The sequence below is a fragment of the Marmota marmota genome, unplaced genomic scaffold (genome assembly GCF_001458135.2).
Source record: "Marmota marmota marmota unplaced genomic scaffold, marMar, whole genome shotgun sequence".
NCBI lineage: Eukaryota > Metazoa > Chordata > Mammalia > Rodentia > Sciuridae > Marmota > Marmota marmota.
This window is the reverse complement of record NW_026000174.1, coordinates 58,241,095-58,305,092: the sequence shown is the minus strand read 5'-3', so window position 1 is coordinate 58,305,092 and position 63,998 is coordinate 58,241,095. Positions and strand designations below refer to the sequence as shown.

General features: G+C 34.0%; 7 protein-coding genes and 1 pseudogene across 7 annotated transcripts; all 8 read right to left on the bottom strand.

The window, feature by feature from the left end:
- Positions 1–3,311: 3,311 nt before the first annotated feature.
- On the bottom strand, positions 3,312–4,256 carry LOC107135201 (olfactory receptor 5D16). The gene has a single exon (XM_015477119.1). The coding sequence runs from the start codon at positions 4,254–4,256 to the stop codon at positions 3,312–3,314; it is 945 nt and encodes a 314-aa protein (XP_015332605.1).
- A 6,074-nt stretch (positions 4,257–10,330) lies between these two features.
- On the bottom strand, positions 10,331–11,278 carry LOC107159217 (olfactory receptor 5L1-like). The gene has a single exon (XM_015505810.1). The coding sequence runs from the start codon at positions 11,276–11,278 to the stop codon at positions 10,331–10,333; it is 948 nt and encodes a 315-aa protein (XP_015361296.1).
- Positions 11,279–16,871: 5,593 nt separating this feature from the next.
- LOC107159207 (olfactory receptor 5L1-like) lies at positions 16,872–17,822 on the bottom strand. The gene has a single exon (XM_015505799.1). The coding sequence runs from the start codon at positions 17,820–17,822 to the stop codon at positions 16,872–16,874; it is 951 nt and encodes a 316-aa protein (XP_015361285.1).
- Positions 17,823–22,722: 4,900 nt separating this feature from the next.
- On the bottom strand, positions 22,723–23,668 carry LOC107159202 (annotated as a pseudogene).
- A 5,302-nt stretch (positions 23,669–28,970) lies between these two features.
- LOC107135190 (olfactory receptor 5L1-like) lies at positions 28,971–29,906 on the bottom strand. The gene has a single exon (XM_015477113.1). It carries the CDS (start codon positions 29,904–29,906, stop codon positions 28,971–28,973), a length of 936 nt encoding a protein of 311 aa, XP_015332599.1.
- A 5,733-nt stretch (positions 29,907–35,639) lies between these two features.
- Positions 35,640–36,581, bottom strand: LOC107159197 (olfactory receptor 5D18-like). The gene has a single exon (XM_015505774.1). The coding sequence runs from the start codon at positions 36,579–36,581 to the stop codon at positions 35,640–35,642; it is 942 nt and encodes a 313-aa protein (XP_015361260.1).
- A 7,554-nt stretch (positions 36,582–44,135) lies between these two features.
- LOC107135178 (olfactory receptor 5D18) lies at positions 44,136–50,707 on the bottom strand. The gene is made up of 2 exons (XM_015477106.1): positions 50,696–50,707; positions 44,136–45,095 (listed from the first exon to the last, which is right to left on the bottom strand). The coding sequence occupies exons 1-2, from the start codon at positions 50,705–50,707 to the stop codon at positions 44,136–44,138; spliced, it is 972 nt and encodes a 323-aa protein (XP_015332592.1).
- Positions 50,708–57,562: 6,855 nt separating this feature from the next.
- Positions 57,563–58,510, bottom strand: LOC107159192 (olfactory receptor 5D18-like). The gene has a single exon (XM_015505761.1). It carries the CDS (start codon positions 58,502–58,504, stop codon positions 57,563–57,565), a length of 942 nt encoding a protein of 313 aa, XP_015361247.1. The 5' UTR covers positions 58,505–58,510.
- Positions 58,511–63,998: the final 5,488 nt, after the last annotated feature.

The following is a 63,998-nucleotide window of genomic DNA, read 5'->3' as shown; positions in this document are numbered from 1 at the left end:
TTTACCTTCCTCTGGGGTTTAGGGATTGTGTTGCCAACTTAAATTTTGTCATTATTACCAGGCTACCTGTGTTATCCTACTTCTCGCCGTCGTCACGATGCAGGATGCGAGGCAAGGCACTGCACTTGAGTGATCCCTCAACGGACCTCAAGGAAAGCATGTCCTATTGCATGCGGGTTTGACGTCCACGCCCCGCCCTACGAAAAAAGGCGTCGGCTGATATGGGACCAGGTCTAGGGAAGGGCCCTCCTTAGGACTGAACCATACATTGCAGCCACTTCTGCACAGTGGGATAGGACCTCTACTTTCGCCTGCATTGTTTTATAAAACAGAAGGGGGAACTGTGGTGAGCCGTTCTAATTAGACTGTGGCCGCCATTAGAAGATGGCGCCGGCTTCCACTGTGGCCTGTGACAAACAACTCCTAATATGGAGAATTGGCACGTAATCCCTTACCACCCTATGAGAAAGGTCCACGTGGCAGCTTAAGATTGGTATGCTGGAGGCTTTATTAGGCTGTGCTTGGGCGCTCGGCGACGGGTCACTAGAAGATGATACATGAATCAAGGCCTGAATAAACTGCTGAAAGAAGAATCCTGTGTCGTGTTTTCCCTTGCCGGCGAGGGGTCGCGGCAATAGTCAATTATTAAAATAATTATTGATGACACTCATGAGGATTTTGACACATTACATAGGTAATGTTAAAAAGCATTAACATTGCTATTCAAAAAAATTAAAAACACACTTCTCTTTTTATATTTGTTTTAATTTAAGAATGTTGAGAGATCAGTTGGTCTAAAAATGAAAATAGCAACTATGAATAATTTTACTACTTAAAGTAATTTAGAATATAATTCTTCTTTATAAATGTAATTAAATGATGTAATTCCAGTAACATTGTAGAGTTTCTCTGAATACTTTACAAAAATGTGCAATATAAGTTATGTCTACAAGTAATATTTACATATTGATTATTCATGAATAAAAGTCAAGGAATTTTATTACCACAGGAAATAAAAGTCAATTAACAGACAATTTTAGGTGGCAAAGGAATATACTCATAGATAAGAGATACAGTTCTGAATAAATTTTACAATTTAAATGTCAGTTCCAGGACAAGAGATACAATACAAATTTGATGATCTGAGCATTTAAGATTAATTATGATGGTAATATGATAATTATAGTATACACTATAAAATATAAATCCTTTGTTTTCAATTTAAATTTATAATGACTTATTTTAAAACTTCAATAAAATTCCTAACAATTATATATATTTTCAAAATCCAATATTTTAAAAGACAAATGAGTATAAAATTACATAACATACATATAAATCAGGCTCCTTGTAACAGATATCAGAGCTACCAGAGACACATTAAAATCCTAAGTTCAAAGAGAATACCAAACACAAATTTTACTTCAGTATTCATTGAATGTATTTTGCCTCTGTGTTTTGAGTCACCAAATTTTGTCTTGATTTTGTGACTCTAGTATTTTAAATACCTGATTAGAGCATTAAACAATATTTATTTCCACTTCCTCATAATAAAGATTGAGGATATAGTATATCTTACCACAAAAGAACGTAATTGCCCCTTGCCATACAAGGAAAAAAAAAAAAAAAAACATAAGGTTTGGAAATGGATTATTCTTCATTGGTTTCAAGAAAGACTAATATAACATTTCTAAAACTTTTCCACCATTGTTTCAGGGAAGTTAATGAACAGAAAATTTGCCATGGAGTTGGAGGTGTAGCTCAGTGGTATAGTGCTTGCCCACCTCGTGCAAGACTTTGGGATTGATCCACAGCATTGCAAAAATAAACACATAAATAAAAATAAAAGTAGCAATGCATTCTGCAGAACGGTCCATTTGTTTACAGATAAAATTATTGTATATAATTAATAATCCAATATTAACTAAGAGAAATGTGATTTTTAATTTATCATATTTACAATTATACAGCCATTGCAAATTATTTGTATTTCATTTGGTGGTTATAAGCTCATTTTTCACTTTGTGACCTCAAAATAACCAGAATTTTTTTCTGTTAATTTTCTGACCTATTTAAAATTTCATCCAAACAAAAAGTATATAGAACAGAGAAAGAGAATGTTCTATATAAGACAAGTAAAATTCACTGATACACAAAATAGGCTTGGTCTTCATTTCTTTGTTTGGCTATAATTAGAAGTGGCAGTCAAACTTACTGTAACAGTCAACTCCAACCAAGGCAATTAGCTTTTAATATTTACAATTACACTGAAGCATTTTTGTAGACTGCCTAACGAATGCTGATGAAGACTGTTATCAAATGCCTTTGTTCAAGTTTTCCTGTGAATATTTAACCTGATTAGTCTGTGATAGAAGAGAAGTGTAAACACTGAAAGCAAGCACATCATTTCTGTTTGCCCACATTCTAAGCAGTAATATTTACACATCTCTTATGAGTTCTTTTATCCTTCACAGTGAAACCATTTTCTGAAATAATTTAGAATACTACCCAAATCTTATTTAAATGTATCTTTCTTGGAGTACTTTATAATATATCTTGTATAAATATGGCATAAAATAATAGCTCAAAATATTGTTTCAATGCCATAATTATAATCACCTTCTAAACATTTTTTCTTGTTTCTGAATAAGACACTATTCCTTCCCAAAGCAGGGGATGAATAAGACTTGACTCCAGAATAAAATTTCTGCCTTGCTGTTTTGTTTCTCTTAAAACCATGCCCATCTTTCAAGGCCAATGTAAATAGCATTAATCTATGACACAATCTCATCTTTTCACAGGCAGATTTGAAGAGGATATCACCACAAACCCCCTTATGATATTTATCAGCATGATTAGATTTTGACTTCCTTGGAAGGTTAAACAATCTTTCCCTGTTCTTTATTTCACTACTAATCTTACAAAAACTATTAGTAGTTTAGCACTTAAACTCTATGAGTTATCAGAGATGAAAGAATGTCAGCATTAGCCTGTGCTACACATAAATAATATGGGAGATACATCATGTACATTTTCATTTGCTACACATAATCAACTTGTGAACTAAATTACACCATATAATTTTGTAGACAAAGATAGAAGTCAAGATAAATTAGTTCTGTCTGGCTTACACAAACAGATCCAATAATATTCTCTCTCATCTGAAGTTCATATTAAAATGTTTTCCATTGTAAATGTTTTTTTTTTTCCTTTTGAAATCTAAAGTGATTTTAAGAAAAAAAAAAAACCTTGACACAGAATTCATTCAAAAATTTTGCAGTAACCATATAAAAGCATATTAATGCATAGATTCAATATGAAAGAAGTTTTGTGTGCATTAGTTTATTGACTGTGTCCTTGACATCCTTATTTCTCAGACTGTAGATGAGGGGGTTCAACATGGGGATCACCACTGTGTAAAACACAGAGGCCACTTTGACTGTGTGCCTGGAGTTCTTGGAGTTGGGCACACAGTAGAGGAACAGGATGGTGCCATGGAAGATGGAGATGGCGGTCAGGTGAGAGGCACAGGTGGAGAAGATTTTGCGATGTCCACTGGCTGATCGCATCTTCAGGGTAGTGGCAATAATGAACAGATACGAGGTAAGAATGATGAACAGTGTGCTTATTTCATTAAAAGTGGCAACAGTGAAAAGAAGCAACTGACTGAGGTAAGAATCAGAGCAGGAGAGGGATATCAGGGAGGATAACTCACAGAAGAAGTGATTGATTGTGTTGAAACCCTGAAAATATAATTTTAAAGCAGAACATGTAAGGGTCAAGGAACATGCTACTCCCCATGCATAGGATCCAAACACCAGCATGGCACAGAGTCTCTGGGACATGACCACGGTATACAGCAGGGGGTTACAAACGGCCACAAAGCGGTCATAGGCCATCACAGCAAATAGAATTAATTCAGTAACAACAAAGGTGCAAAAGAAAAAGAACTGTGCCATGCAGCCTGAAAACGAAATAGTTCGGTCTTGTACAATTAGATTCACCAGCATCTTGGGAGCAATGATGGAAGAATAGCAGAAATCCGCAAATGAGAGGTGGCTGAGGAAAAAATACATGGGAGTGTGCAATTTGGAGTTAATTCTGATGATCACAATCATCCCAAGGTTCCCTACCACACTGAAGGTGTAGATCGCCAGAAATACCAAGAACAGGGGCACCTGCAGTTCCGGGTAATCTGAGAAGCCCAAGAGGGTGAAGGTGGCCTCAGAGGTTAGATTTCTCTCTTTCAGAAACATGTTTCCTTTTGTTGAGATCTGAAAATCATCTTGGAAATAAAATAAGGAAAGTGATTGACACCAAACTCATGCTTACCCATCCCCTCAGCAGCATATAAGGTGAAACAAAATAAATCTTTTATGACCCCTAAAAGTATCCAGTATCAAGACAAAAAGAACTGCAGTTTCAGAAATGGGATTTGAGTAAATTTTATTTTCTTAAAAACTGTACTACTAATTATTCTCATATAATATATAACTAACAATGAATTTGAAAATATGCAAAGATAATCATTATTAACTCAAGCAGTTTGGACAGAAATGTGATTAATTCCTCATTTATAATATTCAAATCGCTGAGCTTCATTTATTCTGCAAGAACAATGTATATCAAAATGGAATAATTTGTTATGTTGGTCCTATGATTACTAATGAAAAGTGCAAGTATTTAAAATAACTTCTATAACTAGTTTATCTAATAATGATTTTTGCTTAGCTTATTATACACCAAAAGAATAGTCCATCTAATTATCATTTATATTCATGCTTTAATTATTAACATTTTAATCATTATTCTCCCTTAACTAAATATGTGAGACATAGGAGTTAGTAATTTCCTTTTTTAAAAAAATCAAAGATTATTTATTAAACTGCTCTGTTCCCCAGATGAGCAAAGGGAAGCTTGAAGACGCCAAATTAGTTGATACAGGAGTATGGACTTTTGAACCTAGCTCTGGTAACTTATAGACACTTTCTCAATAATAAATAAATAAATAAATAAAGGGCCCGGGGATGTAACTCAGTGGCAGAGCACTAATCTTGAATGCCCAAAGCCATGGGTTTTATTCCTAACACTAACCCCACCTTCACAACATACAAATACCACTATGACTTGACCAAGAGCTCACAAATGTTAGATCACCATCAAAACCCAGTTTCTTGATTCCCTGTCAAATAGTAATAATGTCTCCACTACAGCTTTGACTTGCATCGGAGATAGAAAATTTAACATTTTAATTTTTGAATATCACATTTTCATACTTTTCTAAATTTTATTTTTGGTACCAGGGATTGAACTCAGGGGCACTCAACCACTGAGCCACATCCTCAGCCCTACTTTGTATTTTAATAGAGTCCAGGTTTCACTGAGTTGCTTAGAGGCTTTCTTTTGCTGAGGCTGGCTTTGAACTGTTGGTCCTCCTGTCTCAGCCTTCCAAGCTGCTCTAATTATTTTTTAAATAGTTTTTTTTTTTAAGTTGTAGATAAACACATTTATTTTATGTGGTGCTGAGTATCGAACCCAGTGCCTTTTGCATGCAAGGAAAGCGCTCTATATCACTGAGCCACAACCCCAGTGCCTGCTTTAATTATTTTGATTACCTTTTAGAGAATCTTTAGAATGTAAAACTGGAATGAAAGTTGTAAGAGTCTCAGAGATGTTCTGAATGTTGGTGCTAAGGTGAAACATACAGAATGGAAGTCAGAGAAAAGTTCCCATTTAGAAGTAAGCATGATGAAAACCCATAAACACCCACAGACATTTCCTTTTTCTAGGCTCCTCTCATCTTCATCCCATTAAATCATCTAAAACACTCATTCTGTACCTCTATTACCTGACCACCCCCCCAAAAAAAATTGAAGAATATTTAAGATGTTGTCATTGAATTGAGAAGACTTTCAGGAACAAGGGGTTATTAATACAGAGAGATTGTAGGGATTTATCTCATTGATGCCCAGACACCGTTGTCAGATAAATTAGAGAACCCTAGTTAAATTTGAGTCTAAGATAAATAATGAATTTTTTCTGTACATCCCAAACATTGCATGGTATATATGCACACTAAAGAAAATGTTTGTATATCTGAAGTTCAAATTCAATTTGGCACACTGTATTTTTGTTTGCTAAATCTACCAATTCTATATTTAGAACAACTTAAGAATTTTATGACAACTAACTCAACCAGTTCACCTGAGACCTTTCTTTTAGTAACCCTCAATCATGTTTCCTTATAATAAACCCATACTATCATTTATAGTATGGGTTTATTATACTATCATAATATATATCTTATTTATATGTCAAAACACCCCATACTATCATTTCTAGTAAGAACTTCTTTGTTTCTACTATCAAGAAATAGGTCCGAAATACTCTAGCTCTAAAGATCTGAGCTCCAATAGTCAATTCTGTTTGAAGGTATTTCTGATTGCTTCATCTCAGTGTTTCTAAACCTCAACAGGATTTATCTTCTGTGCTGGATTATTCTGTATTATGGAAAGCTACCTTTTGAATTGTACCAGGTACAGCAGAATCTCTGGCCTCCATTCACTAGAAGGGTCTCACTGACACCACCCAGTTGTGAAAATCAAAAATATCTACAGACCTACTTGAAGGGGGAGGATTCATAATCTCCTGTGTAAAAAAAACTATTATTTTATTTTTTTGATTTGGATAGATTTTAGTGTTTCTTCTGATTGCTACTTAAGACTAATACACAATTTCTATATCAGAATTCCTCTTCCATAAAATAATATTATTTTACAGATGAAATAGTTTGCATTTTATTTAAATATGGGTAATGTGGTATTTAAAATCATTCTCATATTTTTTATTATTATTGTTTTGTCTGTCATGAACCAACTTTATGTCCATGCTCTACAATCTTATTTAGATCAAGTTCTCTTTGTCATATTTCTCTATAAACTCATTTAGTCCTTTCAAATAAATTTCATTTAAATACCTATTTCCCATGTAGACTCCTTTAAATTATCCCACACACAAGAAGATATATATTCCTGAAAACTTGCAGGGCCCTAAGTTCTCCCACTCCCAGGATACTTCTTCTAAGCAGGTTCCTCTAAACAAAGCTCTGTAGAAAGAGCATACTTCCTATTACCTCAGTATCCACATGCATAATATGTGTAGTGGCACAAAATTTCCTCAAAATTATTTTCCCCATGAACATCTGACAAAACCTGGGTCATCTGCTAGAAACCTTCCATGGAGAACATTACCTGCACTTCCCCGGTTCTGCAGACATGCCTGCTGACGGCAAACCAGCCCCTCTGGCCTCCGGAGAGCTCATTTGGGGAGACACAGCACCCTTATTTCTACTCCATCTCCCTTTGGCATCTTGTCCTAGAGAAAATCGGTTGCCTTATTCTCTGGGGACTTTAAAACAGCAATTAAAATTAAATACTCATTTCTGATGTAATTCTTGTTTCATGGAAAATGTAAGTGAAGTCAACAGCAGCTTTAGAAAAATTTTATATGAAAGTTAACTCAGTTGAATGACATCTCCCTCTGCTCCATAATTATTATCATAGTCCACAACTTTTTTTAGAATGACAAAGTATAGCAAAAATTATAGTTTTTTTAAAATATATTCTAAAATTGTCTCTTAAATTTCTTCTATGCTCCTGTTCTTTGCAAAGTTGAAATGCCCTTTTATTACTCTAACCACAAAGAGAAGCAGGTAGATTCTACTATTATGTCTCTTGATTACTTACTTTGTTATGTTCTTGCCAGAGATATAATATGCATAGTTTTTTCATGTATATTGAGGATAAGACTACAAATGCTTGAAATTCACTTATCACTGTCCCTCGGAAGAGCTACATCTGGCTAGAACAAGTATTTCATGATGTCTAATGTTATTACAATATCCCAATATCCTATAAAAATAGGTGCTGTTCATTATTGATAGAATGATTTCTTCTTTGCTTCTGATTTAGCACACTATTTTCAGAAATTCATCCTGAATCCCACATATCTACAAAATTCAAAATTCTTGATTCATTTATCCATCTTCAATTATATTTTTTTAGATTATGATTTTATTACCTTTATTTTTATACATTAATTTTCATATATGCCTATGATGATATTACTAAAATCACTCTTTACAAAATACTAATAGATATACATAAAAATCATTGGATATAATTTTTTGTTTATATTTATATACTTTTTTTTTCAACATGGCTGAGAAGAGAAAATGGACAATGTGATTATATCACTTGGTCTACTGATTTTCTAACAGTAATTATGTTTCAACTAAATCAAATCAGTGAATGCATTAAATAATGATGAAGTTATTCTTCAGTTTGTGAATCTGAGTGCATGTTTAAGATCCTAATACTAGCTCCCCATGTCTGCTCTAGTTAACTTAGTACATCTGAATTTTCTTTACAAATTTCAGTTCCTGTAATTATCAATAACTATTCATGAAACTATTTACCATTAATGTGTGCTCTGTTTGACAGATCACACATTAATGCAACATTTCATCTATCTTTAGGGTACCATTTATCTTATTTATATGTCAAAACATCACAGAGGTGGGACAACTAGAAGTTTTATTAGGCAACATTTTATTATTCCTCAAGACTATATTCATTATTCACATATTGTCACAATTTCTGTGAATTAGTCCATACTTAACCATGACTCAGACCTTGATGAGATTTAGTTATCCATATATACATTGGCATAATTTTCTCTCCAATCAAAATGTGGATTTCTGAGGACCAGAAAGGGTTACCCCTGCAACTGCCCTCCTGACATAATCCCATGCCCAATCAAGAATGGACATTATATAGGAAAGTATCAAGCAGAACACTTGTCTTTATTCTCTTCATCTGTAATATTTGCTCTCACTCTGATCTTTGCCTTGTTAAGAATAAGGATTTGCCCAGAGTTAAAGGACAGTTATTAATTGCCAAAGCCACTCTGAATCACAAAGCTTATTTTCTATTCTTCTAGGTTTTTCTTAACCAATATTGCCCTTGGTATTACGGTATAATAGTCATGAACTGGAAAGTCTTGGGTGAAATGTGAAAATTCAGTGTAAAATGAGTGATAATATGGAATTAATATGGACTCAAATTCTTCTTTCTCCTGACAGAAATTTATATAAGCACCTTGATATTTCAATCCATATCACATTTTATCTATTCTAAGGGAGTTTCATCTCATAAAATCTCTGTGGTTGAATATATCTTACAATTAATAGTGAAAACAACATTTTTATTTCTAATTATTGATTAGCAAAGTTTATTGCTTGTGACCAGGTTAATAGCACTGAATATATATTGTCAAATTTTAAGTTCAATAAAATCCCTTGATGTTAGAACATTGAGTGGTTGTTGAAATGTAGAGAACCAAGGATTGAATAAGTGAAGTTAGACTTTCCAAATTAAAAAATCAGGGTTGAAACATCAATCCTAGTGCCGCGTCCGGCCAAGGGAGCCGAGTCCGGCGAGGGACGGCGAGGTTAAAAGACACACAGGACACCAAGGTTCTTCATCCAGGAGTCAATACCCTTTATTGCTAACACACTTTTTTTATACCCCAAGCAGCAGAAGTGGAAAACTACCCAAAAGCAGGAGGGAGGGGGGAGAAATTTAGTTTCAACATCTATTATTGTCAGGTACCGAAACCTCCCTTAACAATAAGTCCATCAGACCAGAAAAGGTCAAGGCATTCCCGTGGGATACATATGTCTCAGACGGACAAGCAGGAACAGAAAAACCGCAAGTTCGCCATGGCCTTGTGAGCTGGCCACACTGGCATGCAGAACAAACTAGTGGAGGTAGGGCTCCAGGGGCCAGGGTGGACCTGCTGCCAACATCCTAGTTTTTAAGAACTTGGTCTACTGATTTTCTAACATTTCATAGATAAAAGAAGTGCTCCACATGAGAAAAGGCAGAATCAAGAAACGTTGCTTAGATATACAAAAAATTACAAAGATTATTTTTAAAGACCAAATATACATGCATAGATCACAGCACATAGGAATCTACTTACAAGTGAAAGTATTTTATCCTCAGTGCATTATAGATGTACATGAATGTAAGAAGTTCAGACATGGCAAAAGTAGAAATCTGTCATAAATATAGCTACTTGTAAGATTGATTATTAACTGATTAACAGTGATGAATAAGAAAAGACACAGGACATATAGGGACAGAGATGGAATGAATTATAAATAAGTGGTTATAAAAAGTGTTTGCACATGACATGTAACATTTCTCCTAAGATTCATGTGAAATTATTATTATCATGGTACATATTTTTCATCCTTTAACCCAAATTATGTTAATATACATGATAATATTTTGGAATCCACAACTTTTCTGAGAGCTTCTTTTACATCCTTGTTCCTCAGGCTGTAGATCAAGGGGTTCAGCATGGGGATCACCACAGTGTAGAACACTGTGGTCACTTTGTCAATATCCAGACTAGTGCCAGAACTGGTTTGGCAATAAATGAACAGGATTGTTCCATGGAAGACAAAGATGGCTGTGAGGTGGGAGGCACAGGTGGAAAAAGCTTTGCGCCTCCCCTCTGCAGAGCGCATCTTCAGGATGGTGATGAGAATGAACAGGTAGGAGATGAGGATGATGGTGATGGTGAAGACTTCATTGAAATTGACCACAATGAACAACAACATCTCATTCACAGTGACATTGGAGCATGCAAGATTTAAGAGTGGGGGTAAGTCACAGAAGAAGTGATTGATCACATTTGACCTGTAGAATGGGATCTCCAGAGTTAAGCACAAATGAATCAGAGAACAAATAGATGCATAGAGGTAACAGCCAGAGACCAGCCCTGCACAGAGCTTCTGGGACATGATGACCATGTACAGCAGTGGGTTGCAGATGGCCACAAAGCGGTCATAGGCCATCAGTGCCAGCAGGAAGACCTCTGTAATTGCATAAGTACAAAATAAATAGAGTTGTGCCATGCAGCCCTGGAAAGAAATGGCTTTATCCTTGGTAAAGATGTTGGCCAGCATTTTGGGCACTATGATTGAGGAGTAGCAGAAGTCCACAAGGGACAAGTGGCTGAGGAAAAAGTACATGGGAGTGTGCAGCTGAGAGCTGACTTGGATCAGTGCCACCATGCCGAGGTTGGCCAACACCGTGACTCCATAGATGAGAAGGAACACCAGGAAAAGGAGGACTCTCAGCTCAGGGACATCTGACAATCCCAGCAGAATGAACTCTGTCACAGTGGTACAGTTTGACTCAGCCATTTGTCAAAAGTCAAGCTAAGGAAAACATGAAAAATTTTGAGCTAGTTTGGGGAAGAGATCAAAAAGAGAATATCATATTAATATTAAACACATGATCATGGATTGTAAGACAAGCATAACTTTCACTTTTTCAAAATGTTAAATAATTTTAAGAATAACCTGGAATATGTATCACTCTGGCTAGTAAAAATTAATTTAAGTATCAGCAACAATCTTGTATGATTCTCAGTCAATAATTACCCATTGCAGTTCAGATGATTCACTGAAGTTGGTGGTTTGGCAGACTTTGAAATAGATTCAAAGATCTGCTTTAACACTACATGGATTCACTAAGTGATTATGGTGAACAATTCTAAAATGAGTACAAAAATTCTTGTTATACTCATGTTAAATCATGTTAAATATTTCAGTAACATAAATTTGCCCATACAAGTTATATAAAATTCTATTGTGGTGTGTGAACATTTTCTCTGAAACTTGTAATTCATGAATTACTCAGAGTGTAAAAGGAGACTTAATATACACACTTAATACACACACTTAATACACATACTCAAGAGTTTTTAATTTATCAAACTAGTAAAATTGTGAATTCATTGTAATAATAATTAGGAAGTCCTATAATGTCTCAGAAAAAAGAAATGCTGGTATAATGTATAATTATTTTTAACAAATTGTCAACATTTATTGAAAATACTAACTTTTTGAACAATAAAAAATAAATGATTTTTAATTAGATATTTTAAGTGAAACTTTATCAGAAATGATTATGCTGAAAAATGATAAAAAGTTATGATCAATGCTACATTATTGTTTGTCACTGTTTTGACAATAATCAAAAATGGAGTTGAGGCTGGGGCTGTGGCTTAGAGGTAGAGTACTCACCTAGAATGTGTGGGGCACTCGGTTCCATCCTCAGCACCAATAAAAAATAAAATAAAGGAAAAAAAAATCTTCAAAAATGGAGCTGTTTGCTGAATGCAGTGGTGCACACATATAATCCCAGCAGCTCGGGGGGCTGAGACAGGATCATCTAAAGATCAAGGCCAGCTTCAGCAAAAGCAAGGTGTCAAGCAACTCAGTGAGACCCTGTCTCTAAATAAAATACAAAATAGGGCTGGGGATATGTCTCAGTGGTCAAGGGTCCATAGATTCAATACCTAGTATGCCCTCTCCCCCCCAAAAAAATGAAGTTGTTAAACTATGATTCATCATACCTATGGCAGAAATGTACTTTCAAATTATGTTTTAAACTGATCAATTTTAAAGAACAGACACCAGTAATACATAGGGTGATCAGTTTTAGTTGTAAATAAGAATATATGTGTAAAATTGTGAATAAATATAGATACACCAGGTGTCTTCAGCTTAATTTTGATATGATCCTAATATAAAAATATTTTAACCACATTAAAAAAGTGAAAACTTTCTAAGGTCCCTTATTTGAATAAAGAGAGAAAATTATATATTTAAGTGAAAACTCCTATCGAGATCTTTCCCTTAATGAAGAGGTTTTTGAAAGTTGAATGATCTTATTCTCTGCCTTCCTTCTTACCTTATAGGAATAGATACTTACTTCATTAAACCATTTTAATCAAAATTGAACGAGGGCAGTCTGGACCAGAAGTAGCTTGATGATTTCTCTGGGTATGAAATCAATTTTGATGAAATGAAAACAAATTATTCTCCTGAAGTAATGGTTTTCTTGTGTCTTAACTATTAACAAAAAAGAAAAAGAGAAAAAAGAAGCTATTGGCCTGAATTAAATTAAAATTCCTCTTTGAAAATTATATTCTCAATGTTCTCTTGTAATAGAAAACTAATCTATGATAAATCCTTAGAAAATCCAGAAGTATCTTCTCCTGCACAGAAGAAGTTCATGACCAGATAGCAGGAACAATAAATAAAACCTTCAAAATCAGCATGGCAGTGGCAATCATGAGCTCATCTTTGGCATAAAGATCTTATGCAGGATGCTGCTAAGGCAAAAGTTGGGAAAAAAGAGAAAAAGAGAAAGTCTAGCATTTTTAATTTTTATTTTTGTATGCATTAACGTTTTATGTTGCAGAAGAAATGGTTCTAATTTCTCTCCTGACTCTTAAATAAAAGGAAAAAAAAACATCTAAAATGTAAGGGCATGAGATAAGTGTTTTCATTAACTTTTTTATATCAAAGACATATGAGCTACACATATCCTTGAGTATTATTGTTTTCTCAGAAAACATATGTCTTTTTATTTTCAAGTACCTAGAGTCTAGTGTTAGTGAACAAACCTATAATATAGATGTTTCTTTCCTGGAACTGAAGGTGTTAGATGTGGATAGAATGCAATAAAATATTTTATACTATAAATTATGCTCCTGGGAAATGGACCCATTACCTAAAACAATTACCGATCTCTATGGCATAAGAAAATAAATAAAAACCTGAAGTAAAAATTAATGTCATAAGATGTTAAAAAATAATTAATCTCTGTAGATTGTGATCAGAAAATCTGTTTTTAAACCACCATAACTTGGAGTTCTATTGCAGAATAGGATGGACATAGTTAACAATAATACACTGTACACTTTAAATGGCCAGAAGAAACAATTTTCAATGTTTTCACCACAAAAAAGTGACAAATGTTTAAGCTGACAGATATACAATTGCACTCATTTGATTATTACATCAAGTATATATGCATAGAAATAGCACACTATGCCCTATAAATATGTACAATTATAATGTGTCAATTTAAAAGGAAAAAAAATACTAAATTGAGAAACAATAATTTGAAACTAAACCTTCTTTTTTCCAGACTTCATGGGTGATTGGAATTCTGTATCCTAGTATCCAATATGTAAGGCACAGCTTGTATTGCCATTTGGAATTATTATGAATATTTCTGATGAACTTTCCTTTTTTCATAAGATTATAAAATCCCTTAGCTTCCAAGAGAGCAGACTGTGTAGAGCCACACTGGAGTTTCTTCAAATACAGTAAAGGTGATGGGTCTTCTGGCCAGATAGCTCTAATCATAGGACTCACCTATTGGAGCAGGCATTGTGTTAGAATCAATCTAAACCTTTTTTTTAGGGGGGATTGATTATTGAGCCCAAGAGTGCTTTACTATGTAACTAAATCTCAGCCCAATTTCTGTTTTTTGTTGTTGTTGTTGTTGTTGATGTTTTTTTTTTTTTTTTTTTTTTTGAGACAGGATCTCACTAAATTGCTTAAGACCTTCCTAAGTTGCTGAGTCTGGCTTTGGCTTTAAACTCTCCATCCACCTGTCTTAGATTCCAGAACCTAAGGTGGAATTAAATGAGTAGACTACTGCACCTAGCTCTAATCCTATCTAAGTGTTAGCTCATGTAATCTTAACACCAAACGAAGATACAATTCTGTTTTTATGCATTTCTTACTAAGGAGATGATGGAGGCATAATCAGTTGTAGTTTGAATAAAGCAAAGAAAGTTGATGGAAAAGGCAACTTCTTCCTGTTTTTTGTTTTTTTTTTTTCCCAAATATGTGACTGTGTGGAGCACAGAAGAGACTGAGATCTAGTGTTAGGATCTGTCTCCTCCAGGTATGTGGAATGTAGACCATAATAAGAAAGAAAGAAAGAAAGACATACAAGGGGAAACTTCCATGCAACATTTTCAGATTCTTCCAGACCATGTTTATTCTTCTATAATAGTCAAAATTTCTATGAATTAGCTCTTATTTCATTGATGCTCCCACTTCAGTGAAACGTTGTTATTTGTATATACATGGGCATGCTTTTTTCTCCAACCTAAATGTGGGTTTCTGGTGATCAGAAAGTGTTTCCTCTGAATCTGCTTCCCTCCTCACATATTCCCATGCCCTCTCAAGAATGGACACTCACATAGGAAAGTATCAAACAGAACATTTGTTTTTATTTCCTTCATCTGGAATATTTGCTCCCACTCAGATCTCTGCCTTATTAGGAATAAGAATGTCCCCAGAGTTAAAGTACAGTTATTAACTGCCAAAGCCATTCTGGATCACAAATCTTATCTTCTACTCGTTTTGGTTTTGCTTACCCTATATTGATGTTAGGTTTTCAGTATAAGGATATAAGAGTTGTGAACTAGAAAGTCTTGGGTGAGATATGAAAATTCAATATTAAGTGGGTGATGATATGAACCTCAAGTTGTGCTCTTTCTCCTTAAAGTATTTTATAATAACTCTGATATTTGAATCCCTATTATATTTAATCTATTTTAAGACAGTTTCATGTGTTATAAAATCTCTATGTTAGACTATATCTTACAATTAATACTAAAGAAATCATTGTAATTTCAAATTAGTAATTAACAAATTTCAGTGAGTATGTTATCATTACTGAATACATGTCATTAAAATTTAATCTTAATAGGTGCTGGGGTTATGGCTCAGTGGTAGAGCACTTGCCTAGTATGTGTGAGACAGTGGGTTCAATTCTCAACACTAAATATAAATAAAAAAAAAATAAAATTAACAGTTCACTTACACCTAAAAGAATTAAATATTTTATCTCAATAAAACTCTTTGAATTAGCCATTGTTAAAAATGCAAGACACAAAGGATTGAAGAAACTAAGTTCCAAACTAAATAATTGAGATTGAAAAAGCAATCCTAGTATTTATGAACTGGGTCTTGTGATTTTCTAATGTTTTATGGCTGGAAGAATCTTCCTATTTAAACAAGTGAGTACAAAATAGAAATTTAATTAAATTATAATGGGTTTATAAAAGAAGACTCAAGGCTGCATATAAGTCAGGACTGAATTGAGAAATGCTGCTTAAGTACACAGAAAATAGTGATAAAAGATCATAACATGAAGTACAAATCACATGCAAAGAACAGAAACAAAGGTTAGAAATGCATTTACAAGGTACAATAAGTATTTCCTCTACAGTGTATTGAAGAAGGTACCATGACAATCAGAAGATAAAACAAAGTTATAAAAAGGCTAAGTTACAGATGTAGCTACTCATAATAATAGTTATTTATTGACTAATAATGATGCAGAGATACAGATACAGAATCCAGGGAGGAAGAGATACAATGAATTATATATACCAGGTTATAATAAATGCTTGCACCTGACATGTAATTTATTTCTTCTATGATTCTTGTGAAATAATTATTAATATTTTTTTCAAAGAAAATGATGTGTGAAGTTGTAAAAACAAGGAACAACTACAAGAGCAATAAAGAAAAGGAGAAAAAATAAAACAGTTACCCATAAATATACACATATAGGATTCTATGCTTGCATTAACTAATAGACAATAGGGTGTTTGCAGCAGTTTACTGAAACAAATAACTCTTGTGAGTTCTTCATTAAAACACGATAGATTAAAACAAATTAAACATTCATGTCATAACAGTGCTACTTCCCATATCACTTTACAATGTTGCAAATTGAAGAACAATAAATCAGCAGACTTCAACTTTTGCACATGCTGAATCCTATCTTTATGAATTGAATACACACAAACATTAGAGAACAAAAAGACTCACTGATACCTGCCTAGTTCCTCCTCATCTTCTGCATTCCAACTACTCTGCCCACCAATTTACTCTTTAACCAAATTATGTTTTATCAAATTGTCTTTGATAATATTTTGGAGTACACCACATTTCTGAGAGCTTCTTTCACATCCTTGTTCCTCAGGCTGTAGATCAAGGGGTTCAGCATGGGGATCACCACAGTGTAGAACACTGTGGTCACTTTGTCAATATCCAGACTAGTGCCAGAACTGGGTTGGCAATAAATGAACAGGATTGTTCCATGGAAGACAAAGATGGCTGTGAGGTGGGAGGCACAGGTGGAAAAAGCTTTGCGCCTCCCCTCTGCAGAGCGCATCTTCAGGATGGTGATGAGAATGAACAGGTAGGAGATGAGGATGATGGTGATGGTGAAGACTTCATTGAAATTGACCACAATGAACAACAACATCTCATTCACAGTGACATTGGAGCATGCAAGATTTAAGAGTGGGGGTAAGTCACAGAAGAAGTGATTGATCACATTTGACCTGTAGAATGGGATCTCCAGAGTTAAGCACAAATGAATCAGAGAACAAATAGATGCATAGAGGTAACAGCCAGAGACCAGCCCTGCACAGAGCTTCTGGGACATGATGACCATGTACAGCAGTGGGTTGCAGATGGCCACAAAGCGGTCATAGGCCATCAGTGCCAGCAGGAAGACCTCTGTAATTGCATAAGTACAAAATAAATAGAGTTGTGCCATGCAGCCCTGGAAAGAAATGGCTTTATCCTTGGTAAAGATGTTGGCCAGCATTTTGGGCACTATGATTGAGGAGTAGCAAAAGTCCACAAGGGACAAGTGGCTGAGGAAAAAGTACATGGGAGTGTGCAGCTGAGAGCTGACCTGGATCAGTGCCACCATGCCGAGGTTGGCCAACACCGTGACTCCATAGATGAGAAGGAACACCAGGAAGAGGAGGACTCTCAGCTCAGGGACATCTGACAATCCCAGCAGAATGAACTCTGTCACAGTGGTGCAGTTTTCTTTGGCCATTATCATCAGAAATCATGTTAAGGAACGTTTGGTATGTTTTTTGCTCATTTAGGGAGGAGAACACAAAGAAAATATGTTAAAATTAAACACACATATTTATGGATTGTAAAAGAAACATATCTGTCACATTTTCAAAATATTAAATAATTATGAGAATAATCTAAAATCTGTATCTCAGTAGAGTTGAGTAGTGAAACTTAATTTAAGTATCAGCAATAATCTTAAATGATTCTCAGTCTGTAAATACCCTGTACAGTTATGATGATCCATTGAATTACGTTTTTAGGCAGGCTTTAAAATAGACTCAATTATATGCTTTGATGGTGCATGGACATTTACCTCTATTTACAAAAATATTTAAAAGTTATAACCTATAAGTGTAAAAGTTATCACACACTTGATTTTTCTTTAAAAATCAGTTACATATTTTTTAATTATAAAGTTATCCAAAGTGTATTGTTGGAAAATGTATTCTCTTTGAAACATGTGTTTCATGAGGACTTGTTAAAATTATAATTATTCAGAATGGGAAAGAAAACAATGTGTACACTCAATTTTATCAAATTAGAAAAATTATGATTTCATTGTAATGATAATTATGAAGTACTATAATGTCTCAGAAAGAACACACACACACACACACACATATACATTGTAAAAGCAATTAGGCAACATTTATTGGAAGTCTTAACATTTCAAACAGTAAAAACTAAATGAATTTTAATTAGAGATTTTATATTGTTAGCAATATGTTGTTGGAAATGATTGTATCAGAAAATTATAAAAAGGTATGTTGAATGGTACATTGTTGTTTCGGACTATTTTGACAATAGTCAAATGTGGAGTTGTTAAACTATGACTCATCATATCTATGGTAGAAATGTACTTTCAAATTTTGTTTTAATATGATCAGTTTTAAAGAACAGACACCAGTAATGCATATAGTTAGAGGTTTTAGTTGTGAGAATCATGTGTAGAATTGTGAATACATATAAAAATACCATGTGTCATCAACATAATTTGGATACAACAATGATATAAAAATATTTTAACCACATTTAAAAAGAGGTCATTTGAATACTTTCTAAAGTTCCTCAAAGAGTTATTTGGGTAAAGGTGTAAAACTATGTATTTCATGGAAGTGGAAACTCCCATCCAGACCTTTCCCTTAATAAAGAGGCTCAAGGAATTGCATGATCTTATTCTCTGCCTTTCTTCTTACCTTGTAGGAATAGATACTTACTTCATTAAACCATTTTAATCAAAATTGAGTGAGGGCAATCTGGGCCAGAAAAACTGCTGGTTTCTCTGCATGTTGAATCAAATTTAATGAAATAAAAATACATTATTCTCCTGAAGTCATGCTTTTTTTTTGTGTTTTATTCATTATGAAAATTAAGATATTTGACAGAATAAAAAAAGAAAAATACTCTTTGAAAATATTATTCTCTATAGTCTATGGTAATAGAAAACAAGTCTATGATAAATCCATATCAATTCCAAAAGTATCCTCCTTTGCTGAGTAGAGGAAATTCATGACCACCTGCAGACACATTCACACAACCCTCAAAATTGAGGTAGTGGTGGCAGTAGTGAGCTCAACTTTGGTCATTGTAGATCTTATGAAAGATGCTTGTGTGGCCAAAGAGGGAAAAAAGAGAAAAAGAGAAAGTTTACCATTTTTATCTGTATTTTTAAAATATATTAATGTTTGATATTTCAAAAAATGTAATTTCTCTCCTGTCTCTTAAAAAATGTATTTAAAAAGTAAGGGAATGAGATAAGTGTTCTCATAACCATTCTCTGAGTCAAAGGCAGATGAATTAAACTTATTAATTATTTTTTCCTCAGAAAATATATGTCTTTTCATTTTCAAGTAACTAGAGTCTAGATTTAGTAAACAAACCTGTGGTATAGACGTTTTTTCCAGAAGGTATTAGATGTGGACAGAATGTAATAAAAAATATTTATACTATAAATTAAGCTCCTGGGAAATGGATACTTTACCTATAACAACTTCTAATCTCTATGGTATAACAAAATAAAAAAATGATGTCATGGAAGGATCAAAAATAATTAATCTCTATGGAAGTTGATCAGAAAATCTGTTTTTAAACCACCATTACTTGGTGTTACATTGCAGAGTAAGATGAACATAGTTAATAATTATTCATTGTATACCTTAAATGGCCCAAACAACAGATTCTTAATGTTTTTACCACAAAAAAAAATGACAGCCTTGCACAGTGGTGGGTGCACACCTGTAATCCCAGCAGCTTGGGAAACTGAGGCGGGAGGATGGTGAGTTCAAAGCCAGCCTCAGCAAAAGTGAGGTGCTAAGCAACTCAGTGAGACCCTGTCTCTAAATAAAATATAAAACATGGCTGGGGATGGGCCTCAGTGGCTGAGTGCTTCTGAGTTCAATCCCTGGTACCAAAAAAAAAAAAAAAGACAGATCTTTGAGGCAAGGGATATACAAATCATGCTGATTTGATCATCACATCATGTATACATGTTTAGAAAGAAAGCACTATGCCCTATAAATATGTATAATATCTATTTTTTATTTGTACCAGGGATTGAACCCAGGGGAACTTAACTATGGAACCACATCACAAGTCCATTTTCTGTTTTATTTATTTATGAATTATTTTGAGAAAGGGTCTCAGTAAATTGTTTAGGTCCTTGTTATGTTGCTGAGGCTGGATTTGAACTCGTGATCCTCCTGCCTCAGCCTCCTGAGCCATTGGGATTACAGGCATGGATTATTATACCCAGCTGTAAATCACATCTATTTAAATGTTAGCTTGTAATCTTCCTAACAACCAGTGAAGAGACAATTTTGTTTTTATACATTTCTTACAAAATAGGTGATAGAGACACAGATAGTTGTAATTTTAACAAAGCAAAGAGAATTGCTGTTTTTTCCCAACTACATGATTTTACAGAGAAAAAAATGAGAGTCAGAGCCAGTGTTAGAACCTTCCTCATTTTAATATGTGAAACTGAGACCAAAAATAAGAAAAATAAGACAGAAAAAAAATGGGAGGCAGGGGGAACCATCTATAACATGTTGTGTTTCTTCCAGACTGCATTCATTATTCTCTAGTAGTTACAATTTCTGTGAATTTGTCCTTATTTAAACATTACTCAAACCTTGGTGTGATACAATTATGCACAGATACATTGACGCGGTTTTCTCTCCCATCAAAATGTGAATTTCTTGTGATCAGAAAGGGTTACCCCTAATCTGTTGCCCCCCTCACATATCCTCATGCTCTCTCAAGAATGGATGCTTACATAGGAAAATTACTCTTTTTAGTTTTGCTTACCCTATACTAGTGTTAGATTTTTAGTGTAAGGATCTAATAGTCATGAAATGGACAGTCTTGGGTGAAATGTGAAAATTCAGTATAAAATGGGTGATAAGCTGAATTCAAGTGCTGTTCTTTCTCCTGACACAATTCTGTAGAAGATCATTGGCATTTGGATTCCTATCATATTTAATCTATTTTTAAACAGTTTCATCTGTTATAAAATATCTGTGGTAGACTGTATCTTACAATTAATAGTAAAGAAATTATTATGATTTCAAATTATCAATTAGCAAGGTTTATTTCCTGTGAGAATATAAACACCACTGAATATATATTGTCAAAATTTAATCTCAAAAAATGCTGTGAGGTTAGTAGAATTATGCAGTGTGAAAATGCAAAAAAAAATATAAAGATTGCAGAAATTAAGTTACTTTCCAAATTAAATAATCAAGATTGAAACCAATCCTAGTTTTTTAAAAATATCTTTATTTATTTTTATGCAGTGCTAAGGATCGAACCCAGTGCCTCACATGTATGAGGCAGGTGCTCTACCACTGAGCCACAGCCCCAGCCCCCAATCCTAGTTTTTATGAACTGGATCTTGTGATTTTCTAATGTTTTGCAGCTAGAAGAAGCTTCATTTAAACAAGCAAGTGCAAAGTAAAATTTACATAAATTATAATGAATTTATAAAGGAAGACTCAATGCTGTATCTAAGTCAGAACTGAATTAAGAAATGCTGCTAACATCCACAGAAAACAAGGACAAATAATCATTATATGAACAATAAATATACATGCACTTATAAGGTACAGTAAGCATTACATCCAAAACATATTGAAGAGGTATCATAAACATCAGAAGTTAAGATGAAGTAAAAAAGAAAACTACTCATGATGAGTAAGCCTTATTCAATAACTAAAAATGATGAAGAATGACAATATAGAATCCAGATAGAAAGAGATAAAATGAATTATATACAAGGGGTTGTACCTACATTTGACATGTAATTTATTTCTTCTAAGATTCTTATGAAATGATTATTAATATTGTCTCCATTTTTCAAATAATATGATATGGATGAAGTTATATAATGAAGTTGCATAATGTATGATAAAGTTGTATAATGTTCATTGCAACAACTATCACAATAATAAAGAAAACAAGAAGAAATAAAACAGTTAACAATATATGTACACATGAATCCTCACGCTTGTGTAAACTAATTGACATGGGGGTGTTTTTTACTATAAAAATCATGAATTAAATTCTTAAAGTGTTATGTTTTCAAAAACGTTTACTGAAACAAATGATTATTGTGAGTTCTTCATTAAAACATGTGATAGATTAAAACAAATTAAAAATTCATGTCATAACAGTGCTATTTACTATATCACTTTACAATGTTATATATTGAAGAACTACAAAACAGACTAACTTGTGAACATGCTAACTCCCATCTTTCTGAATTCAAAATGCACAAAGATTATAGAACAAAAAGACTCACTAATACCTGCCTAGTTCTTTATCATTCTCTGCATTCCAACTCCTCTTCCCACCTACTCACCCTTAATCCATATTATGTTTTATCACATTGTCTGTGATAATATTTTGGAGTACAGCACACTTTTGAGAGCTTCTTTCACGTCCTTGTTCCTCAGGCTGTAGATCAGTGGGTTCAGCATGGGGATCACCATGGTGTAGAACACCGTGGCCACTTTGTCAATATCCAGACTAGTGCCAGAACTGGGCTGGCAATAAATGAACAGGATTGTTCCATGGAAGACAACGATGGCTGTGAGGTGGGAGGCACAGGTGGAAAAAGCTTTGCGCCTCCCCTCTGCAGAGCGCATCTTCAGGATGGTGATGAGAATGAACAGGTAGGAGGTGAGGATGATCACAATGGTCATAGATTCATTGAAAGTAGCCATGATGAATAGCAGCACCTTGTTCACAGCGACATCAGAGCAAGCAAGATTTAGAAGTGGTGGTAGGTCACAGAAGAAGTGATTGATCACGTTTGATCTGTAGAATGGGATCTTAAGAGCCAAGCACAAGTGAATCAGAGCGCACACTGATGCTAACAGATAACAGCCAGAAATCAGCTCTGCACAGAGCTTCTGGGACATGATGACCATGTATAGCAGAGGATTGCAGATGGCCACAAAGCGATCATAGGCCATCACAGCCAGCAGGATGATCTCTGTGATCACACAAGTGCAAAACAAATAGAATTGTACCATGCACGCTGGAAAGGAGATGGCTTTATCCTTGGTTAAGATGTTGGCCAGCATTTTGGGCACAATGACTGAGGAGTAACTACAGTCCACAAGGGACAAGTGGCTGAGAAAAAAAGTACATGGGAGTGCGCAGCTGAGAGCTGACCTGGATCAGGGCAATCATGCCCAGGTTGGCTAAAACTGTGACTCCATAGATGAGAAAGAACACCAGGAAGAGGAGGACTCTCATCTCAGGGACATCTGACAATCCTAGGAGATTGAACTCTGTCACAGTTGTGCAGTTTTCTTCAGCCATTGTCAATAGATGTCAGGATAACTTACATATTATAACTATTGGTTTACTTCTGAGAAGATATGAAAGAGGAAATGGTAGGTGGACATTAACTTCTGTATCAAGTAACATTAATATGAAATACATATGCATGAATTGTAAGAGAAACATAACTACCAAATTTATTTATTGTTCCATAATTATAATATTCTAACCTATGTTTCTCAGTAGAGTTTACTAGTGACAATCAATTTCAGAATTAGTCATAATCTTAAAGGATTCTCAGTCTTTAACTACCTTGTACAGTTCAGATGATCTATTACAGTAGGTGGTTTGATTGAGTTTGAAATAGATTCTAAAATATGCTTTAATATTACATGGAAATTAAAGTCTATTCACAAAAATACTAAAAATTATGACTGAGAAGTATAAAAGTTACTGTACAAATATTATTGTTTTTGTTAAATATATTAATAACCTAAAATTTTCCCACACAAGTTTTCTAAATTTTTTGTTGGGTGTGGGAAAATTTTCCTTGAAAATAGTGGTTCATGAAGATCCTTTAAAGTTGGAGTTATTCAGAACCAAAAACGAAAATGAATGCACATAGTCAAAGACATAATAGTTTTTATTTGTCAAATTAATGGTTACGTATTTCACTGTACTGGTGATTATGAAGTCTTTTCATGATACAGACAGATGGAATACATCTTTCTTGCTTTTTATAAAAGTAATTCATCAACATTTATTGAAATTTTGACATTAACAACAATAAAATCTGTATAATTTTAAAACTAGAGATATAATAATAATTTATTATCAAACTTGATTATATTGAAAGAGTATGAAAAACTATGTTTAATTCTCATTATTGTTTGTTACTGTTTTGACAATAGTCAAAAGTGAAAGAATTAACAAACTGTGGTTTATCATATCTACTGTGGAAATGTACTTATAAAATTGTTTAGAAAATACATTAAAAAGAGACACCAGCAGTATATAGGATGCAAACTTTTAGTTGTAAATGACAGTGTATATGTAGAAATGTGAAAACAGATAGATGGCCTATATGTCATCAACTTAAATTTGGCTATGATATATATATATATATATATATATATATATATATATATATATATATATATAGTTTATCCATATTTTAAAAAGGAAGTGAAATTTTTCTAAGGTCCCTCAAAATGTTATACTAAATTGAGTATTTTATGTAAGTGGAAACTACCATTCTGATCTTTCCCTTAAAGAAGATATCAATGTAATTAAAATAATTTTACTCTCTATTCTCCTTAATTTGTAGATTTAGACATTTATTCATTAACACATTGTACTGAAAATTGAGTGAAGACAGTCTAGACCAGAAGCAGCCTGATGGTTTCTCTGTATTATGAGCCAGTTTTAAAGTAATGAAAACAAACTATTCTCTTGAATTCATGTCCATTAAAAAATGCTAATATTCATGCCCTGATAAAAGAGGAAAATTTTCTTTGAACAATTTGTTTGCTATGTTCTATGCATAGGTTACTAGCCTATGATAAATCCAAAGAAAACCCAAAATTATCCTTCTATGCTGAGCAGATGAAGTTCATGACCACCTTGCAGGCACATTAACACCACCCTCAAAATTGGAATAGCAGTGGCAAATACGAGCTCATCTTTGGTCATTGTAGATCTCATAAAGAATGCTGGTGTGGAGAAAGAGAAAAAGGGGAGAAATGCAGGGGAGAAAGAGAAAAAGAGAAAGTTTACCATTTTAGCTTGTGTTTTTATATATATTAATGTTTGATATTACAGACGAAATAGTTGTAATTTCTCTACTGTCTCTTAGATAAAATTTAAAAAAATGAAAAGTAAGGGCATGAGATAAGTGTTCTCATAAACATTCTCTAAGTCAAAGACATATGAGTTAACCATGTCATTAATTATTATTTTTTGCTCGGAATATATATATATATTATACATTTTCTCTTTTAAGCACTTAGAGTCTAGTTTTAGTGAACAAACCTGTGATATAGATGTTTCTTTCTTGGAATTGAAGGTGATAGGTGTGGATAGCATGCAATTAAAGACTTTATATTATAAATTATGCTCCTGGGAAATTAATGCCTTACCTAAAATAATTATTAATTTCTGTGGTTTAACAAAGTAAGAAAAAATTGAAGTAAAAATTGATGTCATAGAAGGCTCAAAAATAATTAATCTCTGTGGAATGTGATCAGAAAATTGGTTTTAAAACCACCATAACTTGGTGTTCTATTGCAGAGTAGGGTGAACATATTAAGAATAATGCACATATAATTTAAATCGAGAGAAGAAACAGTTTTCAACACAAAAAAAAATGAAAAAATAAACATGGCAAATGTTTGAGGTGATAGTTATACAGATCACCCTGATTTTTATCATCACATCATATACGTGTATACAAACAGCACACTGTGCTCTATAAGTACAACTATCATGGCCAATTAAAAAGAAAAAAAAATATTCTAAATTTGGAAACAATACTAAAACTTCTTTTTTTCCAGATTTCAAGAGTGATTGGAATTCTGTATCCTAATATCTGATATGTGAGGCACAGATTGTATTGCCATTTGTAATTACCATGAATATTTATGATGAACTTTCCCTTTCTCGTAACACTACAAAATCCCTTAACTTCCAGGAGGGCAGACTGTGTTGAGCTACCCTGGAGTTTCTTCAAATACAATAATGGTAATAGATCTTCTGGTCAGATAGCTATAATCACAGGACTCACCTATTGGGCATGCATTGTGTGTTATAATCTATCTAAATCTTATTTAAAGCTTAGCTCATTTAATCTTCCTAATAACCAGCCAAAAGACAATTTTGTTTTTATGCATTTCTTCAAAGGAGATAATGAAAGCACAATCAGTTGTAATTTGAACAAACTCAAAGTATTCTACTGGAGAAGGCATATAGACTGTATGGAGAGAAGCACATATTCAGAATCAGTGTTAAGACTTTCTTATTTAACATAATTGTGCCAAAGGCAGTAGGGAGGGCTGTGGGCAGGACAAAGAAAGTGCCTGGAGACAGCATGGGAGACACATGGTTTATTGGAAAAACTTTCAAGAGGTCACTGACTACTCCAAAAAAGAATTCAGTGGCAACAGGCAGAAAACACCTCCATCCCTCTTGGTACTTTGGCAGGCACAGCCTCCATTCCCTGGTGGAGTTTTGTCCAATGGCAGCTACCTGGATGAGTGGCATACATCCTTTCTCTCCAAAACCACTCAAACAGGTTTTTTGTAAGTTAGGCTGCAGACGAAGTGACATCATCAGCATTCCTTCGCTTAGTTTTCTGACCAGCATCCAAGGAGTGTCAAGAACCAGCACGATTTTGATCAGTTCCTCAAACTCTAGGGCAGATGAGAGGATTAGAAATTATATATATGTGATGAAACTGAGGCCAAAGTGCGGAGGCAGATTTGTCTCAAATATCAGAGAGTAACAAAGGAAAAGTCTGCAATAGAAATGCAACTTTAATTGGTAGACTTGTATGTTTTGTATGTTCTTTAAATAAATATCATTTCTTAGTCATTTAAAAATTTAAAGCACACTCCTCTTCCTAGTTAAGGCTGATTTTATTCTCACTTAAGCATTAAATTTTATGAACTAGCTTCCATTTCAAAGCTGGTTTTACTTAAATCGCAAAACCTTCATATCCTTGATATCAACCCTGATATCAAAAACTGTAGCCTCTCTGCAGTTATTAAAACTGAAATTCACAGTGTTCCCTTCATGCTCTTTTAGATTTTAATACTCTTCACACCTTACTTTGAATCTTGTTGAGATTTTGTTTTCCTAAGGGACCCTGATTAATTGAACATAGGTGTCAATATATGGGCAATTTTGAGCCAATTCTCAATTCTTGGTGGCTTCCAAAGCTTTCTGTATTCATCTGTTTTTCTCAATATGAATACTGTTCAACCACCAGTGTTGAATCACCTATCTATTCAATAAAAATATAACTAAAGAGAATTTACTATATGCCAGAGACAGTAAAATAGATAAATATTTAAATAGCCCCAGAAACATATGATACACACCAAAAAATACATTCCAGAATTTGGTGAGTAAATATACATTTTCAAAATTTAATTTTAATGAAATACTGTGAGGTTAGTAAAGTTTGTTAACATTAGGATGGAGGAAATTGAGGACTGAAGAAGTTAAATTCTGTCAAACTAAAAAAATCAAGGTCAAAGTACCTGTCCAGGCTTTCATGAACTGGAGCCTATTGTTTTCAAACAATTATTATACATAAAGCTTCATTTAAGTAAGTGAATATAATTGAGAAAATGAAATCATAATGCAGCCTTAAAGTGTCAGTGGTGTACATCAATCAGGAATGATGAAGAAATATGATTTAGATGCATAAAGAAAAGTGCAAAAAAGAGTATTTCATCAAGACCAAAGATGCATCCAAGGAACGTGAACAGAGCTTAGAAATACACTTGTATCATTAATCATTTAATCTACAGTGAATTGAAGTGTTAGCAAGAAAATAAGAAGAAAACATAAAGTTAAAAAAAGAGACAATTCAGAAATTCTGTCACCTTTAATAATGTTTTTTTAAAAATGGTTACAAGTATATAAGAGGAGGAGAAAGAACTACAGACATAAGGGGACTAATTATCTACTAGGGATCAGTCTAAGCTGATGTTCTGAGGTTCTATAACACAATGTTCCTAAATACTTATGAAATTATTATCATATTACACATGAAATGAGATATTATCCAAGGTTCAAACACTGGACATTAGGACAACTGCAACACAAAAAGGAAAAAGGAATATATAGTAAATAATATTATGTATGTGTATATATAGCAACAAAAGAAAATAATAGAAGTATAGGTTTACATATATATTTTCCATTCTGTATACACACTGTCAATTGTGTGATCTTCCTTACAAAACTACTATTTTTAAAAGACAGTTTTGTGGGTCAGGGATACTAATATAAAGTATGAGTCTTATGTTCTTCTTTAACTTACAAAGGCTTTACACCAAAACAAGTATGTATGTCTGAATCGTGCCATTAACCATACTCATTTAAACTTTACTGATTATTTTTAAGTTAAAAACAAAAAAGAATAGTCTGAAAGTTTTGAAACATGTTTAATCCCACAGCTGGAAATTGAAGAGACACAAATATAGATAAATCAAAAGACTCACTTGTGACTCCTTGGCTTGTTCCTGTGTTCTCTCCATTTCAATGTTACAGTCCACTGATCATGCCCTCCACCTGCCTCTACTTTGCAACCTAAGTCCTGGTAAATACACATTCTCTAGGAATGCACTTTAGAGCTGACAACTTTTCTGAGAGCTTCTTTCACATCCTTATTTCTCAGGCTATAGATGAGGGGGTTCAGCATGGGGATCACCACAGTGTAGAACACCGTGGCCACTTTGTCAGCATCTCCACCATTACCTGAAGTAGGTCTACAGTAAATGGAAAGGATTGTTCCATGGAAGACAACAATGGCTGTGAGGTGGGAGTCACAGGTGGAAAAAGCTTTGCGCCTCCCCTCTGCAGAGCGCATCTTCAGGATGGTGATGAGAATGAACAGGTAGGAGGTGAGGATGATCACAATGGTCATAGATTCATTGAAAGTAGCCATGATGAACAGCAGCACCTTGTTCACAGTGACATCAGAGCAAGCAAGACTTAGGAGAGGGGGTAAATCACAGAAGAAGTGATTAATCACATTTGACCTATAGAATGGGATCTCAAGGGCTGAGCACAAGTGAATCAGAGCACACACTGATGCTAAGAGATAACAGCCAGAAACCAGCTCTGCACAGAGCTTCTGGGACATGATGACCATGTACAGCAGAGGATTGAAGATGGCCACAAAGTGATCATAGGCCATCACAGCCAGGAGGAAGACCTCTGTAACCACACAAGTGCAAAACAAATAGAATTGTACCATGCATGCTGGGAAGGAGATGGCTTTGTCCTTGTTTAAGATGTTGGCCAGCACCTTTGGCACAATGACTGAGGAGTAGCCAAAGTCCACAAGAGACAAATTGCTGTGGAAAAAGTACATGGGAGTGTGCAGTTGAGAGCTGACCTGGATCAGGGCAACCATGCCCAGGTTGGCTAAAACTGTTACTGCATAGATCAGAAGGAACACCAGGAAGAGAAGGACTTTCATCTCAGGGATATCTGACAATCCCAGCAGAATGAACTCTGTCACAGTGGTGCAGTTTTCCTCAGCCATGTGCCTACTATCTATGTGGCTGGGGAGGAAAAAAAAAAACCCTAAATGTTATACTTTATTATGCAATTCAAATATTATTTTGGCTGGTAAATAATGAATTAAAAAATAAACAAATAACAACAGACTCAATAGGATAGTTTAATTTTACCTATCAAGAAATTACAAATCTTTCACATGAAATTTGACAAAAATTATAGCATTGCATAATAGAGATATATGAAGCCTATAGTTTACTTCAGAGATCATATGAAATAATTAATATTTACAAAAACTTGTATACATGCTTTGATTAGCTTTTCAAAATCGCAAGCTTGGCATAGAATCATGAGGGGGTGATGCCAAAATATTATTTGATTGGACTCATTTCTCTATAAATTTCAAAACCATTTTTCCTAGCTTACTCTGTGATCAATACTCTAAATATTATGATCAAAGGAAATAAATTTTAAAATCTAGGGTAACATTTTCTGAGTTTTCCACTCTGACAACTAACAAGATAGGCGGCCTCTTTGTTATTGTTAACCTACAGGTGTTTATGTTTTATTGATATATTTTAGAGATTCAGGGAATTAGTTCTCTTGAGAATAGCCTTCCTCTATTTATGAGTTTTCTTCTTTCAAGAGAGCTATTTGATAATTTATTTCTCTGATTCTATCTCAAGAACTTGTCAAATCTGTGTATAGGATGTGATTGAGAATAAAGACCATGAACATAGCAGCATTATTTATGATACAGAAATTTCAGAATTGAAGTATCAGATAGAGGGAAAATGTCCAAAATTATAATACATATATGAGAGAAAATACATTTCTCTTTAAATGATCACATCAAATAATTTTAATGACATGATAACTGCCATGATAAAATGAGAGTAATAAACAGTAAAACTGAGGGACAGAGATATTATGTATACATAGTCATATGGTTTTCTTTCTCTAAATGATTAGGAAAAGTGAGATGTCTTTCTCTGAGTTCAAAGTAATGCACAGTTTAAAAAATGTTTTCCTGTATTTAAAAAAAAATAGGGGGTTGTTTGCTCACAGACCACTGCTTACTAACCAGGAATGAATGTGACCACTTTGTGACACTTTATGACATTTGTCAGTGACAGTTTTGGTTTTCCCAATGGTCAGTGGAAAAAAAAAAANGAGAGAGATGTAAAGGAAGGATGGTAAAAGGCATTCATCTGAATTATTTATGTTGATTTTCCTCTCACACTAGCCTTTCTTATGAGACATGTGGTTTTGCAGATTTATTCCCATTTCCCATTGAGAATGTCGTTTACTATAGAAGCAGCAGTATATTTTCTTAAAGGAATGCTTAAAATTTGGCATTTCTCAAAGCATTCTCTAAGAAAAGGATAATATATACACAGATTTTTTTAAAAAAAATTGTAATACTATTTCCCTCCTTTATACATCATTTTCTCTCACATATGATTACAATAGATTCCAAACATAGGAAAATATATCAAGTTTTCAGGTTCCAGAAAATATTATTAATAACCACAGCCCCCCCAAATAATGAGCTTGTAATCCAACCTACCTGTATAGTAGACATTCAACTGTTTTCTCTTTTTCTGAAAATGTTATGATGGAAAATGTCATAGAATTTATGTCTGTGGATGTTCCTCTGGGATCTGTGTTCCCTAAAATTCTCAAAACAATCACTGATATCTGTAAGATATCAACAAAATATCAAGAAAACTCTTGGGATTCAAACAATTTTTTCCACTATGAGATACAAAATGGGGAAAACAAATAATGTGGTACACATTATGATTCTGATTTTTTGTATGTTATTAAAAGCTAACACCATTCATTGAGAATTTTGATGAATTTGAAACACTGTATGTACATCCAAGCTTTGCCTCTTTGAGTCCTCACATTGCTATTATGAAATATATGAATGTGTTTGTCTGCCTTATATGTAACAGCTCCTTCCTGCAAGGTAATGGGTCTGAAGATACATTATTCTCCAAAGAAAGAGTGGGGATAATGAACCTCCATTAGTGAGAGTAATAGCCATTGCTCACATTTCCTGAGCACTTTCTATGTGCAAGGTACTTTTCTAAATCTAACTATTAAAATATTTCTTCTTTATTTTTATAAAAATAAAAGTATCAATGATTTTATGTCCCTTACAAATGAAGTGACTGAAGCACAGACAGGTGTAATTCGCCCAAAGTCACAGAGAATCCTTAGTGGAGATAGGCCCCATGGTACTTTTCAGTTTGTACTACCACTTGACTATGGGGAGAGCATAGTTTCAAGGACTCTGGGAGGACAGAGTCCATGTGCAATGCCAGAGGCCATTGTACTGGGGTGCTTCACCATTCTTCCTGTCTTCTCCATTCCTGAATATAGAACTTTAATATGAATTCAAGGTGTTCAAACCACAGTCTATGTGCCCCTAGGTAGAACAAACATTTAAAATTTTCATGGAAGTAGTTTCTTATAAGCCATTTCTAAATTCTAAAAAACATACAAACAAACAAACAAACAAACAAAAAAAACTCTTCCAAGTTTGATCCGAAGATTTTCTTAATTTAAGGAATCTTGGGTTTCCTTGAATTTGCAGCTAGCATACCTACATTCCTTTTACCCTATACTTTAATGGGATTTTTCTCTTATCCATTCACATTTTCTCTGTGAATTACTCTAATGAGAAAAAAATTCCAAAATCTAAGACACATTATCAAGAATAAAGGCAAGAACAAATATTGTCGAGGATGTGGGGAAAAAGGGAAGCTCATTCATTGCTGGTAGGACTGCAAATTGGTGCAACACTATGGATAGCAGTATGAAGATTCCTCAGAAAACTCTTGGAATAGAACCACCATTTGACCCTTCTATCTTACTCCTAGGTTTATACCTAAAGGACTTAAAATCATCATACTACAGTGATGCAGCCATGTCAATGTTTATAGCAGCTCAATTCACAATAGCTAAACTATGAAAGCAACCTAAGTGTCCTTCAATAGATGAATGGATAAAGAAAATGTGGTACATATATTCAATGTAATATTAATCAGCTTTAAAGAAGAATGAAATTATGGCATTTGCTGGTAAATAGATGGAGCTGGAGAATATCATGCTAAGCAATATAAGCCAATTCCCCAAAACTGAACACTGAATGTTTTCTATGATGTGCAGATGTGAATTCACATTAAGTGGGGCACTAGGGAAGAATAGAGTTGCCTTAGATTAGGTAGAGGGGAGGGAAGGGAAGGGAGAAGAGGATATATGGGGATAGTAGAAGGAAACAGAATGAAACTGACATTATTACCTTTTATCTGCATGACCAATGTGATTCTATAACATGTACAGTCAGAAAAATGAGCAATTATACCTTATCTCTGTATGATATATCAAAGAAAATAAATGCATTCTACTGACATGTATAACTAATTAAAATGAATTAAAACACTTTTGAAAAAGGACAACTTGAAATATTCATGACTTCTGAAGTCTTCTTCAGCAAGACAATCCAACTATTATTTTCCCCTGGGGTATACAAATGTATTTTCATGGAAAAGGGAATGTATTCTAGTCCATGGATGAATATTTTGAAATCAGATATAAAGTAGGCTGATGGAAATATTTGTTGAATACTAATTCAGGGTGCTCCTAGTAAACCCTAAAACTTTTGTCACAAGATGAATACTACTGAAGAGAACATCCCATGATACCAAAGCAAAAAGAGTATTTGCAATGAACATGATTGACTATAATGAATGTCATCCAACAAATGCCACACAGCAAACTATTTGCATTTCAATATCTCATACTTAAAGACCTGTGAGGCATTTGTAAAAGTTGGTTGGTTTTTATTTCTGGAAGAAAAACGTAGGGTAAACACTGCAACATATTTTTACAGGAATCAACTTCTTTAACAAGATTCTTAAAGTTCACAATAGAAAACCAATAAGTGGAATGGAATTAAACTAAAATTTTTCTGCATAGCAAGGAAAACAAGTAAAAGCATGCACAGTGACACTCTAGAATGGAAGAAAATTTTTGCCACCTGTTCCTCAATAATTAATATCTAGAATATATAAAGAACTAAAAAAAAACCATAACACTAAAACACCAAATAGTTCAATTAATAAATGAACAAAAGAACTACACACATACTTTTCAAAAGAGAAAATGCAGGTGGCATACAAATACATGAAAAAAACAAAACAAAACAAAACAAAATTTCTAGCAAACAGGAATTTATTTCTCCTGTCTGACTTTTCTCCCTCCCCACTGCCTTCTATTCTTCCCAGTCTCTGGTAACAGTTATTCTATTCTCAATTTCTCTAAGATCAACTTTTTAAATTCCACACAGAAGTGGGATTACGTGATAATTGTGTTTCTCTGTCCTGCTTTTCCACTTCATCTAATATTGCCCAGGTCTATCTGAATTTTTGCAAATGAAGTTTTTCATAATATATATTTAAACCACATAATATCATACAATATGCTATAATATCATATAGATAAAATAGTATATATGCAAGGTTAAATGTGGATGTTAAATCTTATAAACTGTTTTATTACATTATTTTGAATAACAAAGTTTCATGTAGAAGAATGATAGATATCTTTAATTTGCATATGGTAAGACCTGAGAAAATCTTTGCAGTAAACTTTCCTGAGTTTGAAAAAGTGATTAACTCTAGTAACTTCAAAACAAAATGTTCTAAAACTTATTTGTTAAAAATAACAACCCTTATTGAATTGGTCAGCTGCAATATTGTCATCTACTACAACATTGAATTAGAAATGAGACTGAATACACTTGACTTCTAGAATTAAGTTAGTTTTCTACAAATACATTATTTAATTGAAATTAGAAATCCAAAACCATATGCCCATGAAAATAAATATTTTCAGGAATATTTAAAAAGTTTAATTATATTTTATCAAAATATAGAGTTCTTATATTTTAATTAGTGATGTAATGTGACTATTAATAATAATTACAAAACAAAAATTATAATGAACAAAATAACATTATCAGAAGAAATACTTTATTTGGCCATATGAAATTGGGCACCAGATTACTCTTTTCCCTTAATAAAATAAATGGATTTTTTTAATATATATTAATGATTGTTCAGAATTTTATCTAAACAAATTTAGTAAAGAGAAGAAAAATGACACCCAAGTTATTTTTAAAAAGTGAGTTTATTAACGTAGAAATCTGGTGTTTTTAATCATCAAGTGAATAGGACTTGATGATTTTTATCTTATTTTGAATAATAATATGGTGATATTAATTATCCCTAGATGAATCTTTATGGGTCTTATTATTTTCACCATCACAAAATGATCATATACTTCAATGCTGTACTATGCATTATTATAATTATTATTTCTATTTTGTAAATAAATTTCTCATGTTTATTAATAGGCTGGTATACAGTAGGTATCTTATAAGAAATGGGGATTAAATTAATATTGAGTTATACAAGGATATCACAGATAGAATGCATGTGTCTTTTAATCTTCACAGTTTAGAAACTATATTGTGCTAACTAAATTTGTGATTAAATGTATTAATGATAAGAGAGATTGCTGACTTTTTCAGTATGGAAAAGAGCCAAGTTTATTCTGTTGGAAGTGAAATCCATTTCCACTCCATTGCACAATATTAACTATGTCCATATTAATGGTATCCTTAAAAACCAACCTTCAAGAACACACTTTATATATGAGAACAAACTCTATGATACTATGATGCTCAAAAAGAAGGGACTTTACCACAAAATAATTTGCTGACAGTGTCCTTGACATCCTTATTTCTCAGACTGTAGATCAGGGGGTTCAACATGGGGATCACCACTGTATAAAACACAGAGGCCACTTTGACCGTGTGCCTGGAGTTCTTGGAGTTGGGCACACAGTAGAGGAACAGGATGGTGCCATGGAAGATGGAGATGGCAGTCAGGTGAGAGGCACAGGTGGAGAAGGCCTTGTGCCGCCCACTGGCTGATCGCATCCTGAGGATGGTAACAACTATGAACATGTAAGATGTGAGGATGATGAACAGTGTGCTGACTTCGTTAAATGTGGCAAAAATGAAGAGCAGCAAATAGTTGGTGTGGGGATCTGAGCATGAGAGGGAGAGCAGGGAGGAGAACTCACAGAAGAAGTGGTCAATGGTGTTGGAGCCATGGAAGGACAGCTGTAGAGCAGAGCACGTTAGTATCAGGGAACAGGCCACCCCCCATGCATAGGATCCAGTCACCAGCACAGCACAGAGTTTCTGGGACATGGCCACTGTGTAGAGCAGAGGGTCGCAGATAGCCACAAATCGGTCATAGGCCATCATTGCTAGCAGAAAAGCTTCAGTTACCACAAAGGTACAAAAGAAAGAGTATTGTACTATACATTCTGAAAAAGAGATGCTTCTGTCTTTTGCAACTAGGTTAACGAGCATCTTGGGAGCAATGGTGGAGGAATAGCAGAAATCTACAAAAGAGAGGTGGCCGAGGAAAAAATACATGGGGGTGTGAAGTTTGGGATTAATTTTGATTATGGCAATCATCCCAATGTTCCCTACCACTGTGACGCTGTAGATATCGAGGAAAACTAAGAAGAGGGGCACTTGCATTTGTGGGTAATCTGAGAAGCCTAAGAGGGTGAACATGACCCCACTTTTATTTCCATCTGAGAGGACCATGGCTTCTTTAGGTTATAATATTAAAGTTAGTCTTGAAAATGAAAATAATAATGAATGATGTGAAGAAACAGTAAACTTGATTCATTCCTTTATAGAACCTGTAGAATGAAGCAAGTTTTCTTTAGAATCTAGATTTTTATTATACAAAATAGACCATATGTTTAAATTTTGACAAGCAACACCATTTTTAAATTTTCATGAAGATCTTGAAGAAAATTTTAAGTTATCAAAAGTAATTTTGAACATTAAGATATGGGAAAATGAGCTCAAAATATTTATGGCTATTTTAAAAAGATCCTTGCATAAAAATTTCAGCTATTATTGAATATTGCATATTCATGAAAATGAAGCCTACCAGTTTCGTAATTGATTATTTCAGCTCTGTATCTGTGAGAAAGTTTTCAACAAATTAATTTTATATTATGTTTACATGGTACTGTTTACTGCCAGCACTATTTCTTGTTGCTGTATTGCTAATTCCATATAGCACTTTAATCTGTTTGACCCAATAAATATGATACTGAAATATATAACAATCATATTTCAGAAGACATTCTTTTCAACTCTTTTAACATTACCCACTGAATAACAAATTTAGAACAAATTTTAAAGATGGTCTAGTTGATTGTTTCATTGTTTTTGAGTTGACAAAACAGAAGCCAGGGAAAGTCTAACCTTCCCAATGACACAAAAAGACCAATCTTCACCTCTGTCTTAAGCTCTGATCCACAGACTTCTAGCCATGAGTCCATTCCCTATACTAGACTAATCCACATTCTAGGTCTAGATGCTAACACATTTCCTTTGTTAATAATCACACTTTTAATTTGTGAGCAAACCAGGGACTTTTATACATAGAAATAAACCCATGACCGTGAACCTGTCACACAGCATCAAAGGAAGGAACAGAATGAGATCCAGGGAAATGTTTTCACCCAGGAGTATCAAGAGTAACTAATTATATTTAGGAATCTGCCAGAAATTTTTCAAAGACAATCTGTTTATTCTCTCTCTCTCTCTCTCTCTCTAACTCGTTCCTTGTTTCTGTTTCTGTCTCTTTCTCTTTCTCATTGGACCCAGTAACCATTAGATGCTACCATACCACAAATGTCTTTCTCTATTTTTTTTTTTTTGGTAAAGTTGTCTATGCTCACATAACCAAATAGATAGTTTTCAGGTATTGCATCAATAAAATTGGCAAAATATATGCATGATTAAGACATTCAAAGGCTCCAAGCTTTTGATATTTATAAATACTAATCATTAATGTAAACTCAAAAGAAAATCCTTAGTGTGACCTCAAAAGGAGCAATCACAAAGCTAAAGACTCTGATTATCACATTTTTAATAATAAAATTCCATTTATCTAAAGCTTTAAAAATTTATTTTAAACCTGTATTACATAGAAGATAATGACTCCTATGATCCATATGCTGTTATATGGCTAGTAACTTTATATATCTTTGGGTTTAGAAAACACAGTGGCACATATCTTCTTCCCTATTGGCTTTGTCTCTCCAGTGTGATTACTACATCTGTTCACAGGAATCACATTTCTTATTTTATAATCTTAATAAAGTTGATAGCTTTTACTTTTTTTCACTAGAGTCTATTCTATTGGAATCAATTTCATTTTACTTATATGCTTGCCTATTCTACATTGTCCATGCCTCCACAATTTGCAGAAGTGAAACAATACACATTCCCCAGCTTTTCAGAGCTGTTGTTCCTCCCTGCACCATACCTTCTTTGAGGAGCTTGGCTGAGCCAGGGCCACTAATACAAAGCCTGACAGTCGGTGCTTTCTTGTTCCTTGCAAATTCACATCTATTTCTCAAAGAGCATGTCGTTCTACTGACTTTCTTCCATCTTCACTTGTCTTCCTGATTGAAATAAATTTCAATCTTTCTTTTGAATTTTAAACCTGATAAACCAAAGTTAGGCCTTCTCCTGGTTGGGAGGGAAATCTGTGTTCTTATACCTGTAGATAAGACCCTTGGAGACAAGAACCCTAGAGACTAGATATTGTCCCCATTCTCTAGAGGTGACAAAGCAACTATTAAACTAATCACCTTATCTGATAGTTATTTTTTAATTATGTATTTTTAAATTATCACAAATAAATTCTTCATTATGGACTACTCTGTGACATTTCAATACATGTACACAATATGTAATGGTCAGATTAGGGTAGATGTCAAATCTATTACCTCATGCAGTTATAATTTCTTTATCTTGGGAACATCCAAAACACTCTCCACCAGTTAGGAAATGTTCACTAATTATCGGCAACTGTATTCTATCATGCTATGCAACATTAAAAGTTATTTCTTTCACACATCTCTAATCTATGTAATAGCCTTTCCAAACTCTGCTTCCCTGACACCCTTCCAAGGCACTGGTTATGCTTTTCTGTTCTTTACTACTGAATCAGCTCTTTAACTTCCACATATAGGTAAGAACGTGCTGTACTTTTTCTGCATTAGTTTGTTTCACTTAGTATCATATTTTCCACTTCCATCCTTGTTCCTGAAAATTATGTGATTTCCTTTTTTCTAGCTGAATATTACTCCATTGTTTCCTTTACCATTCCCCATCCATCAATGGATACTTAGTGTGATTCCATATCTTGACTCTTGTACATAGTGCTGCAGTAAACCCATGAGGGCAAAAGTCACTTGTACATAGAGTTTAGTTTCTGATTTAAGTTCCCAGTAGTGGGATTTCTCAATCATATGTTAGTTCTATGTCTGGTGTTTTGAGAAAACTCTATGTTATTTTCCATAATGGGCTGTATTGATTTTCATTCCCACCAACAGTGTACAAGAAATCCTCTTAATTCCCACATTCATTAACAATTGCTACTTCTCTTCTTTTAGGTAATTGACACTCCAAATGGGTTGAGATACTATATCACTGTGGTTTTCATTTGCATTTCTTGATAATGTTATTGAACTATTTATATCATTTGCTCAGAGTTAATGGAATTATTTTTTGGGTTTTGCTGAGTTGTTCGAGTCCCTACACATTGTGGATATTAATCCCATGTTGCAGGGATAGTTTGTCCCTATTTTCCTTCCTTTTGGTATGTTGTCTCTTTGCTGTGTTGGTCATTTCCTTTGCTGTACAAATGATGTTTTAGTTTATGTCATCTCATGTGTCAATTTTTTCCTTGTTTTGCCTGTGCTTTGGAGATCATACCCAAAAAACATTCACCCAGATCAATGTCCTGATCATGTCTTTATGTTTTCTTACATTACTTTAATAATGAGGGGTCTTTAGTTTAAGATATTAATGAGTTTTCACTTGATGTTTATATATGGTGAATGATCAGAATTTGTTGTTCGTTTGTTTTTTAATTTGTTTCTGCATATGGATATCTGGTGACCTCAGCACCGTGTATTAAGGAGGATTTACTTTCTCTAATGTAAGTTATTTTTCTTTTTCTTTTTCTGTTTTGTTTTTGTTGTTGCAAAAAGTCAGTCAGCTGTAAATACTTGGACTTATGTTTGTGTTCTCTGTGGTGCTCTTTATGTGTATATTCTCATTCCAGTAGTATTCTGTACGTTTCTGGTACAATTTGGCCATGGAGCCATGTATCTGATCCTGAGCTTTACTTTGCTGAGAAGTTTGTATTACTGAAACAATCTTGGTAATTACAATTGCTCTCTCAGGTTTTCTACATATACATGGTTCAGTTTGCATAGTTGTATATGTCCAGAAATTTATCCATTTGTTATGGGTTTCCTAATTTGTCGGTGCATAGATAGGTGTTCATCACATTTCTGAATGATCCCATATTTTTTATGTAGAATAAATAATTTTTCAGAGTTCAATATTAATAAATAATAAACATTTGAGGAGACAGATATATTTAACCTGGTATTTAAACATTACACAATATATACATGGTACCCTCATTTATCTACAATTTTTTTTTCATTATTATGTATAAGTTAAAGTAAATTAATTTGAATCAAATAACTATGATGTGGAATGGAGGAGGGTTGATTTTTTTTTGTTTTGTTTTGAATAAAGGACATATAGCTTCATGGCCTTCAACAAATAATAAATGCAAAGAGGGTGAGATGCCTCACATTTATTCTCTCTCCCCAGCCCTTGGTAGAAACACCCAAGTCTAAAGATATTTTTCTGATTACATGCTTTTTCTAGTATCAAATGGAGAGGAAAATAGGTTATTTGTCTTTCCCTGAGTTCAATGCAGAATATAATTCTGAAAATTTATTTGTATTTTCAAGACTGAAGATGGAGAATCAGGCTTCTGGTTCCCCATGGAGCACTGATCTTTCCCAGAAGAATCTGATTGCAGTGGGACATTTGTCAGTGTCTGGAGAGAGTTTGGTTCCCACAACAGGGAGTAAGGGTTACTGATGCCTTGGTGCAATGCTGCTCAGATCCTTAGTATGCATTTCTATTCCCTCCCTCTACACTACCTAACTCAGCACACAATGCATTATCTGAATTGATTTCAAGGTCACTATCCAAAAAGTGAATAATATAAAGGTTCAAATTTAAAATTTCTCCTTGTATTTAATTTTTTATTCTCATAATATATTTGTATGCATTTATGAAATGCACTGTGAGACGTTTATTCATGTGCATATTGCGTGAAGATCGACCCAATCTAATTTTCATCTCCATCATCTTTTATCATTTCTTTATAGAGAGTGCATTTGAAAACATTCTTTTCTAACTATTTGGAGATATACAGTATTTAGGTTTAATTATAGTCACTCTTCTGTGCCATAGAGCGCTGAAACTTCTTCCTCCTTCAAAGATTAAAGCTCCTCTTTCCCTGAACTCCCCAGCCAATGGTAACTGCTATTCTATTCTTTGTGTGTGTGTGTGTGTGTGTGTGTGTGTGTGTGTTAAACTCAGGGGCACTCAACCACTGAGCCATATCCCCAGAATTATTTTGTATTTTATTTAGAGATATGATCTCTCTGAGTTGCTTAGCACCTTATTTTTGCTGAGGCTGGCCTTGAACTTGTGATTCTCCTGCCTCAGCCTCCCAAACTGCTGGGATTACAGGCATGCACCACCGCATCCCGCTGCTATTCTTTTCTTAACTGGCATGAAATCAACTGCTTAATATTCTACACATGAATGAGATTATGAAGATTTTGTTTCACTGTGCCTCCCATATTTCACTTAACAAAAGTCCTGCAGGTCTATCTCTGTTGCAAATGACAGTGTTACATGAATTACAGTTAAGCCTTATAATGTTATACCTTATTATCAAAACATTGAATTGGCGAAGTTTTATTAAAACAGATGAATGGATCAAGAAAATGTGGTATGTATACACAATAAAGTTCTACTTAGCCATAAAGAAAGTGAAATCACATCATTTGCTGATAAAGGGATAGAACTGGAGCATTATGATCAGTTGAATAATTTAGACTCAGAAATGGAAGCTCAAGTGGATTCTTTCCTATGTTGAAGCTAGAGACAAAAAGGGTTTTAAAAATTGGAGAATTCATGAAAATAGAAGGAGAACAGTAGAGCAGAGAACGTTTAGGGAGGAAGATTGGAGGTAGGTAGGTACTTGGGAACTCAATCAACAAAACTCTGCTGTTTGCATATGTGATTATATTATAGTAAATTCCATTTTTATATATAAATACAAGGCAACAATTAAAAAAATAAGCTGGGTTATTATGTATATGAAAATTCGCTAAAAGTAATAAAAAATAAATGATCAAATAAAGTGAAATATCATATTTTTAATAGGAAAGCCATTATGCTTGTAAAATCTTTGTGGCAGCTTTCCCAGATTTGAGAAAGCGAGTGACTATAAAGATTGCATTCCAAGGCCATATAAAACCACTGGGTAGAAATAACAAACATCTATTGGATGTGTCAACTGGATAATTTAATGCAGATCTGATCTGGACATGGCAGCTATTGGCTTGGTTTGTTTATTGATATATAACATGCAATATTCAAAACATTCCTTATTACATTTAAAATGTGTATGCTCATAAGGTTATTATTATTTATTTCATGTATGTGGTATTGAGGTTTGAAACCAGAATCTGCACAAGCTGGGAAAATTCTCTAACACTGAGCTACGTCCCCAGCCATTTTAAAATATCATTTTGAAATGGGACCCTACTAATTTGCCCAGACTAGCCTAGAAATTCTGATCCTCTTGCTGCTATCTCCTAAGTAGCTGGGATTTCAATTCTATAGCATTGTGCCCAGGTCACAGGATTATTTGTTACCTTGTCTAATACTGTACATGGAACAAATATTTTTCATATTGATAAAGCATTTAAAATAATATCACAATAACAAATAACTCTATTAAACCCACATAAAAGTATCCCCAGGTTTTTTCTCCTTTAATATATGGAAATTTATTTTTTGCTTTTTATTGATGAATATTTGGAATTTTACTGGGACACATATAGTAAAGAGAAGGAAAAGGCAGAGCAAGTTATTCAAATAAAAGTAGTGATTAACACCAGAGTTTTCATATTTTAAGTAATTATATTAATTATGATGATGCATTTTTTAAAATTTTATTTTGAATAAGATTATATAGATAGTTAGCTTGGAACACTTAAAAGGAGATAAATGAAATTTTTGTTGAGAAGAATTCAGAGTTTATGTTCATGATTAGAACAAAAGCTTCTGTAAAATTGAGAATATGTGATATATTTCAAGACAGAATATCAGTTTGAAGTACATGTTTCAGAGGAACCCATCAACCTAGTCTCTTATAGCTTAATGCAAGAGATTTTCTAAGATCCAGTCTATGACTCCTGAGCCTCTGGTGGGGTCTATCATAGATTATCACACTACCATGAGGAGCTACTTTAGAAATATTTCAAGACACACAGCATCTTTTTTTTTCAAATTTCTATTCATACCAAGGAAATTGTTCACACTGCACAATGCTTATAGACACATAGTTGCACATACACAAATATGTCATATTAGCTCAATAAAATATTTATTAGAAGTTTGACTTAACTCCTGTATTTAATGTATATACTGTCTGTCTTTGTCTTTAAACAAGTTCACACAATACATATTCTACAAAAAAAAAAAATCTCTTTCATGTTCCTTGGTGCATTAAAACAATCATTTCTCTGAAATTCCCTATGATAGGGAATTCAATAAGTGGCCAATTCATAAATTTTCTGATTTATGAATTGACCACTTATTGAATAAGATAATTGAGAACTTAGATTTTGTCAGATATCTTATAAGAAAATGGATACAGTAGTGATATTTATTAAGCTACAAACAGTATTCATATGATATGTATGTTTTTTCTTTAATCTTCACAATATGATTATAAGTAATCTCATATTATTCGAATTTTGTAGGTAAAACAAGGAAAATGAGAAAGATTACTAATGTTTTCCAGCAAGAAAAAGAGCCAACTTTATTCTCTTGAAAGCAAAATCAATTTATATTATATTGTAAAATATTAACTATATTAATTTAATGTTTCCTTTAAAATCAAAGGTAAAGAACAAAATTTATATTTCAGGAACAAATTCCATGGTGATATGATGCTCAAAAAGAAGAGACTTTACTGCCCAATACTTTGCTGACGGTATCCTTGACATCCTTATTTCTCAGACTGTAGATCAGGGGGTTCAACATGGGGATCACCACTGTGTAAAACACAGAGGCCACTTTGACCGTGTGCCTGGAATTCTTGGAGTTGGGCACACAGTAGAGGAACAGGATGGTGCCATGGAAGATGGAGATGGCGGTCAGGTGAGAGGCACAGGTGGAGAAGGCCTTGTGCCGCCCACTGGCTGATCGCATCCTGAGGATGGTAACAACTATGAACATGTAAGATGTGAGGATGATGAACAGTGTGCTGACTTCGTTAAATGTGGCAAAAATGAAGAGCAGCAAATAGTTGGTGTGGGGATCTGAGCATGAGAGGGAGAGCAGGGAGGAGAACTCACAGAAGAAGTGGTCAATGGTGTTGGAGCCATGGAAGGACAGCTGTAGAGCAGAGCACGTTAGTATAAGGGAACAGGCCACCCCCCATGCATAGGATCCAGTCACCAGCACAGCACAGAGTTTCTGGGACATGGCCACTGTGTAGAGCAGAGGGTTGCAGATGGCCACAAATCGGTCATAGGCCATCACTGCTAGCAGAAAGGACTCAGTTACCACAAAGGTACAAAAGAAAAAAAATTGAACCACACATCCTGAAAAGGAGATGCTTCTGTCTTTTGCAACTAGGTTCACCAGCATATTTGGAGCAACAGTGGAGGAATAGCAGAAATCCACAAAAGAGAGGTGGCTGAGGAAAAAGTACATGGGGGTGTGAAGTTTGGGGTTAATTTTGATTATGGCAATCATCCCAATGTTCCCTACCACTGTGACGCTGTAGATAGCCAGGAAAACCAAGAAGAGGGGGACCTGCAGTTCTGGATAATATGAGAAGCCCAAGAGGGTGAATGTGGCCCCACTCTTATTTCTGTCTGTCAGAACCATGTTTCTTTTGTTTGGAATCTGAGTTAATCCTGAAAACAAAAATATTAGGGAGAGTGAGGACAGATGCAGTGTGTTTTACTGCCCTTTCGAAGTTTATAAATTACCACTTTCAGAATCTGCACATTTATTTATATGTGGTAGACAACATACCTACAATTTAAAAATACAAACCCCTTTTTAACATTAGAAACATACAATTATTGAATTAAATTATGAATTTTCAAATATAATTTTAATACAAAATGTGAAAAATTTAGATCAACATAATAATGACTATTTAACAAGTCTTCACATAAGTCATTCAACTGTCATTGAAAATTGTAAATTCATACAAGTTAAATCTAATTAACAAATGATAGCTGATGATCTCAGCCCTTTAACCATAAAAAATCAGAATTTTCCAAATAAATTAATTTTTGTAAATGTTCATTGACAGCCTTACATGCAAATTCTTAACCTTGTGCATTTGTTTTTAATTTCACACATCACTTAAATCTTCCTCTCTGACCCAATATCCGTGATATCAACATAAATCTAAATCCCTTTTTTAGTAGGTGTGCTCTTTGACTTAAGGAGTAATTACCAATCTTTGCTCAATGATTGAAGAAAATAAAAATAACTAGAACAGTTTATGGAAGTATTTTAGTTTATGTTCTTATTCTAGAGCCAAAGAAACCTTGAGTTGCCCAATGACATGCAGACTAAGAACCCTCTACACTTCTATGACTGAAGCCCAGATCCTCAGGCTTCTAGTGATATATCCATTACTCCACTATAGGTCTCTGGTCCTGATTCTTGATTTTGTTATTAACATGTATCTTGTATTAATAATCACATTTTCAAATAATTAGAAAACTGAAGATTTCAATTCTCTGGTAAATAATTCTGTAGCAAGCTATCCTCTATGCCACAGAAATAAACTAGAAAGCAGTATCAAGATGAAACACATTAGAAGGAGAAATAGATACTTTTCTCAGCCAGGAATAACTATCATAAAACTCTGACATAGAAACATCCCTTTCCTGGAGATCATGCTCTGTGTCTCTATTTTTTTCTCTTTAAGATAACCATTATTTTGATTCTGTGCCTATGTTACCTGTGAAAGAGATCAAGTAACAATTTTAAGTATTACTATACCATGAAGACATTTTGGGAAGCCTCGGATGGATAATAAAAAAAAAACATAATTCTGTTATTGCTGGCCAAATCTTCTCATATCTATCCATGCCAGCTACCTTACTCTGTTATTTCTAGAAAACTTATCTTTAGTCACACAATCTAAGAAATAGTTTTCATATAGCCCAACGATAAAGATGTATGATCATATGCAAGACTGAGACATTCAATGACCATATTTGTTCCTGTGCTCATGAAATTGTTTATTAAAGACAACTTCAAAAACTCACCCATAAGCCAGACATTCTAATTATCACATATTTTTACCACATTTTATTTATCTAAAGAATTTTAAATTTTATATAAAACTATTCTTATATTTAATGCAATGACTCTATTATCACAAATGATCTTATTAAATCCCTGGTAAAAATATTTATATTAAATTTTAGTCCAGGAAATAATGATAGCTGACCTCTTCTTTCCACTATTTTTTTTTATCAATTTTTGTTGTTACTTTTGCTATCAGTGGTTATATTCTTGTGACCTTAATCAAATGGGGCTCTTTATTTTTTAATAGTCTATTCAATGTCTATTTCATTTTACTTAAACATTCTATCTTGAGAACTCCTTCAAAAATTTGCAAAAATGAGAGTGCATAATACCAAATCTTTGAAGCAAGTGTACACTCACTGTTCCTGGATCATTTACATCTATTTCTCAAGAAATTTCTGGTTTTAAGAGGGTCAGTTTCCCATATTGAAATTTAAGTCTATCTATCTTTTGAATTTGAAAACAAACCTGCTAATGGCGAAGGCAGGAGCTCTCCTAGTTAGGGCAATGAGATTATTCTTATATCTATCATTAGTCTTGGAGATAAGAACCCTAGAGACTATCGATTGCTTCATTCTCTTGAAGTGGGATAAACAATTAAAATTAATCACCTCAACTTAAGGTAATTTTACCATCTGAGAAAATTTAGAGAAAATATATAGCAGCATCAGGAGCATTTCATATATAATATATATCAAATTCACCTTTCCCATACCTTGATCACTGTCATATGCCCCATAAATTTCATAAATTTTATGTTCCACATATATTTCATAAATTTTATTTATAAATACATATATATTTATGAATCATCATTATCAAATTGATTTGCTAATATTTCCCAGGCATAATGCTCTTCTACCATATTAAAGAATTTGTTCATATTGGAAAAATGTGACTATCCAGCTGTTCAGGTTGTAATCAGAAGATTTACAAAGGTCAACATTCAAATGGTTAAATGATCAAGTCACTGTTAAGTCTTGACCCTATTTACTATTCCTTTCCTAGTTTACATGTCGGCCAGGTTGGGGGGTTCCCTGAGAAGGTCATGTGTAAGACATAAAACTTTTCAAAGGTGGAATGATTACATATTGAGAGGTGTGAAACAGATGTTGGATTAATCCACTGATATCAATTATCTGGGCAGTAAGTGTAGACAGGATGTCTAGAGGAAGGTGTGAGATGTTCCCTGGGGGTTTATATATTGTCTTTAGTGAATAGAATTCTCTGCTTCCTTGGTGTCTTCTCCTGTGCTCCCTTCCCTCCATCATGCCCTATACCATTCTGTTCTGCCTTACCTCCAGCCCTCAGCTGCAGAGTGGGCCAACCATGGACCTAACTTCTGAAACCACGAACCTAATAAACTTTTCCTCCTGTAAGTTGTCCTTGTCAGATCACAGTGAGTACAAACTAACTAATACACCAGGTGTGCATGCAGATACTCTGACTTCCTCATTGTTTCTTAAAAGAAGACCACACTCCTTAATTGTTGGCTTTTACATTCCCTCTGTAATTCTTTCCTTTAAATTTACACTGTCTTTTTAGTGAAATCTTATATGAACACACTACTATACTGAAGGGATTACTCTATTCCCCAATATATATTCTGAAATTCTTTTGTAATGCATTTTAATATATAGTTTGTTTACCTTTGCTAAAATAAATTTTCTGGAAAGTGAGAAATTCACTTGAAGTTCACTGATATGTTATAAGTTGCTAAACTAATAGCTAGCAACAATTGTATGATGAACAATTATTGAATAATAAATATGGCCTTCTATGCAACTGGAATGGAGCCAAACCTACCAGAACTGTGGGAAAGTTAGGGAACAGAGAGAAGAAATTCTGAATATTTTTACATTAAATGATAATTTAAAGTAAATATATACAATTATAATTTACCTTTGAAATAATATTTTTAAATGGGGAGTCAAAAAAGTCTTCCGTACCTATATTTATATCTCTATTCAAGTTTATTACAATAGAAACATTGTATTTTCAAAATAATATGTAAGATTTATGGTTTTTATTAAAGTTGAACCTGCAGTATAAAACAGGCACGTTTACTGAACTTAAGTTTCATGTGTAGAATTGAACCATCTTAAGTTTAGGAACCATGTGGTCAGAATAGAGACATTTTTAAAACCCCCTAACAAGTATCCAATCACAACTGTAGCCCTTTTTCTTGCCTGCCCCAAGTTTAAGTTAGCTAATCCTGTAGATTCTATCCTGGAACTCTTCCTGTGTTGAACCAGGAGTGATGGATAGTACCTCTTTAGGGATTAATATCGATGTGGCTAAGTGGTTAAGTGCCTCTGGGTTAAATACCTGGTATCAAAAAAGTAAAAAAGAAAGAAAATGAAAAAGAAAAAAGGACTGAATCAATGAAAAAGTTTATGAAAAAGTGTAATCATTCATAATAATAAACCTTTGATTTAAACACTCATGTCAAGCGGCTGGGTTGTAGGTTGGGGCTAAGTATGTGCAAGGACAGGATTTCATACTCCACACCAAAACTAAATCAAATGAACAAAAATTACTCATGTCAAAATTGAACATAACAATAATAAAAATATATTCTCAATAATACTCAAAACTCAAACCATTATTTAAATTCTTCCATTTGTCCCAAATATGTATTTTTCCATTGAGGTTAAATCAAGTTAAATTTGATTGTTACCATTATGTTTCCTTTATCATATCACCAATCTGTGTGCAAGGAAAAGAATGTGTGTGTGTGTGTGTGTGTGTGTGTTTGGAAGTTTGGGGGGTTGGAAATTGAACCATTTGTGGAACATTTTGTTTTCTGTATTTAACTGACTGCTTCATTTGATGTCAATTAGTTGTTCCTGCCTCAATTCTTTTAAAGGGATATTCAGATGAAATATCATTACTGGTTCAGATTCACTCTTAGTTTCTTTTCAGCAAGAACTCTGGCAGTGGGTTCTGAGCACTTCCAGGTACAGCCCACGGGGAACCACCTGTTAACTGGCTCTTTGGCTTGAAGCAATAATGCTCATCCATGTGTTTAGTTAGTGTCAAGTCAATTAATTCATTTTAAAATTACTTTCCAACAACATTTGCCTCATAATTTCAATACCAAGTGAAATTATCACCATAATCCTCCCCGCCCAAATTAACAGTTCTAGAATTGTGATTTTCTAATTTCATGTTTTTTTAACAACTTTCAAAGTAATGAATTGCTATCCCAGTAACTTTCATGGTAACCAAATGATTTATTTATTGTATTTTAAATATTGAGATTTAAAATTATTTGGTACCTTTAAATCAATTGTGGTCAATATAAGTTTGCATTAAGTATTTCTCACCATGAACCAGTAGAACTCATTTCAAATCATCTTCTATGTCTCTTTGAGATTATCTGAAGAGATTTTATAGCATTCTTACTTTCCAGACAAGTAAATCATCCAAGGTCCATTTCATATATTCTTTATCTAGACTTAAATTCTGTTATTTATCCAACAAGCTCTATTTCTGGACAGGACAAGTTTCTTTTTAGAGGAAAGTTGTAGAATAAGGATGTTGAGTGTTATTGGTTTGTAGTTTTTTAATGATCCTTGTTTTTAAGAGAAAAAAACAATATTTCAAACTGAACCCCTACTTCAAATTAAGGTTTTCACTTAAAACTATTTATTTGTTGTTATTTATTTTATTGTTTTAGTTCATATTTTCCTAATTTTATTGGTCTTTGTTTAATATTTTCTCTACTTGTAAACTTTTGATTTTACTATATAAACTTTTCTAAAACAGTTTTTTATTTAATATGTTTTAGCAGTACATCATAGTAATTTGTAGAAACATTTCTCTTTTATTCAGTTAGAGACTTCCTAATTACAATAAATTATTAAGAATTAGTTTACATTGGTATATATGTTAGACATATATTTTTTCATCATATATATTCGAAAACCTTCATATTGAATTTCATCCTGTGTTTTACTGTGATAAATAACACCTGTGAATATGTGTGTGTGTGTGTGTATTTTTTTTTTTTTGCCATTTTATCTTTGGGATAGATTCCTAGAACTGTAACTGCTTAAGAGACAGCTAAGTGCATATGAAATGTAGCTTATACTTCAAATTGCCTATGACAGGTTCTGTAGCTTGTAACCTTCTGCCCAGATATATAAAATAGTCTGTTTCCCTACCACTGAACTCATATAATTTCTGCTATTCTGATGGGTGGGAAATGATAATGTTTACATTTGTGTTTCTATTGTTATGAGTTCCATAAAACAACTCTCCTGATGTTTAATAACTATTTCTATTTTGTATAAAGACTCTTATTAGCCTTTTCCTGTTTTTCTATAGGAATGCTCATTTTCCACTGTTGTTCCTCATATAAATAAAGAATGTCTCGGTTTTAAATTTGTCATTTTATTTTCTGCAGGTTTATAGAGAATGTTTTATAATCACATAATCTAAAATTTATTTATTTGTATATTTATTTATTGATACTAGGGCTTGAACCTAGAAATGCTTTACCACTGAACCACATCACCAGACCCTTTTAAAAAATTTGTATTTTGAGACAAGTCCTCACTAAGTTGCTTAGGGCTGTGCTAAGTTGTTGAGGTTGGCCTCAAACTTGTTATTCTCCTGTCTCAGCCTCCCAAGCTGCTGGGAATACAAGCCTGCACTACCATATTCAGCTCCACTCAAGGGCTGAGCACAAGTGAATCAGAGCACACACTAATGCTAACAGGCAACAGCCAGAAACCAGATCTGCTCAGAGCTCTGGCACATTATGACCATGTACAGCAGAGGGTTGCAGATGGCCACAAAAAGTCATAGACCATCATGGCCAACAGGAGGCCCTCTGTAATCACACAAGTGCAAAACAAATAGAATTGTACCATGAATGCTGGAAAGTAGATGGCTTTGTCCTTGGTTAAGATGTTGGCCAGCATTTTGGGTACTGTGATTGAGGAGCAGCAGAAGTCCACAAAGGACAAGTCACTGAGGAAGAAGTACATGGGAGTGTGCAGTTGAGGGCTGACCTAGATCAAGGTAACCATGCCTACGTTGACCAAAACCATCACTCCATAGGTGAGAAGGAACACCAGGAAGAGAAGGACTCTCAGCTCAGGGACATCAGACAATTCCAGGAGCATGAACTGGTGAGATAGGCTTCTTTGTGCTTATTTACCCATAAGTGTTTATGTTTTATTGATGCATTTTAGATGGGAAAGTACTTATTATACTCCATATTTTTTTTTGTTAAACAATTAGCTTAGTGTTTTAGTTTAATAGAGTGTCTAATGTTGGCTATGATTCAGGTAATTAGTACTCTTGAGAACAGCCTTTCTATATTATGAGTTTTCCATCTTCAAAAAATCTATTTGCTGACTAGTTTGCTTCTCTGAATCTATCTCAACAACTCATCAAAGATGTGCAAAGGATATGATTCAGAAAAATAACCAATGAACATTGCAACATTATTTATGATATGAAAATTTTAGTAGTGAAATATGAGAGGAAATGTATATATCAGAGAAAATTTTAATGACATGAGAATTGACCATGAAAAAACTGAGACTTAGTGAACAATAAAACTGAGAGACTTATCCTGTATTATGTATATGTAATAATATGGTTTTCTTTCTCTAAGTGACCAGGAAAAATGAGTAGTCTTTCTCTGAGTTCAAAGTAATACATATTTTTGAAAATGTTTTCCTGTTTTTAAGTCTTTCAAAAAAATAAATAAATAAATCGGGTGATTGTTTTCTCATTAAGCACTGCTTCTATACCAGGAATGAATGTGACCACTACGTGATATTTGTAGTACTTTTGTTGTCACTATGGTTAGTGGGGTGTGCTTCTGCCATCTACTAAGGATGCTGTTAAACACCATCCAATGCACATGGCCAACCCTCTCTATCACCCCACACATGCAACACAGCCAAACACTACCAGATTGATACAGTCAGTTGTTCCACACAGTTGAGGAACCTGCTTTCAAGGGACATTTTAAAGTGCTTTGTGCAGAGCTAAAGTAATTCTTCCCTTTTCTACTTCAGAGACGGTTCACATGTCTGTGGTCCTCCATGGAAATTTTCGTGGGCATCTCATTGCCACCCTCAGCAATGTGGTGACTGTCAGGAGACTCTCCATGCAGGCTTGACCAGGTTGCACAGATGGAGTTGTGAGAGAGATAAAAAGGAAGGATGGAAAAAGGCATTTATTCCCACGTTGATGTTCATTTTCTTTCACACTAGCAATTTCTTATGAGATATGCAGTTCTGCAGATTAAATTGTCCCCCTTTCCCATTGAGAATGTCATTTACTACAGAAGGAGAAGTATATTTTCTTAAAGAGGTGCTTAATGTGATACTGTCAGTTACCAGTGATGAATTCTGCTTCCTCACATACTGAAGTATAACATTAGAGAAGCACACCAAGGCAAGCATGTAAAGCAGGGATTATTTAAAAAGGGGTAACATAGGCTTCTCCTGGGAGGGAGAGGGGGTCCATAGCTGGTATCCTGGTATCCCAAGAAGCAAGGCATTCTGCCTTTTTTTTATATGTCCTAGGCTTTGTTTGTTCTCCTGTTCTCTTCTCCTTATCTCTCTCCTTCTGGTGTACTGGGCCCAGGAGATGCTTGGTGGGAAGGCCAAAAGGTGAGAAGCAGATGGGCCAGAGGGGCTAAAGTGGTATTATCTGGGCAGGAAGGGGGCAAAATTAACAACTCCCTGTAGGGAAGGACAATCCCTGGGACAGGTTATTTTAGAAACAGGTTGGAGCAGGGGCAGGCTATCTTGATAAGGGTGGAGGAAGGGCTCTGAAGACATTAGCATTTCAATCCCTCTCCAACTTCCCGGACTCACTAAAATTGGCCTCCTTGATCTGACCTGACTCTATTTACCTGTTTATACTGACTATCCATCTAATTCTGGCTCCATTCCCCCTCTAATTTTAGGAAACCCTTACTGCTGTAAGGACAAGGGGAGACAACCTCTCTGGCTGCTTAGAGCTGAGAGGAGGCTACATTTGGTGGGGCAAGCAGCTTTGGAGGTCCCTTTTAGAAGTTGGGTCAGATCAGTAAAAGACTGGTTGGGAAAGAACAGGTTGTAAAGACATCTGGGAATGGATGTTTCTGTGAGAAAGAAACAAAAACTTTTACTGAAATGAGAACAATACAAAAACAAATGTTGCAGCATCTGGAACATGTTAATAAATATCATGAAGATGACTGAAACCAATAATATCTCACCAGGATGTATAACATCTGCCAGTTTTTCCTGATAGTGATCAGGCATTCCTGCCTAAGAATCTCTCTTTTGTAGTCTCCAGTCTTACTTATTCTTGGGGGCTTGGCAGTTCTCAAAGGATTCTCTAAGAGAGGAATTATAGATTTTTTTAAAACTGTAATACTATTTCCCTCATTTACACATCATTCTTCTCTCACATATGATTACAATAGATGTCAAACAGGAAAATAAATCAAGTTTTCAGTTCCTAGAATATATTATTCATATCTATATACCTCCAAAATAATAAGCATATATTCCAACCCTGAAAATGTTATGATGGAAAATATCATGGACTTTATGTTTGTGGATATTTCTCTGGGATCTGTGTTTCCTAAGCTTCTCAAAACAATCACTGACCTCTGTGGGACATCAAGAAAACTCTTGGAATTCAAACAATTATTTCCATACTGCTTTCCGGAGTGGTTGCACCAATTTGTAGTCCCACCAGCAGTGTATGAGAGTACCTTACTCCCTACATCCTTGCCAACATTTATTGTTAGTTGTATTCTTTAATTGTCATTCTGACTGAAGTGAGATGGAATCTCAGTGTAGTATTAATTTTCATTTCTCTAATAGCTAGAGAAATTGAAAAAATAAAAATAAATAATATATCTCCATCCTATTTCATCTTCTGTGAAGTGCCAGACTAGTTCCTTTGCCCATTTATTTTCTGGGTTATTTTTTTTTAATTTTAATTTTCTTTAGTTCTTTATATATCCAAGAGATTAATGCCCTATCTGAAATGTAATGTGGTAAAAATTTTTCTCTCATTCTGTAGTCTCTCTCCTCACATTCTTGATTGTTTCCTTGATAATAAAGAAGCATTTTAATTTGATATCATTCCATTTATTGATTCTTGATTGTACTTGTTATGCTTTAGGAATCTTGTTGAGGAAGATGGTTCCTAAGCTGACATAAGGCCTACTTTTTCTGCTAGTGAGCAGAGGTTTTCAGTTCTAAGGCCTAGGTCATTGATCAACTTTGAGTTGAGTTTTTTGCAGTGTGAGAGATAGGGGTTTAATTTCATTTTGTGACATATAGATTATTAGGTTTCCCAGCATCAGTTGTTGAAGAGGCTATCTTTTCTCCAGTGTATGTTCATAGTGCCTTTGCCTAGTATGAAGTAACTGTATTTGTGTAGGTCTGTCTCTGTTTCTTTTATTCTGTTCCATTTCTCTTCATCTTCATGTCTGTTTTTGTGTCAATACCATGCCATTTTTGTTACTGTAGTTCTGTAGTATAATTTAATGACTGGAATTATGAGGCCTCCTGCTTCACTTTTCTTGCTAAGGATTCTTAGGCTATCCTGTGCCTCTTATGTTTTCAAATGACTTTCATGACTGTCATTTCTATTTTTATGAAGTATGTCACAAGAACCTTATTTTAGGAATTGCACTAAATCTGTATAGTGCTTTTGGTAACATGGCCATTTTGACAATATTATTTCTGCCTATCCAAGAACATGGGAGATCTTTTCATCTTCTAAGATCTTCTTCAATTTCTTTCTTTAGCATTCTGTAGTTTCATTCTAGAGTCTTTTCATCATTTTGTTAGATTGAACACATACCATAAGTATGTCTGCTTTATGCTTAACAGCTCCTTCCTTTACATTATACAGTCTGAAGACACATCATTCTCCACAGAAAGAATGGGGACCATGAAGCTCCATTAGTGAGAATAATGACACACATTTATTGAGCAATCCCTATATGCAAGGTACTTTTCTAAATCCAACTATTATCATATTTCTTCTTTATAAAATAAATGATATCAGTGATTTTATGCCCCTTACAAATTAGGAACAGACAGGCATAATTTGCCCACTGTCATACAGAGAATCCTTGGTTGAGATGCATCACATGCTACTTTCAGTTTGTACTACCACATAACTGTGGGGCAAGCAGAGTTGCAAGGGCTCAGGGAGGGCAGACTCCCTATGTAATGCCAGAGGCCATCATACTGAGATGCTTAAACATCCCTCCATGTCTGTGCCTTTCCTTACTATAGATCTTTAACATGAACATTGTTTAAACCACAGTCTGGATGCCCCTACATACCACAAACATTTAAAAGTTTCATGGAAGTAAGTAGTTAGAGATAAGCCATTCCTAAATTCTCAAAACAACTATTCATAGAGAGATAAAATTTTCTGAATCTAAAGATTTTTGGGTTTCCTTTCAAAGCTATCATTCCCAGAATAACTTTTCTCCTATTCTTCAAATTCATGGACTTTCTCTTATTCATTTACATCTTCCTTGGTGAATTACTCTCATCAAAAAACAAGACAAAAACAAACAAACAAAAATATTATTTTGAAATGAGGCCCTTCTAAGTTGCCCAGGCTGGCCTTGAACTTGTGATCCTTTTGTTGAACTCTCCCAAGTAGCTGGGACTACAAGAAAATAGCATTGTGCCCAGGTCACAGGATTATATGATTCCTTATCTAATAGTGGACATGAAATAAACATTTTTAGTATTTATGAAGCATTTAAAATAATATCACAATAACAAATAATGCTCTTAAACCTTCATAAATGTATACCCCAGGTATTTTTTCTCACTTAGTTAAATATGTTAAAAAATGTATTTTTTCATTGTATTGATGAATATTTGGAATTTTATCTGGACACATTTAGTAAAGAGAAGGAAAAGGCAGAGCAAGTTATTCAAATAAAAATAGTTAACACCAAAGTTTTCATATTTTAATTAATTATGTTAATTAGGATGATACATGGTTTTCAAATTTACTTTGAAGAAGATTATATAAATAGTTAGCTTGGAACACTTGAGATAAGATAAATAAAAATTTTATTGAGAGAATTAAGAGTTTATGTTTATGCTCAGGACAACAAGTTTCAGTAAAATCAAGAATATGTGTGATATCTTCCAAGATAGAATAATAGCTTAATAATAGCAGGAATAATAGCAGGAAGCCATCAACCCAGTTTCTTAGCTTAATGTAAGAAATTTTCCTTAAGGTGAAGTCTACCACTTTTGATCCTCTGGTGGATTCTGTCATAGATTATCACACTGCCATGCAGAGCTACTTTAAAAATATTTCAGGACACACAGCATCTTTCTTTCAAATTTCTATTTATACCAAAGAAATTGTTTATATTGCATAATAAACATAGACACATAGCAGCACATACACAAATGTGTCATATTAGCTCAATAAAATAAAATATCACATTCTTACCTCCTGGATTTCATGTATACACTGTTTTCTTCTGACTAAAACTACTTTTTCACTGAACTATATCTCCAAAATCCTTTCTTTCTCTTTTCCTTGGACAAGTTCACAGAATACCTATTTTAGAAAAACATCCCTTTCAAGTTTCTCAGTGCACGCCCTTCTCTGAAATTCCCTATGATAGTTAATATTTTCTGACATTTTACTTGGCCACTTATTGCATAGGTTTATTAAGAGCTCAGTTTATGTCAAATATCTGATAAAATAGATAAATTAGTAATATTTACTAAGCAGAACAATATCCCATATCATATGTAGGCTTTTCGTTAATCTTCACTATATGATTGAAAGTTACATTATTCCAATTTTGTAGATAAAACAAGGAAAATGAGAAAGATTACTGATGTTTCACAGCAACAAAAAGACATCTAAGTTTATTCTCCTGAAAGCGAAATCCATTTCAATTCAGCTGCATAATATTGGCTCTATTGATTTTAATCCTATTCTTAAAACCAACCTTCAAGAACACAATTTATATATCAGGAAAAAATTCAGTGATAATATGATGCTCAAAAATAAGAGACTTTACTGCGCAATATTTTGCTGGCTGTGTCCTTGACATCCTTATTTCTCAGACTGTAGATCAGGGGGTTCAACATGGGGATCACCACTGTGTAAAACACAGAGGCCACTTTGACCGTGTGCCTGGAGTTCTTGGAGTTGGGCACACAGTAGAGGAACAGGATGGTGCCATGGAAGATGGAGATGGCAGTCAGGTGAGAGGCACAGGTGGAGAAGGCCTTGCGTCGCCCAGTGGCTGATCCCATCTTGAGGATGGTAATGAATATGAACAAGTAAGACATGAGGATGATGAGCAGTGTGCTGACGTCATTAAATGTGGCAGAAATAAAGAGCAGCAAAGAGGTGATGTGGGGATCTGAGCATGAGAGGGAGAACAGGGAGGAGAACTCACAGAAGAAGTGATCAATGGTGTTGGAGCCATGGAAAGACAGCTGTAGAGCAGAGCATGTTAGTATAAGGGAACAGGCCAACCCCCATGCATAGGATCCAGTCACCAGAACAGCACAGAGTTTCTGGGACATGGCCACTGTGTAGAGCAGAAGGTTGCAGATGGCCACAAAGCGGTCATAGGCCATCACTGCTAGTAGAAAAGACTCAGTTATTACAAAGGTACAAAAGAAAAAAATTTGTACCACACATCCTGAAAAGGAGATGCTTCTGTCTTTTGCAACTAGGTTCACCAGCATATTTGGAGCAACAGTGGAGGAATAGCAGAAATCCACAAAAGAGAGGTGACTGAGGAAAAAGTACATGGGCATGTGAAGTTTGGGATTGATTTTGATTATGGCAATCATCCCAATGTTCCCTACCACCTTGACACTGTAGATAGCCAGGAAAACCAAGAAGAGTGGGACCTGCAGTTCTGGATAATCTGAGAAGCCCAAGAGGGTGAATGTGGCCCCACTCTTATTTCTGTCTGTCAGAACCATGTTTCTGTTATTTGGAATCTGAGTTAATCCTGAAAACAAAAATATTAGGGAGAGTGAGGACCAACGCAGTGTGGTTCACTGCGCTTTCAAATTTTATAAATTACCACTTTCATAATCTGTGAGTTTATTTATATGTGGTAGACAATATATCTACTATTTAAAAGTATGAACCCCTTTTTAACATTAGAAACATACAATTATTGAATTAAATATGAGTTCTGAAAGAATATTTTAAATACAATTATGAAAAATTCGGATCAACGGTAATGGCCATTTTAACAAATGTTCACCTAAAACTTTCAACCATTGTTTAAAATTGTAAATTTGTATAAGATAAATCTAAATATCAATGATAATGGATGATCTTAGTCCTTTAACCAGCAAGAAGATTGGAAGTTTTTAAATATATTAATTTTTATAAACATTCCTTGATATATTGAAACACTAATGCTTAACCTTGTGCATTTATTTTTAATTCCACATATCACTTAAATCTTCTTTTCTGACCCAGTATCTGTGAATCAGCACAAATCTGAATTAAATTTGCAGCAAGTATGCTGTTTGACTTAAGGAGTTCTATCACAAATCTTTGCTCCATGTCTGAAAGAAAAAAATATAACTGGAACAATTTGTAAACATATTTTAATTTACTTTCCTATTCTAGAGCCAAAGAAATCTTGAGTTTTCCAATGAAATGCAGACTAAGAATGCACTACACATCTATGACTGAAGCCCAGATCCTCAGGCCTCCAGTGATATATCTACTTCTTATCTACCAGTGGCTGGTCCTGATTCTAGATTTAGATATTAGAATTTTTTATGACTAATCATGTTTACAACAAGTAAGCAAACTGGAAATTCTAATTCTATTGGAGGTAATTCTGTGATGGGCTATATGACAAAGAAATGTACTAGAAAGCACTATCAAGATGATACATATTAGAGGGGGAACTAGGTACTTTTCTCAGCCAGGATTAACTAACTATAATATAACTCTGACATAGAAATATCCCTCTACTGGGTATCATGCACTCAATCTCTCTTTTCTCTCTCTTTCTCTAACTTTAAAATACACTGTATTTTTATTCTGTGCTTATGTTACCTGTAGAAGAGTAGAATTAACAATTTTAGGTAGTACTATACCCTGAAGATGTTTCATTGCATGGAGATGAGGGTAATATAAAAGAAACATATTTCTGTTATTAGTGCCAAAAACCTCTCATATCTAACTATGCCAGCAACCTTCCCCTACTATTTCTGAAAAGTCATCTTTAGTCACGGAATCTATAGAATAGTCATCACATAGCCCATCAATAAAGATATCTGATCATATGCTGAGGCATTCAATGACCATATCTGTTCCTCTCCTTATGAATTTACTTATTAAAGACAACCTCAAAAGATAATGTACAAGCCAGACATTCTATTATCTATTTTCTTACTACCATGTTTTATTTATCTAAAGAATCTTAAATTTTATTTAAAACTATTTTACATTTAATGCAATGAATGCATTATCACAAATGCTATTATGAAATCCCTGGTTAAAAAAAAAAGAAAACTTATATGAACTTACAGTCCAGGAAAAAATTATAGATGCAATCTTCATCCCAGTATTTTTTCTCAATTGTGCTTGTTATTTCTGCTATCAGTGGTTACATTCTTCTAACTTTAATCAAATAAGGGTCTTTATTTTTTTATAGACATTCTATTCAATGTCTATTTCATTTTATTTAAATATTCTATCTTGAGAACTCCTTCAAAATTTGCAAAAGTGAGACAATACGATTTTTTTGTTTTTGTGATACTGGTGAGGGGCTAGTTAAGATGGTCCTCTAATATGAAACTTTGTAGAAAAAGTGTACTCACTGTTCCTGGTTCTTTCACATCTATTTCTCAAGAAATCTCTAGTTTTAAGAGGGTCGGTTTCCTACATTGAATTTAAACCAATATGTCTTTTGAATTTGAAAACAAACCTGCTGACAGCTAAGGCAGGAGCTTGCCTCGTTGGGGGCAATGCAAATATTCTTATATCTATAGTTAGTTTGGGAGATAATAACCCTAGAGACAATCAATTGCTTAATTCTCTTGAGGTCATACACAAGCAATTAAAATCAATCACCTCAAATTGATATAATTTTAATATCTGAGAAAAACCTCTAGCAGCATCAGGAGCATTTTATATAACACATATTACATTCACCTTTCCCATACCTTCATTACTGTCTTTTGTCCCATAAATTTCATAAATTTCATGCTCCATAAATTTCATTTATAGAAATATATATAAGAATCATCAATATAAAATGATTTGCTAGTATTTGCTAGGCCTAATACTTTTCTACCATATTAAATAATTTGTTCATATTGGAAAAGAGTGAATATCCAGCTCTTCAGGTTGTAATGTTTCACTGAAAGTTAAAGCAGAAAGATTTACAAAGGTCAACATTCAACTGGATAAATGATCAAGTCCCTGTTAAATCTTGGCCCTATCTGTTGTTTCTTTCCTCTGTTTGGTTCAGTTGTGGGGGGTCCCTGAAAAGGTCATTTGTGAAACTATGCCCAACTTTTCAGAGGTGAAATGATTAGATTATGAGACATGTCATTTAAATGTTGGATTAATCCACTGATATAAATTAACTGGGCAGTAAGTGTAGACAGGTAAAAAGTGGCTAGAGAAAGGTTTTCAGTGGGATGTTCCCTGGGAGTTTATATTTTGCCTTTTAGTGTGTAGAGTTCTCTGCTTACTGGGTGCCTTGTCATGAACTCCTTCCCCCAAAGTATCCTACTATCATGTTAATCTGCCTTATCTCTGGCCCTCAGCTTCAGAGTGGGCCAACCATGCACTGATCCTCTGAAACATTTTCCTCCTGTAACTTGTCCTTGTCAGATCACAGTGAGTACAAGCTAACTATTACACTAGCTGTGCATGCAGATACTCCGACTTCCTCATTGTTTCTTAAAAGAAGACCTCTTACTGGAATTCTTTCCTTTTAATTTCTGCTTATATATCTTTTTTGAGAGAGAGAGAGAGAGAGAGAGAGAGAGAGAGAGAGAGAATTTTTTAATATTTATTTTTCAGTTTTCAGTGGACACAACATCTTTATTTTATATGGTGCCGAGGATTGAACCTAGTGCCCTGCGCATGCCTGGTGAGCACGTTATCACTTGAGCCACATCCCCAGCCCAATATATATTTTTTAGTGAAGTCTTATATGAACACACTACTATACTGAAGGGATTACCCTATTCCACAATATTACCATTTAAAGTGTTTAACACAGAAAAATGTATTTCTTAAATTCTTTTGTACTGCATTTTAAATATATATATTTTTTCCCTTTGCTAAAATAAATTTTCTGGGAAAGTGAGAAATTCATTGTTGAGTTCACTGATATATTATAAGCTGCTAGACTAATAACTAGCACAAATTATACCATGAATAATTGTTGAATAATAAATATGACCTTTCATGCAACTGGGACAGAGCTAAACCTACCAAAACTGTGGGGAAGTAGAGAACAGAGAGTTCAAAAAACTTCTGAATATTACTACATTGTGATTATTTAAAGTAAATGTATACTATTATAATTTACCTATTAAAATAATATTTTAAAAGTTGGCAGTAAAAATGAAAACAAAGGTCTTCTGTAATGATATTTTTTTTAGCCAAGCTTATTGCAATAGACATATTGTATCTCTAAAATAATATATGATATTTATGTTTTCCTTTCTATTACAGTTGAACCTGAAATGTAGCACATGCATGTTTACTGTAACTTGTTTCACCTGTAGCATTGATCCTTCTTAATTTTGGGAACCATGTGGTCAGAATAAAGCCATTTTTACAATTCCCTAATATGTATCCAATCACAACTGTAGCCCTGTTTAATGCCCACCCCAGATTTTAAATTAGCTAATCCTGTAGAGTATAACCAGGGACTCTTCTTATCAGGAGCCAGGAACAATGGGTGCTATCTCTTTAGGAATGAATATTATCCTACTGCCTTCCTAGATGAACTTGTCCTTCAGATTCTCTTTGGGAGCGCACCCTTCTGCAGAAGTACAATTGTGCTTTGGCAACCCACTTCCCACCATGTGCTTTATGTTTTTGTGGCACCTCAGTATTTTTAACAAATGTACAGCATGGAGAAATTATTTGCAAATGGAAACTGATATCTCAGTTATTCTCCTTCAGAAAATCCTAAAGTAGCTTCTTTAGAATATTTTCATGTCCAGTCACTTAGCGTGTTTGCATACCAATTATGTCCAAGGATATGCTTTTGATATAAGAATATAAAATGAAATCTCATTAAAACATTCCTCTCCAAAGATATCTAATCTTTCTCTTGTAATAAGCCATAATAAGTAATAACCATTGAGCACACACTGTTTGAAAAGTATGCATTTCATACTCAGAATTAAAACAATTATCACTCCATGAGCATTGTCTTCTGGTACAGGAATCAGGGAAAGAAGATTGAGTTCATAATGATGATATGTAATTTACTCATTTAATTGTTCATTGATTTATTCATTCAATAAATATTTATGACAGGCTTACTTTGAGCCAGGTACTGTCTTAAGAGTTGGTGAGACAGCGTTTCTTTGCTCTTCAAAGTTATATTTAAAGTAGGATATAAAAATAGATAAATATGTGATCATTTCCTTTAGTACCAAAATAGATGTTAACATAGTTGCCATTTTATTTAGAGATGTCAGGCAAGGGGCTTTTGTGAAGGAACAGAGTTTTGAGATTTGAGTTTGAGTTTTGAGTTGTTTGCAAAGAAGAGCAAACCCATTTATTTTCAAATAGAAGGTCTTTTATTTATGTATCTTAACAACTCTGGAGTAGGTGAGCTTTCTGTGCATTTTCTCAATTTCTTTGTAAATATATAACAAGGACAATATAGGATATATCTGTATTTGTCCTTCAAGGCTGTATTTATGCCACTAACTTGGTTTGTCGTAGGACAATAAAGAAATATTGAATGGCATTAGTAGAGTGCTATTGTGGCACACTTTTGTTAGTCCATTACTGATAAACAATTTCAGATCAGCAGAAATAATCTGTAATAGTAAAACCAGAAACAGTACATCGATATTACAGTAAATCTTTCAGTCATTTGAAGACTTCCAGGGAAACAACAATGAAATACTTTCCTCAATACCGCAAGCCTCAAAACAAGGAACTCCAAGAACTGTTGATGCATGGATTAATTTTCCCTGTCCTAAATGTGTTTCTTGAGCATTCTTGTATGAAGCCTATGTGGAGTACCCTGCATGTAGGGACATCGTTAGGTTGATTACTTTATTTTAAAATTACCCACTCTCTTTTGCCTAATGATTTTAACACCCATTGAAATCATTGCGATCACCATGATCTTTTAAATTTTTTTTCAGATGAACAGTTCTAGAGTTGTGATTTTCTTATTTCTGCTTTTTCAGCCTTGATTTCTTCTGAACCTCCTTTCATCTTAACTGTTAAATGACC

What these genes read in the sequence shown, in the direction of transcription:
- LOC107159192 (XM_015505761.1), bottom strand. Translation starts at nt 58,504, where the DNA reads ATGGTTCTGACAGACAGAAATAAGAGTGGGGCCACATTCACCCTCTTG.
- LOC107159197 (XM_015505774.1), bottom strand. Translation starts at nt 36,581, where the DNA reads ATGGTCCTCTCAGATGGAAATAAAAGTGGGGTCATGTTCACCCTCTTA.
- LOC107135201 (XM_015477119.1), bottom strand. Translation starts at nt 4,256, where the DNA reads ATGTTTCTGAAAGAGAGAAATCTAACCTCTGAGGCCACCTTCACCCTC.
- LOC107159217 (XM_015505810.1), bottom strand. Translation starts at nt 11,278, where the DNA reads ATGGCTGAGTCAAACTGTACCACTGTGACAGAGTTCATTCTGCTGGGA.
- LOC107135190 (XM_015477113.1), bottom strand. Translation starts at nt 29,906, where the DNA reads ATGGCTGAGGAAAACTGCACCACTGTGACAGAGTTCATTCTGCTGGGA.
- LOC107159207 (XM_015505799.1), bottom strand. Translation starts at nt 17,822, where the DNA reads ATGATAATGGCCAAAGAAAACTGCACCACTGTGACAGAGTTCATTCTG.